Source organism: Euleptes europaea, chromosome 18 (assembly GCF_029931775.1).
Source record: "Euleptes europaea isolate rEulEur1 chromosome 18, rEulEur1.hap1, whole genome shotgun sequence".
Taxonomy (NCBI): Eukaryota; Metazoa; Chordata; class Lepidosauria; order Squamata; family Sphaerodactylidae; genus Euleptes; species Euleptes europaea.
This window is the reverse complement of record NC_079329.1, coordinates 916,100-971,165: the sequence shown is the minus strand read 5'-3', so window position 1 is coordinate 971,165 and position 55,066 is coordinate 916,100. Positions and strand designations below refer to the sequence as shown.

The following is a 55,066-nucleotide window of genomic DNA, read 5'->3' as shown; positions in this document are numbered from 1 at the left end:
GCCGAAGGGGGCCAAGTCTTGGGGAGATGTGGGGGATTCTCACCACAATGTCCAAGACTGTCCCAGAGGCCAGGGAAGAGGGAAACGGTCCGATAGAGCCAGGAGAGGAAACAGGAGGCTTGGGTGGGACAGGGGTTGTTCATTACGTGACCCCCAGGATGGATATGAAGGCCCCAAATACTTGGGGGGGGGAAGGAGGCCCCAAGCCACGGCCAGCAGTGCTTCCAGAGTGGTGGGGAGGCCCCCTTTCCATCGGCACCACACAGTGCAGCTGGTACGGAGGGCGCGAGCCAGCAGCTGGGAGCGCTCTCATTCCGGGGTGACACGGCACACCCGGATGTGGATGGCGGAGTTGTTCCGGGTCCTGGCCAGCGGCTCCTCGCCGTCCCCTTCCGGCTCTGCCACGTCGGCCAGCTCCACGGTGGAGGTGTTGGCCGCCAGTTGCAGGGCCCCGCCGCCCGTGGCCTCCAGCTGCAGGGCGATGTTGATGGCGCGGCTGATGGCCAGGCCCAGGCCGTGGATGCAGATCTCGCTGCAGCTCCCACCGGGGCCCAGCAGCTTCTGGCAGCGGCTCAGCTGGGCCTTGAAGTCTGTCTTCATGTTGACGTAGATGTCGCTGCGGCGGCGTGGGAGGCGGCGGGGCAGGCGGCGGCGCAGGGCAAACTCCGTCTCGGTGGGGTGGCCCAGTTCAGCCATGGCAGCTCTGAAGAGGGAAAGGGGAGAGAAGATGCTACGGTTGCCAGCATCCAGGTAAGGCCTGGAGATCTGCCCCCCTCCCACCAACCAGAGAAAATGGCTGCTTTGGAGGATGGGCACTAGGGCATTATATCACCATCATCTATTTTATTTATATCCTGCCCTCCCCCATGGTGTAGAGTGGTAAACTGCAGTACTGCAGTCCAAGCTCTGCTCACGACCTGAGTTCGATCCCAACGGAAGTTGGTTTCAGGCAGCCGGCTCCAGGTCGACTCCGCCTTCCATCCTTCTGAGGTCGGTCAAATGAGGACCCAGCTTGCTGGGGGTAAAGGGAAGATGACTGGGAAAGGCCCTGGCAAACCACCCCATAAACAAAGTCTGCCTAGAAAACGTCGGGATGTGACGTTACCCCATGGGTCAGGGGATGACCTTTGCCTTTACCTCCCCCAAAGAACCGGGCTCAGGGTGGCCAACAACATGTGAAATACAAGTATAATACAGAATAATCAATGTCAAACGCAATAATTCCATCTCATCCTAATGGCACCTAAAAACCATCTGAAAGTGCCCCCCCCCGGGCCTCCAGGCGCTTTACTGATGTTCACAACCCTCCCCCCTCCCCCCTCCCCCCTCCCCCCCCCCCAATCTCCAGGCATTTCCCAGCCCGGAGGTGGCCGCCCGGGCAGGGGGGCATGGGTGAAGACCCCAGTGGTAGAGGTGCCCCCACCCCCGCCTGGGGCTCCCCCGAGCCCCTTCTCCCCCCTCCCCGGGCCCAGCTGCCCCACGGCGGCCCCCTCCCTGCCCAACCCAACCCCACCTTGGCACGCACGCAGCAGCTCCGCGCACGCGCCCCCCGCCTCTTCCGGCTCCTATTGCCACGTGCGCGCGCGGGGTGGGGGGGAGGGTCCGCAGCGCACGCGCCGATGGAATTCTCGGCTGGGGCCGGGCGCGCGCACGGAACGTTCATGCGCCGGCGCGAGGGGGCGCGCCTGGGGAACGCGCGCGGAGGCACATCCCCCCCCCTTCTGAAGGTGGCCCCGGCTGCACGTGGGGACGAGGCTGGTGTCGCCGAGCCGAGCCCGAGTTGGGCGCGCCCGTGTCCGCTTTTGCCTGTGCGCACTGCGCCCTCCCCACTTAGGGCGACTCTTGCAACGAACGACCCCCCCCAAAAAAAAAAACACAACGCCGCGCCCCCTCCTTAGCAGCCCTGCTCAGACCTTGCAGACCGAGGGCTTCCTGGATCGAGGGGATCCGTCCCTTGCGGGGTCTTCCTCTTTCCCTGGCACGACGCTCTTCTCCAGGGACTCTTGTCGTCTCATGATGTGACCCAAGCACGACAGCCGCGGTTGGGTCATTTGAGCTTCTGGGGTCAGTTCAGGCTTGCTTTGATCTAGAACCCACTGGTTTTTTTTTTATTACTTTTTGCAGCCCAGGGTGTCTGAAACCCTCTCCTCCAACACCACATTTCAAAGGAATCTACCTTCTTCCTAGTGGGTCGCCCTGTTTGTCTGTCTGCAGTAGTAGAAAAGGGCCAGAGTCCAGTAGCGCCTTCAAGACTAAGAAAAATATTTTCTGGCAGGGTAGGAGCTTTCGTGAGCCACAGCTCACTTCTTCAGATACCAAATCAGATACTGAAGAAGTGAGCTGTGGCTCACGAAAGCTCCTACCCTGCCAGAAAATATTTTTCTTAGTCTTGAAGGCGCTACTGGACTCTGGCCCTTTTCTACTTTCTTCCTGTCCGCTTTCTTCAGTGTCCAGCTCTCACACCCATCCGTAGAATCCTAGAGTTGGAAGGGACCACCAGGGTCATCTCGTAATAGGGAATACGATGGCATGAAGTAACTGGATCTTGGCTGCCCGTGACCCAGCCTTACACTTCAGAATCTTTCTAGCTCCGTCATGGCTGCCCTTCCCGGTCTCAGTCGCCTTCTGATTCCTTGGCTGGCAGAACGTCCTCCTTGTCCACCTGAAAGTCGAGCGATTCCTCAGGCGCAGGAGATGGCGCCAAAGAGAAGGTCCCGAACTTTGGCCGATGCTCCGAGGGGTCAGGTTGGACCCGAGTGGAGGCCAAGCGCTGCTAGGAGGGTGCCTGGCGATCCCCAAATGCTGCCCACCAGCCAAGCACTGCATGAACACGAGGCATGTCGTGGAAAAGAGACACCAGAGTCCAGGAGCAGCCCCTTAAAGACGAACACAATTTCTGGCAGGGGATGAGCTTTTGTGAGCCACAGCTCACTTCTACAGATGTAGCTAGGATAACAAGCCATGTCGTTGGCCCGGCTCCCCCCACCCACCCATTTTGTTCCCCACTCCTCCGGCCTTCCCTTCTCCCCTTTGGGATGGAAAGGGGCCAGAGTGAGACGGGGGTGGGGGTGGGGTGGGGGTGCCCAGCAATTTCCATGGAAACCTCTGGTTCTGGTGCAGACCTTTCCGCCCAGGGAGGTAATCCTTCAGCACACTGCAGGGCAAAGGTTGCTGGGCAGCGAAGCCAGAGACGCCAGTCCTGGAGTCCTACCTGTCTGTCCAGCCAGGGCCATGTTCAGAGGGGGAGTGCCTAGGGTTGCCAACTGCCTGGAGAAAAAGAGGTCCTGTCCCTTCCCTAGAGCCTGCCCCTGGAGTCCAATTTTACCTCCACGCCATGGATGGCTTCCTCTGCCACATGCTCAGCTTCTGTTAAACGGGCGGGATATTTTTTCCCTCCAGGCTTGCGAGCAACCCTAGCTTCCTGGAGGGCCCCGGCAGCCAAGGCTTCCCACAGCGTGAATAACATCAGCCCAGGGTTTACCCACAGCTAAGAGTGGCAACTTAGGGTGGCAACTGGCCTGCACCGCAGGGGCCACAGAGCTCAGCTTCCTCCAGGGCTGTTTGACCATCTTGGTAGCGCCGCCAGCGCACTAAAGGCCTTGAAGAAAGAACCACGGAGAAGGCTGGTCCCTGCCCCAAGGAGCTTGGGCTTAGCCCCACCCTTGAAAGAAAGAGAGCTGTCATTTTTCTTCTTTTGCCTACTTTCTTCAGTTTTGCTAGCCCCCCCCCGCCCTCCCCTGCCTCCTTCTGCCCAGCTCCGGGCCCCTCCTGCCCCACCTGCTCTCACCCGGCTGAGACCTGTCTATTTGGCCTCCCCGGGCTGCTTCTGTCCAGCTTCCCCCACCCCCCACCTGGCGGGGAGATATAAGCAGGCGGCCAAAGCAAAACCTCCTCTGGAGCCATGGGGCGGTGCAGCTGCAGCCAGTGCAGACCCAAGGAGGGGGAGCCCCCCAGCCCAGACCCCGGGAGCCTGGCCGAGCGGAGACTTCTGGAGGAGTCCTTTGCCAAGATCTTCAAGGAGCCGGAGCCCCAGGGGTGGCGCTGTGCCAGGCTGGTGCTGAGGGCTGTGAAGCGTAAGTCGGGCTGCCCGTTCCAGGCTGGGAAATCCCTGGAGGTTCGGGAGTGGAGCCCTGGGAGGACGGGCACCAGAGCGAGGGCTAATGCCGCAGAGCCTGCCCTCTGAAGCAGCTGCCATCTGCAGGGGAGCTGATATCTGTTGTCTGGAGATCACTTGGATTCTGGGAGGTCTCCAGGCCCTTCCTGGAGGTTGGCAAGCCTCAGCACAAAGACCTGGTGTGCAGACTTGGGGGGGGGAGCTAGGAAAATGAAGGGAGGAAACCCGCAGGGTTGGCGTGTCCCTGTTTTGGGCTAAACAGGGAAGAGGGGGGAGGGGCTGCAGTCTGGGCAGAGGATGGTGTAGGTTTGCCAACGCCAGCATGGGAAAATCCTGAAAATGTGGGGGCAGTGCATGTGGAACAGGGGAAATATGAGGAGGGGTTTCAGCCAGAATTAATGGTACACCCTAGAATTTGCCCTCTGAACCTGCCATTTTCTCCAGGGAAACAGACCTCTGTAATTTGGAGATCAGTTGCAATTCCATGAGATCTCCTGGCCTCTCCTGGAGGTTGGCAACCTCAGGATGGTGTTAGATATGCGAGAGGGACCCTTGGCTGGGGGCCGGGCGGCAGTGGGGGGTATTAATGGGCCTGTCTCCTTGCAGCCCTGGCCCTCTCTATCTGCTCCCCGATCTTCAAGTTTGGCGAAGACTGGATCTTCCTCTTCCTCCTTGGCATCTCCATGGCAACCATTAGCTTTGGCCTGGACGTCATCACCTCCATATTCCAGCAAGGTGAGCTTCCCCCTGTCCTCGCAGAGCTCTCTGGCGGGCAGAATATCTAGGAAGTTTCTGTGGGACTCAGAAGCTTGCACGATTCCCCCCCCCCCCCAGCCTGTGGCTTCAGCAAAGGGGCAGAACTTGACCTTTGGGGTTGAGGATGGCTTGCGGGTGGGGGCATTTAAAACCGATCCCTGGTTTGGAGTGTAGGAGGCCTCCCCCGGGGTGGCTGAGAGAAGCCTGCAGCCTTCACTGGCTTTGGGGCCGGCCCCCAAGCAAGCCCCACACGAGAGAGGGTTTCTGGGTCTGGCGGAGGAATCCAGTCCATGCAAGAGGCAAGTTCCTTCTCTGCTTTCTGCTAGATCGGAGCCTTCCCAGGATGACGTCGTTCATTCCAACAAAACCATGTGCTTATTTTGAGAGATTGACATCTTGATTTTCCAAATAACAGAAAGTGAGGAGCAGAGCTTAACAATACTGCCAGGAGTTCTGCATTTGGGGTGCATATGCTGGTCCTGGTTCCCTTGGGGGGCAGGGGGCTGTGTGCGGGATTTTCTTTCTTTGCAAAGGGACAGGGAGAGCATGCCTGCAGATCCCTGGAGGGGGAGAGATCCGACACCCCGGCGCCTGCCTGCTCTTCTCTGTGTCTCCTCCAGAACCTCAGCCGCTCTTCTGTTCACGCACAGACCCCCATCTGCCACTCCCTTTGGTGGGGGTCCTCCAAGCTCTCATGATAGGGCTGCCTGGGGTGTGTGTATGTGTGGAGGGGGTTTCCTGGCCCCTTGATGGGCTGTTATTTACCAGGTGACGGTCTTTCTCTCAGTGCCATAAAAAGTTTCAGCTGCCTGTTTTACATTAGGTAAAGGTAAAGGTAGTCCCCTGTGCAAACATTGGATCATTCCTGACCCATGGGGTGACTTGTACCCTGCCATTCTCCCTAATGGGGACCCAAAGTGGCTTCTATCCTGCTCTCCTCAATTTTATCCTCACAACAACCCTGCAAGGTAGGTTAGGCTGATCATGTGTGACTGGCCCAAGGTCACCCAGCAAGCTCCCATGGCATGAGTGGAGATTCGAACCTGGGTTTTCCAGATCCTTGTCTGCCACTATAACCGCTACACCACTTTGGCTCTCTGTTAAAGAGGTGAGACTCTTTTTCTCCAGGCTTGTTGGCAACTTCAGCTTGAACGGAGTCCTCTCCTGTTAAGGCCCGTTCCCATACTAGTGTCTTGGCCTCTGGCTTCCCCCAGGGCCGCAGAATTGGGCCAAGCCTGGTGGATAGATAGGCCCGTTCGCAGGAACCAGCCTTACAACAATACAATATAAAAACAGACACGTCAATATTTTAAATCAACAGTTTGCAGAAAACGTTTGTTGAGCGGTGGCCTGGCCCCCTGGTAGATGCGGGAACCACCCGGAGAGTCTCTGGGCCAGATCCCGCGTGTGTCAAATGCCGTCAAGTCGCAGCCGACTTCTGGCAACCCCAACAAAGGGCTTTCAAGGCAAGTGAGAAGCAGAGGTGGTCTGCCATTGCCTTCCACCGCCGAGTCTTCCTTGGAGGTCTTCCTTCCAAGGACTGACCCTGCTTCGCTTCCGAGATGTGATACGATCGGGCTCTACGGTGCCGCCTTTCCTCCTGGCCAGATCTTAGGAAGTATATAAAGGAGAAGACGCTCGCTCCAGTATCGCCGGCTGCTTAGTAGTGTCCGAGGGCGGCCGTGTTGGTCTGTCGTAGAGCAACTCGGTTGGAGCCCCGTGGCACCTGAGAACTTTGTGGGGTGTGAGCTTTCCAGGATCAACGCTCAGAAACTCTTGTGGGCCTCTGAGGTGCTGCTGGCCTCCAATCTAGCTGGGCGATGTGGTCGGGGGGTGCCTTTGGATGCAGCCCAGGGGTGGTGCTGAGGTGGCCTGCAGAGACACTCTGCCAAGCGGCGCATGACTGCAGCGGCCTGCTGATGGCCTCCTGTTTTCCCACCTCACCCCTGTGCCCGCATAGGCAACCTGTGGCTGTACGATGAGCTGAAGGGCTACCGCCACCTGCAGTATTGCGCCTGGACGGCATACCACGTGGCTCTGATGGTGAGTTCAGCCATCGCCGCCAAATACATCTCGCCCCAAGCTGCAGGTGAGTCCACCTCTTGGCGTCTGGGTGGAGGCTGTGGGGAGAGGGGGACCCCACATCTCCCTGGCCAGCCCTGCCTGAGAGCCAGACGCATCTCTGGAGGTTGAGGGGGGGGCTGGCTTCCTGTGCTGAAGGAAGGTCTCCCGGGAGGCCCCCGCAGGTAGCGTGGCCGACCTGGCTCCCTCCCTCCCCCCCTCCCTCTCCCTCCCCAGGCTCTGGGATCCCTGAGCTGAAGGTGGCCCTCCGAGGGGTGGTGCTGCCCGAATTCTTCACCCTGCGAACCTTCGTGGCCAAGCTGGTGGGGATCATTTGCACCTTAGCAGCCGGAAGCACCATCTTCCTTGGGAAAGTGGTGAGTCGTACCCCGGCGCCAGGCAGGGCATCTTAAGGGTGGCAGGGGGGACATTTTGCGCGCATGTTTGTAAGAGAGATTGGTGTGTAAGCGAAATACGGGCGTGAATGCCTGCGGTGCTTAGTGGAATGCTGAGCCTTTTTAGAAACTGCTGTTATGTGGACTAGAAATTTCGTCGTCCATTTTTTTTAATTTAGTGTGTGTGCCAGGTATAAAAAGCCGCTTGAGGGAGTGGAGGGCTGGTTACCTTCTGGGAACCCTGGTCATGGATGCCAATCTTTTTATTTACCTGATCGTGTGAAGGAGCCATGTTTGGGGAGGGAAAAGCAGGCATTTCCCTTGACCCTTTCTCTCTCCTGGTGTGCTCACCTGTGGGAGACCTGTGGACCTGACTAGACCACCGTTTTCAACTTCTCTGTCTGCCTTCCCAAGAAACCGTAGGAATTGCCATTTGGGGGGGTGGGGGGGAAGGAGACCAGTAGAGGTGTTTTCAGGACCTCCTGAAGCTAGAATTCAATGGGGTGTGTGTGTGTGGGGGGGGGGAACTATTGCAAAACCAGTCTTGCTATAAAACCAGCATTAGTCTCTGGTGCAGATTTGCCTGCGGAGAGCGATAGTGAATGGTTCAAAACTGGAACAGCGCCTCCCTCTGACCGCAGCAGTAAGGAGTCAGATGCCTCTGCGCTGGAGGAGGTGTAAATGCCCACACGTGGGAACTGCTGCGTGTTGCTTTGTGTAAATCACAAGTGTGGCTTGGGCTGTTGTGAGCAGGGCTGCTGGGGGGGGCAGGAAACGGGGGCAAAATTGTGGCGGTGGGGAGTTACCTGCCAAGGCACCAAAAGGGGAATTGTAGTATAGGGACTGTTGTCTGATGCATGCAGTGTTGCTGGCAGATATGTGTATGTGTACACACAAACGGGAAGGGGGGAAGGAATCCAAGAGTTAGGTGTGTGGCGTGACTGTGGAGAAGCACAAAGAAAAACAGGATCCGGTCAAGAGATCCCCTCTGAGCTGGTGTGAGCCTTTCCCGGCTAGTACGGGATTGCCTAAACCGGCTGGCCGGGGTGAACTTCTCCAGAGGGGCGGCTGACGGCTCCCTGCCCCTCTTGAGCCCAAGCCAAGAGGCCCCGCAGCCTCCCCACCTGCATTTCGTGCGTGTCGGGCTGCGTAGTAAATTGTGGTTATGTTACCGTATGTAGTAACTTGTGGTTAAGGTTGCCAATGCCAGGCGGGGAAATTCCTAGGAATTCTGGGAGTGGAGCCCAGTGAAGGTGGGGTTTGGGGAGGGAAGCGACCTCTGTAATGCCATAGAGTTCATCCTCGAAAGCAGCCCTTTCCTCCGGGGATCTCTGTAACTCTGGAGATCAGTTGTAATCCCAGGAGATCTCCAGGCCCCACCTGGAGGTTGGCAGCTTGAGTTCAGACACTGTAGGAAGTACTCTTGACAGCGACCACTCCTTCCAGGAAGTTGCATGCTTCGTTGGGCCTTGTGAGATTTCCGTAACCTTCACCCGTCACTCTTCCCCGCAGGGGCCGTTTGTCCACATGGCCACGATCCTGGCCACGCAGCTAGGCAAAGTCATGGTCTGGTTTGCAGGGTCTGCCGAGGTGAGTGCGGCTGCCCAGAAGAGCCCCTTCCCTGCTGCCCAGATGCTGCGGTGGCCACACCCTTCCATGCGTGCAGCTGCGCATCTTGCTTACACCCTCTGTGCTCCTTTGCAGAACCCGGCACGCAAGTATGAGCTGCTGATTGCGGGGGCTGCTGTGGGTGTGGCGTGCTGTTTCGTGGCACCCGTCGGAGGTAACCGGGCTCTCCTTTAAAAGCCTGGGTGGGGTGGGACATGGCAGATGGGTGGCTGCCTCCCCCCCGCCACTGTTCCACTGTGAAGAGTGGATTCCTGTCCCGCAGGGGTGCTCTTTGGAGTGGAGGTGACGGGCACCCACTTTGCCGTGCGCGACTACTGGCGTGGATTCTTTGCCGCCACGTGTGCAGCACTCACCTTCCGCCTGCTGGCTGTGCTCAACAACACCAGAGGTGAGTGCAGGGCATGTGATAAGGGAGGGTCTCTCTCTCTCTCTCTCTCTCTCTCTCTCTCTCTCTCTCTCTCTCTCTCTCTCTCTCTCTCTCTCTCTCTTCCCCCCCCCCCGAGTAGCATCCTACACCTTGAGCAGTTGTGGGGCACACATCCAGCGCAGTGTTCCTCCTCTGTATCTGCTTCTCCTCCCCTTTCTGATGAAGGAATGGATGAAGGAGGCCTGGTCTTTGCCAGCACGCCAGGAAGAAGCAGCAGGGCTGCTTTTACATAACCCCCTTCTGCCCCTCCCGGGTCTCAGTTTGTTCTGGAAGGCACGTGCTTTCCTACACCCGGAATCATGCCCTGCCGGTCTACTTTGCAACTGAATTTGACAGTGGGAGATGTCAAAATCCACTTGCAAACCATCGCTCAAGTAGATTGAAAGTGTAATGAACGTGCATGATTCAGTGTGTGTGAAAGCTCCAAGTAGCCTCCTTTGGAGTGCCCCCCCCCGCTCCGTTTCCTTTGCCTTTCCCCACCTGCGTTGCTGACCCTGAAGTGGGGCCTGGCCAGCCCCCGGCTCCTCTGCTGACTTGCCCCTTTCTCCCCCCCCTTCCAGAGACGGTGGCTGTTCTCTTCCGCACCAGCTGGCGTGTGGAGTTCCCCTACGACCTTCCGGAGCTGCTGTCCTACGCGATCCTGGGGTGAGTCTTGTGGCCGTGGGTCATCCTGCCAATGCTTGGGGCTGTGGGATGTGTGAGCTGTCTCTCCCAGGGAAGATAATTCACAGTGGGTAGCCGTGTTAGTCTGTCTGCAGTAGTAGAAAAGAGCAAGAGTCCAGTAGCACCTTAAAGACTAACAAAAATATTTTCTGGCAGGGTATGAGCTTTCGTGAGCCACAGTTCTGAAGAAGTGAGCTGTGGCTCACGAAAGCTCATACCCTGCCAGAAAATATTTTTGTTAGTCTTTAAGGTGCTTCTGGACTCTTGCTCTTTTCTACTCTCCCAGGGAACAATGGGGTGGGGGTGTTGCGGTCCGTGCCGTTAAGGTAACCAGCTCCTAGAATTGACCCCTTCCTAAAAAGGAATCTGTATCTATTCAGCCCGCTACCCACTAAGCAGGGATCAACACTTTCCATCTCTCGTGAGATGGACTTTCTATTGAATTGTTCCAGTAAAAATATGAAAAGAATATTTAAATAAAAATACTATTTATTTCACATAAAGTATATGCATGTAGTTACAGAAATAAAAACTATATTAGTTAGTTCAACAGGAACAATAATGTCATTTTATGTATGCAAGCAATATTAGCAATATCAACAATCTCTATGACTCTATATGTGAGTTTCCCAAGTATATATTTCATTCAGGAAATAATACAGTTTACAGAAATCTTGTAAAATAATGGTTAGTGCGTTGAATAAGTATTCTAATTCATTTTATGTAAATATAAGACGTACTTTACCCAGTTATGTCATTGCAGAGTTTCTGTAAGGATTCTATAAGTTCATTTTAGAATAGTTAGATTTCCTTCAGGTATCCTCTAAGTATTATTCTGTTATTTCAATGCCTTTTATAGTTATGAAAACAGGAGAGATCTCTTTGGTTCCATAGTTTCATGTTAGAGCTGGTTATATAGCTCTTAACATCAGTCTATTTGTGACTAAAGCATGAAACCATAGAGTCTCTATATGTTTGAGGTTTATGGGTTTGAAGCCCATGTTCAGATTAGAAAAGGATATGTGAAAGCCATACTCAAAGATGGCTTAGCTGTATAGCATTGCTGTATAGCTAAGAGCTATACTGTAATTAATCAGTGTTTGAAACTATGTGTAAAGCTTAACATTATGTGTAGAGTATAAACTCTATTTTACAATCTCTCTGGCAGTGCCAATCTCTAGAGAGTATTGAGTATAGTTCAGTTCAAGAGCTTAAGGCTTAGTTCTCAATGTCACCATATTCAAACATGGTAAGATCCATACTCTTATAGTCCTTAGAGCATAAGAGCCTTCATCACAAGATGAAGCATTTGTACAGACAGTTATTCCAGACAATCAGTCTTCAGAGAGACCTTGCATTCATGGCCCATTACCAATGCTGATTTCTCCACACCCATCTCTCCCCTGGACATCACAGACTCTTTTGCATATCACACCTAATCCAATCAAGCCTGCTATTCACATTTACATACTGTTCCTCTACTTAAAGACCAATGGATTCACATTCTAGCTGTATCTGAAGAAGTGAGCTGTGGCTCATGAAAGCTCATACCCTACCAGAAAATATTTTGTTAGTCTTTAAGGTGCTACTGGACTCTTGCCCTTTTTGAGTCTTCAGAGAGACAGACTGTGTGGCATAATAACTCTCTTTGTAAGAGTTCTCCAGAAACAGAGACAAGAATAAATGAAGTCCTGATTCACGCAAGGATCAGGTTCCTAATCCACGCAAGGACTAGGCTGCCAAGTTTTTACATCTCTTGGTAGATGGAGGAAGTCCATAGGTCAGCATGTTCATACCATCAGGAACCTCTCTCACTTGTAGGCAGAGAAAGAGCTCTTTTTATACCTGTTAGAATCCTTATCAGAGCCATTATCTTGTAGATGGGCTGGTTCAGTCAACTTTTAGTTCCAGCATCCCTTAGCTAAGGCATTCTATAAATAAACCATAGCTAGGTTAGTCAGTAGTTCAATAGGCTATTTAATTATAAACGGTACTGTACACCTGAGTGCCATCTGTAATAGTTAATGGATATGACCTTGTCTATCTTTGTCCAGCTGTATGTTTTGCTTAATCGGCAACCCTAACCCTGCAGCTGTGACCTTTAATGATATGAAATGATTTTAATAGCAAGTTACTAGCCTTGAGCTTGATACAGTCGCAGGTGTTCCAGTCTATGAAATGACATCATTTCTATAACATATTTCTGTCCTCATGAAGCCTAATGGGACATGCTTTCATATCAAAATCCTATTCACATATGATTGCCCATGACAGGGGGTGTTCCTCATGGCAAAATGCCTGGGGCAGCTCCGTGGCCTCTTTCCAGCTGGCACAGATGTTTGCCACTGTAGAGGTGAGCCAATCATTTTGTAGGAGTCTGGGTTGCAAGAGGATTTTGGGAGAGGAGAGGCTGGGCAGAGCCCTCTCTCTGGCAAATCAACGCCTAAGGCCAAGTACCCTGTCCTCATTTCTCTGTGCATTAGCTCCCCCCTTGCTCTGCCCCCCTGTGTGGCTGGCATACTTATTTCTAAATTCCATAAATATGCCAGATAGTGTGATTTTTATATATGCTAATTGAACTATACATTTTATCCTGTTAGAACAACAGAATAAGTTTAAGCATGATAGGAAAGTACATAACTGCATATATTGCCGTCTTTCTAACATGTCTGGGTTTTTTCCCCACGGCTTTAACTTTTCTGGAAATTTTACATCTCTGCCTCACTCCCTGCAGGATCCTTTGCGGAGTCCTTTGTTGCGTCTTTCTCTTCTGCCACCGAAACATGCTGATGATTTTCCATAACTGGCCGAAGGTCGACCATTTCATGAGGAACAAGTAAGAGCCTCTACTCTACCCCACCCGTTCCCTTTGTGCTGCTGTGGGGTGGGGTGCTGACCCTAACCACACGGCATCGAATGCAGCAGCTAGAAACTAAAGGGGGCAAGAAGGCTTTGCCCCTCCCCCAAAGGCCCCCAGTTGTCAGCTCTTTTACAGGTGAGGATAAGACAGCTGGGGGCAGGGGAAGGGCAGGCCGTCAAGGCTCCAGGGCTAACCCCCCCCCCGTGTTTGTTCCCCTCACAGCAAAATCCTGTATGCTGGAGTCGTATCGCTGGTTCTGGCAAGCCTCACATTCCCCCAAGCGCTGGGGCAGTATATCGGTGCCAGGGTAAGAGAGAGAGTCTCCCCCATGGTGGGCAGGAAGTCCCCCCACCCCCACATACATACCATCAGAATTTGAAAGCTGGCTTCCCTTTCTTTATCCCATGATTAAAATGCGTTAAAAGAGGACAAGGATCTGAGCTCCGTTCTCCCTCAAGAACACTCTTCTGTATGCATTTAATCTCAGATTTTTTTGCCGGGGGGGGGGGCGAGGGCAGGTCATTCTTGTGCATTTGGGTAGCCAGAGGTGTTCTTCTGTTCCTCCTTCTCCTCCTCTCCCTGTGTCAGGCCTGGGACCATTCAATTCCAGAGAGAATCCCTCCAGGGGAAGGGATGTAAAGAACAAATGCCCCTGAGCCTGTGCAGAGGGCACCCAGGAGTAACCCCAGCTGGCATCTCCTTTTCCGAGGCAGAAGAGGAGGCCCTGCCTGGCACCTTTCATTCCCTGGCTGTTGGTCTTGGCCAAAGGAGCCGCTCGACCTGCTCTCTGTCCCTCCCTGCCAGCTTTCCATGAAGGAGCTCCTGGAAACCTTTTTCAACAACATGACCTGGGGGCTGGAAGAGGCGTCCTTGGGCAACACCACCCACCACCCCCACAACCTGACCGATGGCAACTGGCTTCCGTGGATGCACCCCGACCTCTACGTGCTGGAGATGCTGGCCCTCTTCCTCGTCGCTAAGGTGGGTCCCTACACACTGGGGGGGGTGTGTTGGGGGGGGGACTGTGCACCCTCAGCAGCGTTCCTCTGGCACAGGCGGTGCGCTTGGCTGTTTTCACGGTCGCAGCCCCTTCTCACGAACTTTGCCGCCTCGTTTTCGCTCTTCCGCTGTGGTCGCTGATTTGCTGTTCTGCCTGCTAGGGTTACCAGCTCTCAGTTGGGAAATTCCGGGAGATTTGGGGGGTGGAGACTGAGGAGGGTGGGGTTTGGGGACGGGAGGGGCCTCAGCAGGGTATAATGTCATAGAGCCAACCTTCCAGGAGAGCCACTTTCTCCAGGGGGACTGATCTCTGTCATATGGGGATCAGTTGTAATTCTGGGAGATCTCCAGGCCTCACCTGGAGGCTGGCAACCCTAAGCCTCCCCCACTGAGTTGCTGTCTCTGCGTGGTGTGGCTGAGGACTGGCTTCTTGCAAAAAGTGTCTCTTGAACTGTTTGCCTCGAAGGGGGCTGCCCCCCCCCAGGGTCCCTTCTCTTGTGCCATGCAGAAGTGAATGCTCCCGTCCCCTCTCTTTACTTTCTCCCTTCCCTCCAGCTTTCAGTTGTGAACTCCTGGGGCAGAGACTTCCTACTCCCTGGTACCCTGGAAGAGCCAAGCGCAGCAAGCTTGCTGCAGAAATGACCGTGCACAGGCTGTCCCCTCCCTCCCTTCCTCCCTCCCTCCCTTCCTTCCCCATCTTTTCTCTGCAGCTTATTCACCCCCCCCCCCACTCACTGATTCTGCCTGGGACTCAGACCCCCTCCCCTGCGGCTCACCCGGCTCTCCCTCTTTCCCGGTAGTTCCTCATGCTTCTCGCTGCGACCACCATGATTGTGCCTGCCGGATATTTCCTCCCCGTCTTTGTTTATGGTGAGGAATTCTGCTGCTGCTGCCCCGCCTTGCCGGAGAACCCCTGGGGTCTGTTGATGGCACCTTGGAGCTCCAGTGGAAAATGCGCGAGTCTGAACTTTGGCCTGGCAATGCTCAGCAGCCATGTGTACGGCTCTTGCCTGGAAGCTCTGGGCAAGCTCTAGTCTAACCCCTTGCTCCCCACCCCCAGATCCCTGGGTCACTGAACTGCTAGCACCCCATAACGGGAGAAGCCGAGGCTCCTGCTTGTGTCTGTCCCACCCCCCACCGCCTCCTCTCTCATTGTGGCTTTCAACCTGCTGTGCCAACAGGAGCTGCTCTGGGCCGGCTGTATGGTGAGGTGATGGCCAAAATCTTCCCCGATGGCATCATTTCTGACGAAATCCATATCCAAATCACGCCCGCCGGCTACTCCCTGGCAGGTAAAGGCTCCTTGGGATGCCCAGGATGGGCTGTGCCGTCAGGAGCAGTTCCACAAAGCGCCAGCAGGGGCCGCCACACTACAGGCACTGTCTCCCCCTGCAGGGGCAGCGGCGTACTCTGGGGCAGTCACCCAGACCATTTCCACGGCCCTGCTGACCTTCGAGCTGACCGGGCAGATGTCCCACATCCTGCCCGTGCTGGTGGCCGTGCTCATCGCCAACGCCATCAGCCAGCGCTTGCAACCTTCCTTCTTTGACGGCATCATCATCGTGAAGAAACTTCCCTTCCTGCCCAAGCTCTCTGTGGGCAAGAGCGGGTACGTGCCCTCTGGAGTCCTGCGAGAGAGAGGGGGTGGTGGCTCTTGTGCAGACAAGCAAGGGATGCTTGGAAATAGGACGCCTGGGCCCTCTGGGCAAGATGGGGTTTAGGAAGGCTAGTACCCAGGGTTCTGGGTTTCCTGGGAGTGGGGGCTTCTTAGGGGGAAGCCGGAGAGAGGCTTAGATGCCCTGGTGACATCTAGATTAGATTGCCTCAATGTGCTCCCCGTGGGGCTGCCCTTGAGAGACGTCTGTTGGTACAGAATGCTGCAGCCCAGTTGTGGACTGGAGGGGGTTGTACGGGCCATCTCACGCCAGACTTGGCCCCCCTACACTGGCTCCCAAGTTGCTTCCGGGCACAATTCAAGGTGCTGGTGATGACCTTCAAAGCCCTATATGGTTTGGGATCGACATACTTGAAGGACCGCCTGAATCCCTTATGAACTTGCCCGACTGCTACGGTCATACAATTTTGTATGTATTTTAACTCTGCTTTGTATGTTCTATTAGCTCTGCTTTTGAATGGTTTTAATGATGTGTGGGGGTTTGGGGGGGGGTGATTTTAATGGTTTTGAAATGTTATTTTAGCCTGTATATTTTAAACTGTTAGCAGTCTTGGTGGCCCTTGTAAAGGCAGATATGAATACAAATAGGGGAATACAAATTTTGCAAATAAAATAAATATTTACCGGTGAAGAGGAGGGTCTAGGTGGGTTAAGTCGGTTGTAACTGGAGGTGAGATCCTCTCCATGCCTCCCTTTTCCCTCCCAGAGGCCACAATATTTATGCCAAAGACTTTATGGTGACGGATCTCAAATATTTGACCCGGGAAAGCAAATTCAAGGATCTCTGGACTTTGCTCAACGACTCAACCCTCAAGCAGTTCCCCCTGGTGGACTCGGAAGGTAAGGCTCAGCCCAGGCAAGATGGGAGAGGGGCCCTGAACCGGAGGGTCTCCCAGCCTCACCGCAGGGCCTGCTCAGAATCCCTCTCGCCCCCCTCCTCCTCCCAGAATCACGTGTTTTGCTGGGGTCCGTTAAGAGGACATACCTCTCCGAGCTCCTGACAGACCAGCTTAGCTCCAAGAAGAGATTTCAGTACCGGCTCAGCCGATCGTCCGGGGCTACCAACCCTCAGGAGCGGGTGAGTCTCCCCTTGAGTAAACTTCGGCCTTGTCTTAGGAATGGACTAAAGCCCCAAATATGATGAGGATTTTAATTTAACCTTCATTTGGAAGTTAACGTGAACCATTCTGGCTTTCCTTCTGTCCTGGCATGCCCCGTGTGTACTTTCCAGGCTTTGGCTCTAAACCAGGGATGGGGAACCTCAGGCCCAGGGGCCGTATGCGGCCCCCGAGGACATTTTTGGTGGCCCTCGGGAGCTCCGGGGCCCTGCCGTGGAAGTGGGGAGCAGGGCGGCGCTCCCCGAGGGTGTTCCTGGGGCTTTGGCTTACAGGGATACTGCGGCGCCCTTTGGACCGCCTCTCGCCGACTGTCAGCTGTTGGTCGGCGAGAGGGGAGGGGGAGGGACGCTTCCCCCAAGGCTGCCCTCTACAGCCGCGGTGTGCAGGAACGCCGCAGCACATTGTAAGCCCCTCTCGCTGCCTGTCGGCTGTTGAGCAGCGAGGGGGGGGAAGAGGCTGGCGGCTCCCGGCGGCAGAGCATGCATGCTGGAGCCAATCGGGCTTTGGGGGGGGGGCTTTTGTGGACTGTGGGGGGGAGGGCATAGAGACTGGGGCCCGGCATGGGGCCGGCATGCACGGGTGTGTGTGTGTTGGGGGGGAAGGCTTTTCTCTCTTCCTCTTTTTTTGTCACTCTTTCTCCTTTCTCTCCCTCTCTTTCTGTCTCTGTTTGTCTCCCTTCGTCCTTTTCTTTCTTTCTCCCCGTCCTTTTCTTTCTTTCTCCCCGTCCTTTTCTTTCTTTCTACCCCTCTCTCCATTTCTTTCTCCCTTTCTCTCTCTTTCTCCCTCCCTCCCTTTTCCTCTTTCTCTGTTTTCCTTCCTCCCTTGCCAATCGACTGTGGGCTGTGCCCCCCTAGCGCCTCGTTTGCTCGGGCCCACCGCTGGCTGTCCTCCCTCCTGGGAGGGGGGCACCCTGCAGGCCTTCTCTGTGTGGCCTCCCCTGGGGTTGCCAACCTCCAGGTGGTGGCTGGAGACCTGGCAACCCTAGCCTCTTCCCCCCCCCCCCCACTGGGAGATCTACACCTGTTATGGCCCCTGAATGATGTCATAAATGTGCAAATGGCCCTTGGCAGGAAAAAGGTTCCCCACCCCTGCTCTAAACCCTTTAAGCGAAGGGTCTCCAAAACAATTTCCCCACCTGTTTTGAATGTTTTAAAAACTCTGACTGACCGCATTTTCTGATGCTCCATGAAGGGTCTTTCCAACACTGTCATTTGCAGGAGCTGGGTGGAGATGAAGAGAAAGAAGAGAAATTAGGTGAGTGGAACTGGCTTCCTCGGGAGGTGGTGAGCTCTCCTTCTCTGGAGGTTTTTGAGCAGAGGCTAGTTGGCCATCTGTCAGCAATGCTGATTCTATGACCTTAGGCAATTCATGAGAGGGAGGGCACCTTGGCCATCTTCTGGGCATGGAGTAGGGGTCACTTGGGGTGTGGGGGGACGTAGTTGTGAATTTCCTGCATTGTGCAGGGGGTTGGACTAGATGACCCTGGTGGTCCCTTCCAACTCTATGATTCCTGCCCCAAATCCAGTCATGCCAACCCCCTGCTCCGGGCTTGCTTCTTTCGCAGAAATGTCCAAAGAAACAGAGGGCCCGTCTTCCAATGCCACAGAGACCTCCTGGACAGAAGCGGCAGAGGAGGTAGGGGGCACTAGTTCCGGGGTCCGTGGCACACGTGGCCTCTCCTGACCCCTTGCAGTTGAGCCTTTGCCCTCACCGGTGTCCTTTCTGATTCCAGCCATCGAGAAGTGTGGCAGGGGGTGGAGAGCGTCTGCCCGAAAGAGAGGGGCGTGGGTGCTGCTACAGCTTGGTATGTGAGGGCGTGAGATTCCTCCCTGGAACGTACCCGGTGGGGTGGGTGGGTTGTTCTCTGGAGCCAGCCAAGCAAAAGACCTTATGGCAGGACTTCTTTGGGTGAGATCAAGAAGTTATACTTGTAATGGGTTCAGGACTTGGGAGTCTGAATTTCTGAGAGGTCAAAAGCGAAGCGGCCTCATACTGAATCAGACCCTTGGTCCGTCAAGGACGGTATGGCCTGGTTCAGACTGGCTGCGGCTCTCCAGGGTCTCAGGCAGAGAAAGGTCTTTCCCATCACCTACTGCCTGAACTTTTAAAACTGGAGATGCTGGGGTGTCGAACCTGGGACCTTCTGCTTGCCAAGCAGATGCTGTGCCACTGAGCCGCGGCCCCTCCCCTAAGGTTTAGGGTGAGGTCTAGGGTGATAAGCTCAACCATCAGGTCGGTCTCCTGGGTTGCCTCCCAGGGTTGGTCCTTAGCAGCAGACCAGTTTGCAGATATTCTAGGGATTTTCAGTGCCCCCGACATTTGATAGAGGAGGGTGGCCCAGGCTTATCCCCCACCCTCCCTGCCCGCAGGCGGAAGAGTGGCATTGTCAGCAACTGCAGGAAACTCTCTGTCTGGAAGGCTGGCCCATCGACCCGGCTCCTTACCGCCTGCTGGAGAAGGAAACACTTTACCAGGTAGGGAGGGGGTGGGTTTCATGAAGGTTGGCGCCCAGTGCTGGGAGGAGCCCTTCTGGCCCACAAACTCCTTGGTCTCCCAAGGTTATATAATCACCTCCGTTACTGTTTCTGAGAGAGATTAATCCGGGCGGAGCAATGTGGGGATGCTCCTGATTCGCCCAGTCTTGTGTCACAAAATCACACAAGGTTGGAAGAGACCCCAAGGGCCATCCAGTGCAACCCCCCGCCATGCAGAATCCCACAATCAAAGCGCTCCCAACAGATTGCCATCTAGCCTCTGCTTAAAGACCTCCAAAGACGGGGACTCCACCCCCCCACCCCCCGAGGCAGGGCATTCCACCTGCAAACCGCCCTCACCATCAGAAAGTTCTTCCTAAGGTTTAGGTGGAATTGCTTTTCTATTAGTTTAAATCCATTACTCCGTGTCCTAGTCTCTGGAGCAACAGAGAACAAGCTAGCTCCCTCATCAACGTGGCATCCCTTCAAATATTTAAACATGGCTATCATGTCACCCCTTAACCTTCTCTTCTCCAGACTTAACAAACCTAGCTCCTTAAGTCTCTCCTCATAGGGCATGAGTTCCAGACCTCTGACCATTCTGGTCGCCCTCCTCTGGATACTCTCCAACTTGTCAACATCCTTCTTAAATTGTGGAGCCCAAAACTGGACACAGTATTCCAAGGGAGGTCTGACCAATGCAGAATACAGTGGTAGTATTACCAAGGATGTGCAAACCAAGCGTGTCCAGAAGGGCTGCACAAGGGCATGAGCTGTTTCACGCGTGCACACGCCCATTTTGAGCACACCCACACACCCGATTTCTCTCTCTTCTCCCCCAACAGTGTTACGATCTCTTCAACCTCCTGGGTCTCAACATAGCGTACGTGACCAACTTGGGCCGCCTGGTTGGGGTTGTCAGTCTTAAGGAAGTGAGTGACCCAGCGGCAGCACGGGTGTTGTGGTGGGGCTTGGAGAGGGACACGGGGAAGTCTCCAAGGGTATTCTCAGTAGCTGCCCCACTGCTATGGGCCTGGCGGGGGAAGGGGGCGGAAACTCACCAGAGGACGTTGAGGTAGAAATGGTTTCAGAGAGTTTGGGTCATTGGTGGACTTCGCGTTATACGGAATTAGACCCTCAGCCTATCAAGGTAGTATTGTCCACGCTGACTGGCAGCGGCTCTCTAGGGTCTCAGGCGGAGGTCTTTCCCACCACCTGATCCTTTTAACTGGAGATGCCGCTGGGGCCTCCTGCATGCCCAGCAGAGGCTCTGCCACCGAGCCACAGCCCCTCCTCTGTGCAGTGCCGAGTTCAGATCCTCACCCTCCACCCCTCTTGTCACCCACGTCAGCTGAAAATGGCCGTGGAAGGATGTGTCAAGGGCACCTTTGCCAGCCAGGCCCCACAGCAGTCCTGCGGACCTGAGGATGAGGAGGAACTAGAAGCACCAGAAGATGCCACAGGCAGCCGCTCCCTGGCCTAGGGTGGGGAGGCCACGTGGGTGGCAGAGCTCCCCATTCGTACATTGCCACAGTGCCCCACCCTCACTGGATCGTGGATGAAGCTTGGAGAACAGAAGGGTCTTGGGAGCAGCTTGTTTTTCTGAACTTGGGGATGGGAATCAAAAAGCCAATGTGGCATAGTGGTTAGAGTGTTGGGCTAGGATTTGAGAGACCTGGGTTCAAATCCCCACTGTGCCAAGGAAAGCTGGCTGGGCGACCTCTGGCCAGTCACTATCTCTCAGTTCCATCTATCTCACAGGTGTGAGTATAAAATAGAGGAGGGGAGAACAATATTGCGTCCCCATTGGGGGAGTGAGGTGGGGGTATAAGTGAAGAAAATAAACATTGTAAGCCTCTGAGTCCCCAAGAGGGAAAGAAATGGGGTATAAATATCTAAATTAATAAAAATGCATGGCAGAAAACAGATAAATTATTCCAGTCTGACCGTGGGCTGAGCAAACCAAAAGTTAGGAACTGCAGGGTGTGTGTGAGTTTTTAAGGGGTGTGATTTGTGCATGGGGTGACCGGTGGACTTTGGGGAATTGGTGGGATCAACTCCACACTGATCAGATGAACTGGGCTAGGCAGGAGGGTGGTTTAGGCCATCCAGAGCTGAGGCCAAAAATGGAAAACGGCTTGACCATCAGAGTTTCCTCCCAAGAAACGCAGAGAAGTAGAACTGGCCGCAGGCGAAGGCTGCACTTGCCGGCTTCCTTGTGGCAAGAGTTGAAACTGGCTGAGGCAGGCTGGACTCCGTTGGTCAGAGAGAGCTTCTTCCCAGAATGGCTTGTGGGCTCCAGGACAAAACTTCTGACTACTGTGAATGGGAGCTGAAAAGCCAAAGAGGACAGTTTGACGGTTGCTCCTTTGACAAGGACAGGAGAGTCCGAGAAGTGCTGGAGCCAGTCCACTGGAGCCAGTCGCTGCCCCTCTGGGAAATGCCCTGCCTGGGAGGTCCCTGGGTGATCGGACCTGCCTCGAAGGGCAGAGCCAGATCTGATGAATCGTCACTTTCCATGTTTGTTTCCTAAGAGGTTGGTAGGTAGGGTTGCCAGCATCCAGGTGGGGCCTGGAGATCTCCCAGAATTATAACTGATCTGCAAACTACAGAGATCAGTTCTCCTGGATAAAATGGCTGCTTTGTAGGGTGGACTTATTATATCCCACTGAAGGGCCCTCCCCCTCCCAAACCCTGCCTTTCCTTGGCTCCGCCCACCAAATTGCCAGGAATTTCCCAACCCAGAGTTGGCAACCCTATTTGTAGGACTGGCTATGCTTGGCATACTTACTTGACTATCGAGTCTTCGGTACTGTGTGTGTGTGTGTGTGTGTGTGTGTAAAGTGCCGTCAAGTCGCAGCCGACTAATGGCGACCCCTTATTGGGTTTTCAAGGCAAGAGATGAACAGCGGTGGTTTTCCATTGCCTGCCCCTGCGTAGCCACCCTGGACTTCCTTGGTGGTCTCCCATCCAAATAGTAACCAGGGCTGACCCTGCTTAGCTTCTGAGATCTGACAAAATCGGTTTGTACCACGCTGCCTTTCCCCCCCTTCTGTACTTAGTGAAATGACAAAAGGAAGCGCAACTGCTTTATGGATCTGCACCCATTTTGCCCGGCTGTTTTGGCTTCCAGGGATTGTCGTTCAGGGAAGTGGGGGTGATTATATCCCTTTACAAATCTCTTGCTGTCACCACCGCCCATTTTGCAACTACAGTTCCCAGAGTTCCCTTGGGAACAGGAATTATCAATCTATTTGAGGCTGTCGTTCAACACCTGGAATGTTTGATGGCCAGCAGCAAGTAGGGGGTGAACTGGGAGCCAGGCTGCTGCTCCCGCCCCCCTATTTAATAGTTGCTTAGAATACTGCTGGGGCAGGCCTGTGGGGCGGGGAGGGGGAAGGCCCTGTCTGTATATATAAATATATGTATTTTAAAAAACACATTTATTATTTTGCCAACACCAAAACTGTAAACCGTAAATTAAGCAGTGCAGGAAACAAACATCACCACATAGCTGACATATAAAATGTCCAGGATGGGGGGGGGGTGTCATAAGAAGATGAGCATGGAGAAGAGCAGCCATTCCTCCGGGCCCTGGGCAAAGACCCCCCCCCCCCCAACTTTCCCTGGCTGCTGAATTGAGAGCTTAGGCCCCCTCCCATTTCTTGCGCAAGGCTGTGAGAATTTCCAACTTCCCCTTCTGCTGCCATTGGGGACTGTGATGCCAAGTGGGAAGGGAAAGGTGGGGCAGCACTGCCCAAGCTCTTTGGAAGTAGACCAGGGCCCAAGGATTCACAGCCACGGTTGGGGGGGGCATCGCCAGGTCCAAGTGTAGAGAGTGGGGAATGACATCCTCTTCAAGCTCCAGGGTATTGTTGCCAGAAGGCGGAGTGGTGGGTGGTGGGGGGGCAGCAGCATCCACATGGGGGTCCTGGGGTGGGGATGGGAGGCCAATGTGTCTTTTCAGGGGCATTTCCGCTCCACGCACTGCTTCCCCCCTTCCTCGTACTCCTGTTTGGAGATCCACATTTGCTGGAAGGTACCCTGGAAAGAGGAAAAGAAAGAGGAGCAAAACCTGGGTCCCATGACCCCCCCCCCACTCTAACCCTTAGACCCCACTGCCCACCCAGTCGAAGATAGCAAATCCTCCACCCTCCCCTCCATCCCCAGAAACTGCTCTGCCCCTTCCCCTGCCCAGGGTCTCGGTTCCCACCCCTTCCCAACCCGTCAACTCTCTCCCCTTTAAGAGCCCCCCACTCACTAGAGAAGCCAAGATGGACCCCCCAATCCAAGGGCTGAACCTCCTTTCCATGGTGCTGTTGCTGGCGATGAGCTTCAGACGCATGCTCTGGTTGGAGAGGGGGGAAAGGAATGGGGGTGTTAAAGTCCCATCGTGCCCCTGGTCACCCACAGAGGATTCACGGGGACACCCCAGGACGAGCACTTGACGGTGGCTTCCGCACCAGGACGTTTTCGTGCTGCTCAGTTGCTCGTTGACAGGCTGGCCCTGCTACTGCATTTTAAGTTTTAAAAGAACCTCACCACAAATCACGTCTGGGGGGGAAATTCTGGACTGCAACCTGTAACCAGCGATGTCACCTGGATTGTCTGTGAAAGGTGAGTGGGGTGGATGAAGGAGGTTAACTCCAGCCAAAGGCTTGGGGGTGCCAGCAGCACCAGCCCCCGGAAACCCCTGCACCACTGTGAGCGATGGAAACTATCTGAACAGATCACAACCCTGAGCCCTAGAGAACACTGCCGCACTTGGTGATGGGTGACGAGCACAACTGGGTTGAGCTTGGTTCTCTGCCTCCCAACATGAACCTCGCATGGCTCTGGAGAGAGGGGGCCCCACCCTGGACCTCCGGGTGGTTGCCACTCCAGCACAGAGGCATTAGCCAGGGACACACATTAAGCTGCCTCCTACTGAGTCAGACCCTCAGTCCATCATGGCCAGTATCGTGCTTTGACTGGCTGCAGCTCTCCAGGTTCTCAGGCAGACAAAGGTCTTTCACATCACCTACTGCCTGGTCCTTTTTTCCCAACTGGAGATGCCAAGGATTGAGACTGGGACCTTCTGCATGCAAAGCAGAGGCTCTTCCGCTGAGTCACAGCCCCTATCCAGTGGGACAGCTTTGCAAACTCCCTCTATATACAGCCTGTGATCTTCCCAGCATAGCTGCCTGTAACATAATCCAGCACCTGCTTCAGCCACAGGTGCCTTCCCCACCCTCCCTCCCCCTTGGAACCAGAAAGGCCTGCAAATTTGGATAGCCCAGCAAATCTAGAGTGCTGTGTACCCTCTTGATTTTCTACAATCCAGCCTGAAGAAGAGTTTTATGTGATCTGAAAGACTCCATCCAATATTTCAAATGCTAGCTGGCTCAAGCAAAGGTGGGGCGTCCCTTGCCCTTTGCTGTGTGTTGCACACTCCACCCAAGGCTGCGCATGCGCTCACCGGTGGTGTTTTCTGTGACAGTTCTCGGTTGAGGCGATCCGTAAAGCCTTGCAGCAGTGTGGTTCCCCCAGTGACGATGACGCTGCCGTAGAGGCCCTGCAGAGAGGAGGGATCGGACGAGCTGGGGGGGGGGAGTCACGCTCTACCCCCCACACACCTTAAGCCTTGAACACATGAAGCTGCCTTCTACTGAATCAGACCCTTGGTCCATCACAGTCAGTATTTTCTACTCAGACCGGCAGCAGCTCTTGAGGGTCTCAGGCAGGGGTCTTTCACATCACCTACTTGCCTGGTCCCTTTAACTGGAGATGCTGGAGGATTGAACCTGGGACCTTCTGCATGCCAAGCAGAGGCTCTACCACCGAGCCACAGTCCCTCCCAGGGGCATCTCTCCTCTTTACTTTTCAACAAATGTTCATGGGAGCCCTTCTCTCTTGGACCTTCCCTGCCTGCTGGGATGTGTCTCTGCATACAGCGGGGATGTTGGATTTCTCCACTCCAAAGAAAGAACTTAATTTTTAAAAACCATGGTGTGAAAGTGTTATTAACTGTTATTGCCCATCCTTCCTTGTTTTGGTGTTGTATGTTTATGTATGTTTTTATTTAATTATTTTATAATTTTGAATGCTATTTTCATGTTCAAATGTTTTAATGTTTGCTGCCTGGGGGACCCTAATCGGGTGGAAAGGAAGCACAAAAATATTTTAAACAAATAAGTGTGGAAGCTTTCAATAAGCACCGAACTGTTCAACTGGATCAAAGATTAACATAGTTAATTGGAGCCTGGTTATCAGTTAATTCAAGTGGCAGCAAATTCCCCTGGTTGTCACCTGTTGAACTTCTGGCTCCCCTGCCATTGTCTGTGCTAACAACATTCTTTCCGCTTCAGGGACCCAGCAGCCTCTGGGCCCAGGCAGGAATCCTACAAGAGGGCAGAGTTGGGGAAGAAGGAAGGGGGGTGACTCACGGGCCGGATGTCGATGTCGCACATCCCAATGCTGGTAGTGACCACGTGGCCGACCCCTAACATCGTGTTCCCAGACAGGCCCTAGAGAGGGAAACACAAGCAGCCCCCAGTTTGTGTTGCAGAACAATCCGGTTAGTGCACGCCCATTAAACACACATACACAGCACACACAGACACAAATGCACAGATACACCCTCGCACATGAGGAACAAGAACACAAAACCCAGAAATACGCCAAATCCCACGATGCTCCCAGCCTATCTCACCTTCACGTTGGAGGGGTCAAAAAGCCCTTCTGGGATTCTGAGTCGTTCTGCCCCATAGTCTGTATTATATCCATTCGGCATTTCGTAGTGGACAGTGGGCATCTGGGCAGCCACCCTGCTCCGGAAAAGGAAGGGAAGGAAAGGAACACAAGGTACGGTGCCTGGGCCCCAGCCGGTGGCATTACAGGCCTCCCCCCCCACCCCGCTGGAAAATGGGGCTTCTGATACAAAAGGATCGCACTCCAAATACCTTATCAGTTCCTCTTTCCTCCCACTGCCCCTGCTCTTCCCTGGGATCGCACTGCCGCTGGCCAACTCCACACTGACACACCCAGGGCCCAGCTCTGGAGGTGGGTACCTTCAACCACAACTTCCCCTCCGCCAGCCTCTGTTCTCAGTTTCCAAGACCCCGAAAGTCACCAAGTGTGGAAGGGCAGGAAGGTCTTAAATCTTTCTCCGATGCACCTCATTCCTCTCTACAGGGGCTTCTCCTGCCAGGGCTCCAGACCCTGCAGGATTGTGCCCTGTGGATTACTTCTGCCTCTTGCCCGTTTCGCTGCCATATGTGGCACCAGCCTATACACTAACTGGCCCAGTGCCCTATTTGCCAGGAAGATGTTCAGCACAAGATGTTTAGTTTATTGATACGGTCTGTTTGACCAGCCAGTACATCAAATCAGCACAAGATGCATTGGACTTGTCCATGAGACCATCCTGGCGGATCAGGGCCCTGGTGGATGAGATCCGTCCACCTCCAGCTCTGCCATCCAACATCTGCCTCACCACGACCCATGATGGAGTTGCCTCCACCTACAATTTTCCAGGCCTTTCTCCTGGACTTCCCACCTATGTACGGGGGGCCGAGAGAGAACCAATGAGGATTTAGAAGGTTTAAACGGACTGTAGCATTTTTTAACCACTAGCCCCAGCCGGGCCTTCTGATCGATGCTGGGATATAAAAAGCCAACCGAGCGTTGAAACCCAGGGGCCAAGCGGGAGCAGACTGGACCCACAGATTCAACTCTTGCAGTCCAACTTGGGGGGTCCTCTTGTTCCATCCCTTCCCCAATGCAACCCCGCCCCTCCAGACTCACTGTTCATCATAGGGAGAATCTGAGACTTGCAGTACGGAGGCTTGGAAATCTTGTATGACCTCCTATATTGGGGGGGGGGGGTGTAGGAGAAAAAGAGGACTGTCAGAAGAATTTTTTGATGGTTCCTAAGAAGTTGGTATGGTTGCCAACCTCCAGGTGGGGCCTGGAGATCACCCAGAATTATAGCTGATCTCCAGAATACAGACATCCGTTCCCCTGGAGAAAATGGCTGCTTTGGAGGGGGGGCTCTATGGCACTGTACCCTGCTGAGGTCCCTCACCCAAACCCCACCCTTCCAAAGCTCCACCCCCCAAATCTCCAGGAATCTCCCTACCCAGCAGCCTGACCCCGGCCTCTACCTTCCTGTGTGTCTCCAGGCCTGTCTCCCCACCCCTTTTAGGGTTGCCAACCTCCAGGTGGGGCCTGGAGATCTGGAATTAGAACTGCTCTCCAGACTGCAAGCATTAGTTCCCCTAGTTTAAATGGCTGCTTTGGAGTATGTGTGTGTGGGTGTCTCTACGCCATTATTCCCTGCTGAGTTCCCTCTCCTCCCCAAATATCACCCTACCCAGGCTCTATTCCCAAAATCTCCAGCAATGTCCCCATCCATAGTTGGCAACCCTACCCCATTGCCACCCAGATGCCATGCTTCTCTCACATTACACATGTAATTGTGCCAGGATTTGCTGACTTGGGGCAACTTCTCTTTCTTCTTCCAGTTGGGTGGGGCACCTTCACGCACAGCCTCCTGGGGAGGGCAAAGGGAAAGAGAGAGTTGGCTGGGATCGTGGACTTTGGAAAGCCCCCCCCCCCAACACACACACACTGCCCTTCCTCCTGATTCACCATGCCCAGGGCCCTCCCCGCTGCAGAGTCCACTCTGGACCAAGCCCCATTTTACACAGGCTAATAAGAACAGAGGGGGAGAGAATCTTGGGATGGAGGGCTTATGCAGACGCAAGCTTTCAAGTTGCATTGCACTCTTCATCTACCAGAAAGGCCAAAAAAGTGGTAAATTCTCTGTGGAAGAGCAAGCCAGGGTGTCCTTGCTGATGCAGACTATTTGAATGCCGACCCATAGAGGAGGAGGAGGGTCCCAGCCGTTGGCCCTTCCGGGACCGTTTTCCTTAACTCATAAACTGGCCCACTGAAATTAATAGCAGCAGTGACAGAATACAGCTTGAGGGCCTGGTCCCCCCGCAGGCATACCTGAGTGCCACTGCCCCCCACTCCACCTTGGTTCCCAGCCCCACTGGCCCACCTTGCCCTGCACTGGCCCCCTCTGACTGCTGTTGGCTCTCTGGGTCTTGGGCCACGGGGCTTTTCCTAGCCCCCAAGACCCCAGATGCTTTTTCACAGGAGATGCTGGGGGATGAGCTGTGGGTCCTTCTGCATGCCAAGGCCCGGGGAGGCTCCCCAATTCCAGGCAGCAGTGGAATGGGAAGGGGGCAATACCACCTTGGCCGCAATCATGTATGGAGGGATTATCTCAATGTTCATCTCCTGGAAAAGTTCTCGACACTGCATGGAGATGAAGTCACCGGCCAGCGGGGATTTCACGATTCCTGAAAGCCACACAAAAGGAAACAGCTGAGGGTCCACCCCACCCCGTTTCCTCACCCACAAAGGTACCCCCCCAAGTCCAGGGTCCCAGCCCCCAGAATCCTTTGCTGGATTCTGCTAAACACATCCAATGAGACATTGTGTGTGTGTGATGGGGATGAAATGGTCAAACGGCAGGTCCCTGGTTTTAAAGCCTGTGTGTGATCCTGGCTCCCTGGTCCTCAAGTGGCAGCCAAGTTAGTCTCTTGAAGCCAAAACAAAACGGGAGTCTTGTGGCACCTGGAAGACTAACAATTTTTTAGTCCAGCATCAGCTTCCATGGATGTGATCAGGCCTCCGGGGCAATCAGAGGATCCTCACGAGGAAGACATTTTATGCAAGAGGATCTTTTTTTAAAAAGCAGTTCAAGATGCAGAACCCAGGAGCCATTAAATCCAGGAAATATGGGATGCAGTCATGTACAACTTTAATCACATAAACACACACAAACCCCAGTGGAGATCTATTTCTTGTTGGGCTAAGACAGCCAACATCTGCAAAATGGTGTGTGTGTGTGTGTGTGGGGTGGGGCTTGAAAAGCAATAATGCAAAATATGGATCTCATTTTTTTAAGGGAAAGCCAGGGCCTTTAGCCATTCACTCACTGATTTAAATATATATATATATATTTATAGCCTGCTTTCCCCCCAGATCAGGACCCAAAGTAGAAGCTTCCTCTGCACCCCCCCCCCCCAGCCCAACCTTGCTGGAGGATGTATCCATCATGCACTGGGATGGCTGTGGTGTGGGTTGCCCCGCTGTCCAAGACCAGGCCGGTGCTGCGTCCATTGGCAAAACTGAAGGTCCGAAGTTAAGGCTTCCAAAAGGAGAGCAATGGGGGGGGGGGTTGACCCCTCCCTCCTTTTGGTAGCTCCTCCTTCACTCTAAATGTTCACACCCATTCCACTAAATGGGGTAAAGGGGAACAATGGCTGTCAACCGCCGGAACTCCCTGCCACTGGCGGATTGAGTCTGCTTGGGTCAGTGGGAGCGCAGCCCCCGCCCCTCCATGGCAGAAGGATACGCAGTCAGCACAGCCGTCTTGCAGAGGAAGAAGGCTGGGATGCTGTAATGCTCGAACATCAACTCTGTCAGCTTCTCCCGCTTGGCTCGTGTGTTCCACTGTGGGAGGGCAAAGAGAAGAAGAAGAGTTGGTTTTTATATGCCGACTTTCTCTACCACTTAAGGCAGAACCGGCTTACAATCACCTTCCCTTCCCCACAACAGACACCCTATGAGGTAGGTGAGGCTGAGAGAGCTGTAACTAGCCCAAGGTCACCCACCTGGCTTCATGTTTAGGAGTGGGGAAACAAATCCAGTTCACCAGATTAGCCTCCCCCGCTCATGTGGAGGAGGAGTGGGGAATCAAACCCGGTTCTCCAGATCAGACTCCACCGCTCCAAACCACCGCTCTTAACCACTACACAAGAGGGAAGCGTAGGCAGGCATGGGCCCACGGCATGCGAGGGGAGGAACAGGAAAGGGGCTGGCGGGAAACCTACCGGGGCCTCAGACATGAGCACCGGGTGCAGGTTGGGCTCGGACTTGATGTGCTTGTTGTAGGTGTGATCCAGGATGGCTTGGAAGCAGTCCCAGTCCTCAACTGGGGAGAAGGGCAGGAAAGAAGGGGAGCATAGTGAGACCACTAGCCAGACCCCCCCACCCCATACCATTCCCCCCTCCCCTGTGCAGGGAGGACATTCCGGTGATCCAAGGGTTCCTCACGGTGAAATTAAGTAGGGTGACAGTGACTTCTTCTGAAAGTTTAAGAAATAACCACATAATGCACTTCAATACATACAAGAGCCATCCCAATAACACCAATGTACTTGGGGCAGATGCCAGGGCCTGCCTGAGGATGGGTGCAGGATGGCACAGGAAGGGCTAAGGGCTGGGGTCAGTGTTTTGTGACTGCCACAGAAGAGGACCTGCCTCTCTTACAGAGTTAATCCTGTTTGAAAACTGTTTGACCATCATGGCTCGCCAACTCAAAATGCTCTGGGAATCAGTGGATGTACAATCCCAGGTTGCCCTCTGGCAGGACTCCTGGATCCAGGAAGCTTTCTTCATCATACCACTTCTAAGCTGGGAGCGGGCAAATGTGCCTGGTAGCTGTTAAAGACCTACAAGCCCTGCCAGATAAAAAGGTGCCCAGCGGAACGAGTCCATCTCCCCTTTGTGCTCCATACTCATCCCATTCTTAAGAGGCGAGGCGACCTCTGTGTTCTCCCGCGGCACATGCAGGGAATTGGTGTCGATGTAATAGACTTTCCCTGCCTTCTTCTCCTTGTCTCCATCCAGCTCCATTGCCGATTCGTCATGGGACAGAAAACCCACCGTGGTGGGGAAATCTGCCTGCAAAGAGACCAGCAGCTGTGTGGAGGGAGGGGAACAACCACCCAAGGGATGCTAGCTGTGGCACACCCTGGGAGGGGGACAGAAGGGGAGGCTACACGGGAAAATAGGTGCGTGCAGAGACAGGTATTGCTCTGGCTGGGTTCATACCTTAGGGCAGTCCTCTCCAGCATAGCCGGCCCGCACCGAGAAGGAGCCAATGTCGAACACCAGCGCCCCAACCTCATCTGGGAAAGAACCAAAGATACTGTCAGGGTGCAGCGGGTGGGAGGCACTGCATTTCTTCAAAACAGAGCTGACCCGCTAAGGGCCTTTGGGAGGGGCTGTGGCTCAATAGCAGAGCCTCTGCTTGGCATGCAAAAGGTCCCAGGTTCAATCCCCAACATCTCCAGTTAAAAGAATTGGGTAAAAGGTAATGTGAAAGTCCTCTGCCTGAGATGCTGGAGAGCCGCTGCCTGTCAGAGTAGACAATACTGATGTTGATGGACCAAGGCTCTGATTCAGTATTAGGCAGCTTCATATATGTTCAAGGGGCTTGGGAGAGGGGCCACAGCATGCAGGAGGTCCCATGTTCCATCCCTGGTACCACCACATCAAAATGCTATCAGATCTTTCTCTGCTTGAGCTGCTGCCAGCCAGAATAGACATGACGGAGCTCTGATTTGGAATGAGGAAACTCCAGATGTCCCTTTGCCACTGGGGGGGGGGGAGTATGGATTGTTACATAGGGGTCCCCTCCTTGGTGCTGAAATGCAGCTGGCTCTGGGGAGCAGACAGATGTTTATATATGTGTACACAGAACTGCAGGACAAAGATTAGGGAGTCTGTGGCTCAGTGATAGAGCCTCTACTTGGCACGCGGAAGGTCCCAGGCTCCATCTCTGACATCTCCAGTTAAAGGGACTAGGCGAGTAGGTGATGTGGAAGACCTCTGCCTGAGACCCTGCAGCATGGCTGCCAGTCTGAGTAGGCAATACTGACCTTGATGGACCGAGGATCTAGGTCAGTATAAGGCAGCTTCATGGGTTCATGTATTATCTTATACTTTCTTTTGATCAGGATGCTTCCTGAGGGAGGGGCTGTGGCTGTGTGGTAGAGCATCGGCCTGGCATGCAGAAGGTCCCAGGTTTAATCTCTGGCATCTCCAGTTAAAGGGACCAGGCAAGTAGGTGATGTGAAAGACCTCTGCCTGAGACCCTGGAGAGCCGCTGCCGGTCTGAGTAGACAATACTGACTTTGATGAACCAAGGGTCTGATTCAGTATAAGGCAGCTTCACATGTTCAACCCACAACCTCACTATACATGATTCTCTATAAAGATACCAAACAATCATCCAAACAACAAAGCATATCCCTGTGGCACCTAAAGGACTAACAAATTTATTGTAGCTTTCATGGGCTTGATCAGAAAATAAGGGCGAACACATTAAAAAAAAAAAAAACAGCAGTCAAATGCAGCTGCCTGAGGACAGAGAATTTACCCTTGAAACTGCAGAAAATGCATCCAAAGGTTATCCAGAATTCTTAGCTAAACTGAGGCAGAGCCAGTGCCAGACATTTTAAAATCCAAATCCCCCTGCACCTCCGGCACAGGGCACAATCCACCAGGAAATTCCCTTGCATGCAGCACATCGCACCCTCTGTGCTCACAGCTGGAACCCAGCTGCCGCTGGGACGTGGCCGGCCAGCTTGCTTGCCCTGCCTTGGCGGCGGAATCCCCCAAGCGCTCTGGCATTCTAAGCAGCAGAACAGACTGGACTGGCAGGCAGAGCCCAGGGAGGGCCTAGCTGGGAACCCAGGAGTTCTCCCCATGACAGGCAGGCGAAGCACATGCCGACACAAGCTCTACCTCCACCGTAGACCCCTCCGCTCATCACGGCTCCGTGGCAGCTCCAGCTCCCCTTTGCAATGCTCTTGAGGGTACCCTGGTGCTTGCCAGGGTCAGGGCTGGGTGGATTCAGCACCAGGACCAGTGGACAGCAACGGGGGGGGGGGTTGCAGAAGGCAGTGAGATAAAGGTGGAATGGGGGGAGCCGTGCGTCATAGCCAATCAGGGCTCTGCACCCCCATCCCCAGCACAGTCCCTGATTGGCGGCCTTTGGAGACAATGAGAGTAGAGCTGCATTCTTAAAGGAGCCAAGACTGTGGGGGCTGGATGGGATGGGGGGGGAGATAAAATATAGGAGGCTGGCTCTCCCTTTGAAGAGCGATTCAGTTATAAAACGCCTGACCCAAAATGTTTTTTTAAAGGATGTGGGTGCTTTCAGACCCCCAAGTAGTGAGTGTAGGCGGAGGTCAGAGCCATGCTCAGACTGCCAGGAATCAGGCCCCAGCCCCATTTGTTCGGCTAATCTTGAGGTCCAAAAGGTGCAAAATGGCCTTAAAAAAAAAAAAGTCCATACTTTGGGGCATGCGCTCACTGCTCTGTGAACACAGCCAGCCTCCGAATGCCCAAGATATCTGGGCAGAAGGCCGGTCCAGGGTTCAGCCCCTGAACACATTCCTTGAGGAATTAGCCTTGCGGTCCCATTACAATTCCAGTTCCCAAATGGATCTGATGGGGTGTCTGCCTGACCATCTGTCTCCCTACCCTGGGACTGGGCACCGTTACCTCTCAATTCAAATGAAATGAAAATGCCAATACTGAATATTTAAGGAGGCCGCGTTCCCACAATTCCTTTCTGGGAGGAGGGCAAATGGCCTTCTGGGGCTGGTTCCCCCCATTTCGGCTGGTTCTTCTACAGTCTTTTTAAAAACTTGCTCGTTCCTAGATGTTGCTTGTGGCCACCACATGGCATTTCATAAGGGCCTGACCTAGGTTTGAACATTTTGCTATGGAGAGGTAGTCGGCTAAGGCTACGGCATCAGGGCAGGTGATGCTAACTGCCCCAGCTCTGGGCTTCCCAGCGGTGGGCCTGGCTACATTCCAGCGAGCGGAAACCGGGACTCTGCATTTCCGTGGGTCGGGTTGCCAACTCTGGCTTGGGAAACTCCTGGAGATTTGGGGAGGGCAGGGTTTGAGGAGGGCAGGGTATAATGCCATGGTCCACCCTTCAAAGCAGCCATTTTCTCCAAGGAAACTGATCTCTGTCATCTGGAGGTCAGCTGTAATTCCGGGAGCTCTCCAGGCCCCCCTGGAGGTTGACAACCCTAGTGGGGAGAGGTGAGATGCCCCTTTCCCCTCATCCTTCTGGGCCTCAAGCCCTTCCAGTTTGGCTCTCCCTGCCCAAGGACAGCTTTTCACCTTCCTTGAGCAGAGGACAGGATGGCTCTGAGGCTCTCCCATCCTATCCCTGCGTCTGATTTGTACTTTGTCATGTCTTCCCTACGGCATGCCAACTGCCCCCACTCTCGGCAGGAAGCGCACCACCATATATGTTCTGTGCGGCACCTGGCATGACAAACCCATTTGAGAGCAGGAAGCGATGGACAGGCTTCTTCTGGACTGCTAGGCCCCACGGTTACTAGGCAACTGGGCTCCAGGTGATGACACCCCGCAGCTGGAGTCGCTTCCCTTGGAAGCGGTAAGGCCTAATTCGGAGCCACCAGTTTCGCACGGGAGAGAAGACGTTAGATGGCCATCTGTCAGCAATGCTGATTCTATGACCTTAGGCAGATGATGAGAGGGAGGGCATCCTGGCCATCTTCTGGGCATGGAGTAGGGGGTCACTGAGTGTGTGCGTGTGCGTGCGGGGGAGGTAGTTCTGAATTTCCTGCATTGTGCAGGGGGTTGGACTAGATGACCCTGGTGGTCCCTTCCAACTCTAGGATTCCAGCTCCACTCCCAGCCCCCATAATAACACAGATTAGAATGGGGGTGGGATAATCACAAAGGGAAAAAACCAGCACGTGGGGAAGACAAGCAGCCTGCCCATGCTCATTTTCAGATTAACCCCCCCCCTTGTGTGCACAGACACACACCCCAAGGTCATGGGCTGGGGAGGGAGGGCCCACTCTTCCAAACACCCCTCAAGAGCCTTGATTCGAAACCAAGTCCCGCTATGGTCACTTTTAAGAACGTATCAGAAGAGGCCTGCTGGATGCGACCAGGGAGGGCCCATCTAGTCCAGCATCCCGTCTCACACAGCGGCCAACGAACAGGACAGAGAAGCTGAGGTTTTCCCTTGATGCGGCCTCCTGGCACTGGGATTCACAGGTTGACTGCTCCTGAATGTGGAGGTTCCCTTGTCACCACAGCTGGTAGCCACCGATGAATCTCCTCCACGGACCTGTCTAACCCCCTTTTAGAGCCTGTCTCTGCCCGTGGCCACCGCTCCGTCCTCCGTCCACATTTTAATCATTCGCTGTGTGAAGAAGTGTTTCCTGCCCCTCCGCTTCCCGGGGTGCCTGCCCACCCCCCTAGCGCTGGCATTACAGGAGGAGGAGAGAAGCCTCCCTCCCTCCCAGGCATAGTTTTGCAAACCTCTCTGGGGCTTCCCTCCTGGGCTCCTCCTTCCTCTGAGGAGCTGAGGGCGCCCAGGGCTCTGCCTTCCTCTGCTTGACCAGCACAGCCACCCTGCCAGGTAGGCAGGGTGGAAAGAGGCGACTGGGGAGCTTCATCATGGCTGGAGCTGGCTCTCCCCAGTACCAGCTGGGGGCTCCAGCCTCTACCCCCAGGGGGTGCGCAGGCCGAGAGCGGCCTCCCCCCCTCCCAGGTCAGGGCCTTTTCTCCTCCGCCGGGACGGCCCCTTTCCAGGCGGACAAGAAGTCCCCCGAGCTGCACCTGTGGAACGCCCGCCTGCAACGCAGTCCCAGAGCCAGCCAGGCTCCGCGGTCGGGGGGGGGGGAGGCGCGCGCTCGTGCAAGACGCGCGGGCAAAAGGGGCAACGTGCACGTGCGAACAGCCTCCGGGCTGCGCGGGGCAGGGTCCGCCGGGCAGTGACTCCCAGCCCCCCTCCCCAGATGGGAGCCGCAGGGCGAGGGGGACCCCCATAAACGGGGGGGTTGGTCCCCCCCCGCCTCGACCTCTTTCCTTCCCCCCCTCTTCGCTTGAGAAAGCAAATCCCCACCCCTCCCACGAGGGGACGCCCCCAACTCAAGAAGGGGAGCTCGGCCTCCCCCCATTTTACACGTGGACTCTCCCTTCCCCCTCTGCTGGGTGGTTCATTCCAGCCTCCCGCAATATTTTTGCGTTGGGGGGAGGGAGCGTGGGGATTTAGCCGCCCCCCCGCCCGCCCGCGGGGGTTTCCTCTCTCCGAAGCCCCGGGCCGCCGCCCCCCCGGGCCCCCCCGGGCCCCCCCGGGCCTTGCAGGGATTGGGCCTGCCCCGTTCCCCAACGCTCCCCCCTCCGGGCGGAGCGACGTGGTGCCTCCCGCCCCGCCTTCCCCCCCCCCCGGGCGCAGTGGCCTCGTCCGTGTCCGGCTCTGGGCGCGGCCGGCCGGGTCCGAGGCGGGGCCGCTTCACCGAGGCCGGGCGGGGCGGGATCGCTCCGCGCTGGGAGAGTGAAGTCCCGGCCGCCCCCGCCGCTGCCGCGCGCTCGGAGCTGCCAGCAGGGAGCCGGATCCCTCCGCCCCTGGAGCAGCGGCGGAAACGAGTCCCCCCTCCCCTCCTCTCCTCCCCCACCCTCTCGAGGCGGCGGCGGCGCTGCTGCAGCAGGTAGGTGGGTAGGTGGGTAGGTGGGTAGGTGGGTGGGGGGCCCGGGAAGCCCCTGCCCCGCTCGGCTCCCCCCCCTCCTCCTCCTCTGCCCGAGCCAGGCCGCACAGGGCCGGGCCCCTCCCTGGCCCGCGCCCCCGGAGCCTCCTGCGGCCCCACGGCGACGCCCGGGCCGGTGCGGCGACCCCGAGAGCCCCGGAGGGGGGAGCCCCGCGCCCGAGGGCAGCCCCCTCCCCCGGCCCACTGCCCCAGCCCCCGCAGCCCCCCTAGCAACCGGGTGCCCCTCTCCACGCCCCTAGCAACCCCCCCCCCCGCCGCCGCGCATAAAATGTCCTCCGCGCTGCAGGCCGCCCCCCCTCCCCCCCTCCCCCCCTCCCGGCCGCCTGGGTTCCGGGCCTGGGAGGAGCCGCTGCCTCCCTCCCCCCCCCGCGGGGCCTGCCCTCCCTCGGGCGGCCCCGTTCCGCAGGCGGGGGCTGCGCCGCCCTGCGACCCCCCTCCCCCCCGGGCGCAGGCTGGCCTCCCGGCTCGCGGTCTGGGGCGGGGGGGGGGGGGCTGCGGGGATCCGTCGGGGGTCCCGATGCCCCCCGCTTGGAGGGTGGGCGCCGCGCGCGGCAATGCCTTGCTTCCTCGGACCGGGGCCCTGGACGGTGGTCCGCGTCCGGTGCAATTGGGGGGGGGGTTGTCTCCCCTTGCAATATCAGCCTGGAAGCGCCCCCCCCCCGCCCCTGCGGCGCCCGGCCATGTCGACCCGCAGGCGACGGAGGGTCCCTTGGAGCGGAGCGCTGCGGGCAGGCGGAGCCGCTGCGCCCTGCGGGGCTGGCCCTGGCCGCAGACCCTGCTGGGCACTCTGGGGAGGGGGCTCGGGCAGCCCCCCCCCGCCCCCCCGCCCCCAGTAACCTCCATGGGAGGCCTGGAAGAATCCCAGGGCTGGATTGGGGGCACCCCGGGTAGCTGTGGGTTTCCTGCCTTGTGCAGGGGGTTGGACTAGATGGCCCCGGGGGCCCCTTCCGACTCTGTGGTTCTATGAGGGCATCTTGGCCATCTTCTTCGGGGCAGAGTAGGGGTCACTGGGGAGGTAGTTGTGGATTTCATTGTGCAGGGGGTTGGACTAGATGACCCTGGTGGTCCCTCCCGACTCTGTGGAGTTTCTAGGGTGTCTAGAATCTCCTCCCGCCCCTAGAATTTGGGGAGAGCCCTGGCCGCCGCCCCCCCCCCCGGTCCCAGCCCCTTTCACCCATCTGTTCCCCAGAGACCCCTCCCTCCTCCTGGGCAGGCTGTGCTCCATTCACAGTCCATTAACCCTCTCCCATATCCTGGCCACTGGGCGCTCCTGGGAAGCCTGTGGGCAAGGCGTGGATGCTAACGCTTTCCCCCTGTAGCTGTAGGTTAGAGCTGCACTGCTGCTGGCTGTGGAGGTTCTATTTAGCCAGTCCTATGAGGAAAGGTTGAAGGAGCGGGGTATGTTTAGCCTGAAGAGGAGAAGACTGAGAGGGGACATGAGAACCATCTTCAAGCACTTGAAGGGCTGTCATATGGAGGAGGGGGACGAGTTGTTTTCTGTTGCCCCAGAAGGTCAAACCAGAACCAACGGGTTGAAATTAAATCAAAAGTGTTTCCGTCTAGACATTAGGAAGCATTTTCTGACAGTCAGAGCGGTTCCTCCATGGAACAGGCTTCCTCGGGAGGTGGTGAGCTCTCCTTCCATGGAGGTTTCTGCCTCATCCTGAAGGGGGAGGCATCTCTTCATGGTTTCCCGTCCAGATGAAAGAGAAGCTGGCTTTGTTCCTCCTGTCAACAGTGGGGGGTGGGAAGTTGAGGACTCCCCGGCTGGTTGTCATCCTGTGGAGAAACAGCCTTGTCTGACATCTGACTCTGTAAGGGGTTTGGTGTGGAAAGGGGGACCCCATTGGTGCACAGTCTGAACTGGGCTGGGAGGGGGATGTGGGCTAGGGGTCTGTCCTTTGTGTCTTGAAGAAGAAGTTTGCCGTTTACCATGCTGCCCCCCTTTTTCTGTGGGGCAACATTCTGGTGGTTCCGTGTCTCCCCCCACTGCCAGGCGCGTCAGCTTCCTCCGAGGTTGGGGTGAGGCCAAGCAAGGCGGATGGGGCAAATCGATTGAGTTGGTTGTTGGCCATGAGGTTTCCGTTGCAGATCGGAAGAGCTATATATAACTCGGTTCGATATTGGCGTGTGCAGAGATCCTTGGGGGGAACTGAAGGGTGATACCTATTTGTGGTGCAGTGGGATTGCAATTATTGGTTTTGCCAAGAGAATCTGAGGATACACCTTTGTCATGGAGAGGAGTGAGTCCCTAGTCCTCATGATTGAGAGAGAGAGAGAGAGACCTGGGATTCGGTGGGCTACTTCGCCTGGGATTTTGGAGCTGCTTACATGCCCAGAGGTAGCACCTGACAATCCCTGGCTGTGTCCCTCTGGCTGCGGTTTCCCCATGTAGAACATCTGTCAACGAAAGGCTTGCTGAAGGGCAGAGGTTCATAGAATCATAGAGTTGGAAGGGACCACCAGGGTCATCTAGTCCAACCCCCTGCACAATGCAGGAAATCCCAAACTACCTCCCCCGCTACATCCCCAGTGACCCCTACTCCATGCCCAGAAGATGGCCAAGGTGCCCTCCCTCTCATCATCTGCCTAGGGTCACAGGATCAGCCTTGCTGACAGATGGCCATCTAGGCTCTGCTTAAAAACCTCCAGGGAAGGAGAGCTTACCACCTCCCAAGGAAGCCTGTTCCACTGAGGAACCGCTCTGACTGTCAGAAAATGCTTCCTAATGGAAATTCTTCTGATTTAATTTCAACCCGTTAGTTCTGGTCCGACCTTCTGGGCAACAGAAAACAACTCGGCACCCTCCTCTCTATGATACCTCCATGATACTGACAACTGGGGTGAACGGGAACGGCCCTGGAACTTATTGGGCGAGAGCCCTTGAGGGCCGGCGGAATTGCTGCCGCCTGAGCCGAGCCGAGCGGGCCCCGTGGTGCTGGGCTCCGCTTGCGCCAGGGCTGCTTGGGCCTCCCAGCCTGCTCCGGGCTCCCCCAGGGTGGCTCTCTTTCCCCGGGCTTCCAGCGCAGGCCTGTGGGATGAGGCAGGGAGGGAGGGGTGTGTGTGTGTGGTGAGTTGTGTCACTGCCGGCAGCTGCTACACAGCCCAGGCCTGAGAACCGTTTGGCGGGCGGGCAGGGGGGCCGCTCTGCCTCTCGCTGCCCTGCTGGCTTCCGTCTTGTCCAGGCTCGGCCCCTTCGTGTTCTGCCGCAGGGGGGGTGTCTGATAAAGCAGGGCTTAGAAAGAGGAAGCAGGCCGGGACGCAGCAGGGCTGCCCAGCAGGGAAGGGGCTGCGGAGGCTGCCGGCTCGCCTGGAGCCTTGGTCCTCTGAGCAAACCCAGGAGTCCTGGCTCCTCCAACAACCCCTGCCCCGCCACTCCTGCCCCAGTACCCCTGGGGTCAAAGGCAGTCACCTCTGTCCTGCTTCCCCCCCCCCCCCCGCCACCATAATTGCCTTGTTTATGCGCAAGGAGATTTGCCTTTGCTTACTGCACTTTCTCTAATGAAGCAAATGGGATTAGAGATTATGGCTTGGGGGGGGGGGGGCTTGGGCGGCTCTCTGTGCCCTGAGCTGCTTTTGCTGAGTTGCAGCTGGAAAATAAGCTCCTCTTAAAACATCCGAGCCAGCTCCCCCCCATGCTCCCCTCGGCTGGCTCCTTCCTTGGTGAGGGACTCGCTTCTGGTGTGCAGGTGACTTCTCCTCCCCTTGGTCCCAAATCCATTTTGGGTTTGGATTTTTCCCATCCTGTTGTCAAGGCAACCACCGCTGGTGTGTAGAGATGGCAGCGGTGGTGAGAGAGAGAGAGGCCTGGTTGCCTTGGCAACACTTAAAAAAAAACCCGGACTCCTTTCTGACTTTTCTTCCAGACAGAGGAGGCCAGGTGCCCGCGGTGGCTTCTCCTTCGATCCTCACCTCTGCCATAAACTCACCCGGTTGCAGTATCCTGGCCTACTTGACAGGGCTGTTGTGAGGGTTGCTGCAAGATTATGGGGGCAAAAGCTTTGAATGTTTTAAAGTGATTTAAAAAATTATGAAATAGTATTTCCTCCCCCCCCCCCGAGTTCACACACACGTTCATGTCCAGATGGGTAGGAGCTTGTAGGTTTCATAGGCTAAGGGTGTCCTAACACCTGCTGGTTTGTCTATTTTCCACTCTTAATGTGTGTGTGGGGGAAGGGGGTGTTCTTGCAATCAAGTTGGTTAAACAGGCTTCCTCGGGAGGTGGTAAGCTCTCCTTCCATGGAGGCTCTTAAGCAGAGGCTAGATGGCCATCTGTCAGCAGTGATGGTTCTATGACCTTGAGCAGATGGTGAGAGGGAGGGCATCTTGGCCATCTTCTGGGAATGGAGTAGGGGTTGCTGTGTGTGCAGGGGGGAGGTAGTTGTGAAATTCCTGCATTGTGCCGGGGGTTGGACTAGATGACCCTGGTGTACCCTTCTATGATTCTATTTCTTTTTTGAAAATTTTATTGGTTTTTATAATATAAATTTTCCATATTAACAAACAACAATATACATAATATTAAAAACTAAATCATAGATAATGTTGTTATAATTGTTTAAGTGCTAAATAAAAATAAAAAATAAAGGAAAATTTATTGACTTCCCCATCACCTCCGTCCGCCTCTTAATAAAGTATTCTATCCCATCGTGATATGGTCTGATCTTAATTATTCTTATATCTCAATTAGATTTCAATCACATTATACTATCAATATAATTGATTACGTTTCTTTATGTTAACAATGTCATCTAGATCAGATTAAAAGGTACTTTTCCATTTTCCCCAGTCCTAGTTCATATTCACAATATTTCATCCAAGCCTCCCATTCCTCCATAAATTGAGCATTGTCTTTTTGATTTGAAATAGCTGTAAGTTTTGCCATTTCCACCAGTTCAAACATTTTCATAGTCCAGTCTTTTTTCCCAGGAGTGTCTGCCCCTTTCCATTTTGCTGCATAAAGCAGTCTTGCAGCTGTAGTCGCGTAAATCAAAAAAATCCTGTGTTTTAACAAATCATCAGGTATCATACTTAATAGCATCATTTCTGGTGTTTTGGGTATATTTTTTTGTACTATTAGTCTTAATTCATTATAAATCATATCCCAAAAGTCCTTAGCTTTGTCACAAGTCCACCACATATGATAAAAAGAACCAACTTCTTCATTACATTTCCAACATTTAGGGGATGTCATTTTGTAGATCTTTGCAATCTTCTTAGGCGTTAAATGCCATCTATACATCATTTTATAGATATTTTCTCGAATTGACTGTGCATTTATTCCTTTCAGGTCTTTCGCCCATAGTCTTTCCCATTTGTTTAGGGCAATATCATGTCCCACAGTTTGAGCCCAATTAATCATTGTTGGTTTGATTATTTCCTGCTCACAATAAATTGTTAAAAGAAGATTATACATTTTAGAAATCAGTTGAGTATTATTATCTAATAGCATCCTGTGAAAAGGCGATTTTTCTTTAGAGAATCCGTTCTTCATATCTTGTGTAAATACTGATTTAATTTGATGATATTGAAGCCATTGTAAATTGTCTTTAAGTAACTGAAAGTCTTTTAGTGAGCTTTTCTTTCCTTCCCATTTAATTAACTCTTGGTAGGTGATAAATTTGTCCAATCTAAGTGGGCGTAGTGTCAACATTTCTTGAGGTGATATCCACATCGGTGTTACTGGTTCAAAAATATGTTTATATCTCATCCATATATGAAATAAGGAGGACCTGATTATATGATTACGAAATGATGCTTGTATCTTAATTTTACCATACCATAAATAGCCATGCCATCCACTTATATTGTTAAAACCTTCAAGATCTAACAAACGCGAATTGGATAAGTTCATCCAGTCCTTTAGCCATACTAAAGCGGCCGCTTCAGCATAAAGTTGAAAGTTAGGTAGTGCTAAACCTCCTCTAACTTCACAGTCCACCAGATGTTTATAAGCAATCCTCGGTTTTTTCCCTTGCCAGATGAAATTTAATACGTCTTTCCTCCAGGTATCAAAGTATTTAATATGTGATATTATAGGCAGATTTTGGAATAAGAAAAGCATCCTTGGTAAAATGTTCATTTGGACTGTTGATATACGTCCCAAAAGTGACAATTTTTTATTTGACCAAATGATCATATCAGTTTTTATTTTGTCCCATAGTTTAAGATAGTTATTGGTTATCAAGTCTTTATTCTTTGCAGAGATCCAGATTCCCAAATATTTGATCTTATTAGCCTTCTCCCAACCTGTGTATGATATAAATTCCTGTTGTTCTATTTCTGATAAATTCTTAAATATTGTCTTTGTTTTTTCTTGGTTAACTTTAAATCCTGATACATTTCCAAAATCGTCCAAAGTTTCCAACAATATCTTCATTGATTGTGTTGGGCTCTCCAAGATTAACAGAAGATCATCCGTGAATGCTCTCAATTTGAATTCATGTTTTTTAATTTTTAATCCGCGAATGTCCTCCATACTCCTTAGCTTACAACATAATGATTCCAACACCAACAAAAATAATAATGGAGACAGAGGACATCCTTGTCTGGTTCCTTTCTTGATTGCGCAATTGTCAGACATCGATTCATTCACCAGAATTTTTGCCTGTTGGGATGTATATATGGCCGATATACCTCTCAAGAAACGGTCTCCAAAATTTAATTTTTCCATATCTTTTTCATAAAGTCCCAGGAGACCATATCAAAGGCTTTCTCAGCATCCAAAAATACAAAGGCCGCCGTTTGTTGAATATTCTGGTCATAATATTCCAATGAATCTAATAAAACTCTTATATTATCTTTAATTTGCCTTCCTGGAACAAAACCTGCTTGGTCTTCATGTATAAGGTCCTTAATAAAATGCTTTATCCTATTCGATAAGACCGAAGCATAAATCTTATAATCCACATTTAACAGCGAGATAGGTCTATAATTTGAAGTTTTTTCTGGATCCCTTCCTTCCTTAGGTATCAACGATATAAATGCATGTGACCAAGTCTCTGGGGATGCTCCCTTATCCAAAATTGTGTTACAAAGTAATACAAAAAAGTTCACTAAATTGTCACTAAATGTTTTATAAAATAATGCAGTAATTCCATCTGGTCCTGGTGTCTTGTCCGTTTTTTGTTTCATTATTGCTTCTTGTATTTCGTCCTTTGTAATTGGTGCATCTATCCATTCTTGTTGGGGCTTTGAAAGAACATTCATCTGTATTGAATTTAAAAACTTGTCTATTTTCTTTTTTGAGATATTTTCTTTCTGATATAACTTAGTATAGAATGAAACAAATTCTTTTTGTATATCCGTAGTTGTATAAACTGGTCCTTTAGTGGATTGAATTTTTGTTATAATCTTCTTTTGAAATGAATCTTTCAGTTGGGTCGCCAAAAATTTCCCAGGTTTATTAGCATGTTCAAAGTATTTTTGTTTAGCAGATTTTAAATTTTTGTTCATTTCCTCCATTAATATCAAATTTAGTTGGTGTTTAGATACAGAAATCTTCATTTGAATGTCATTTTTCTCTTCTTCATGTAAAGCCATAGCCAGTTTTTGCTCCAAATTTTGTAAATCCCAGAGTATATTATTAGTAAATTGTAGTTGAGTTTTCTTCCAGGCCGTGTGTTTCTGTATCATAAATCCTCTTAGAACAGCTTTAAATGCATCCCAAACTGTATTCAGCGAAGTTTCCCCATTAAGGTTAATTTCAAAAAAGTCTTTAATTAAGTCCTGTAGTTCTTTTTGAATCTTGTTATCCTTTAAAAGTTTATCATTTAATCGCCATCTAAATGCTTGTTTATTGTTCCATTCAAATGTAACTGGATTATGATAAGAAAAAGTTCTTGGTACAATTTGGATTTTACGTAGTTGCGTGAAAATAGATTTACTAGCCCATATCATGTCTATTCTGGAGTGTGAGTCGTGTCTCGCTGAATAAAAAGTATATTCTTTAGCCGTTGTATTCATTGTTCTCCAGATGTCTTGTATTTCCAATTCTGAAGCCATGGTGAAGAAGGTTTTAGGTAAGCATCCTTCGTTTTCGTCTTTTGCTTTTGATTTTTTATCCAAGATTGGGAGAGTAACACCATTGAAGTCGCCCATCAAAAGAATCTGATCATTTGCATACTGAGAAATCAATTCATGGAGTTGTCCATAAAATTTAGCTTTTCCTTCGTTAGGTGCATATATTCTTACTACAATCGTCTTTTGCCCCAATATTTTGGTCTTGATAATCACAATTCTCCCTTCATTGTCTTTGTACAGTAGTTCAGGACTAAGGCTAGAATGAGCATATATCACAACTCCCTTTGTTTTTGTTTTAGCCGATGCAACAAATGCTTGTCCAAGCATTTGCCTATCCAGGTATTTTTTGTGTTTTGTTGCTATATGGGTCTCTTGCAAACAAATTAGGGAGTATTTGTAGTTCTGTAAATATTTAAAAATTCTAGCCCGTTTGGTTTTTTCATTCAAACCATTCACATTCCAAGAAATTACTTTTGCCATGATGTAGTAATTATTGAAGCAAAATATTCAGTCTATAACACAGTGCCTCCTTCTGCTCCCTGTGGTTCTTCTTCTTCCTCTTCCTTTTGTTCCAGGGTTAGTCCTTTAAGTTCTGTCTTGTATTTCCTCAGAAATTTTCCCACATCTGATGGAGATAAGATTGTCATTTTCATTTCTTTGTAGGTAAAAGCCAAGCCTTGTGGCATAATCCAACGATATTTGATACCATTAGCTTTCAAAACAGACACAAATTCTTTGTAATTATTCCTCTGTGAGAGTAAATGTCTTGGTATGTCCTTTAATAATATTAGAGGAGTGTCTCCTGCTGAAACCGGACTGTCATAGTGGATCTTCATGATCTTATCCTTGATCCTAGTGTCATAGAAAACAATCATGAGATCTCTTGGTTTAGATCTTTTCATTCTAGCAGGTAATGGTATTCTGTAAACTCTGTTGATGGCTTGGGTCAGTTCTTGTTCTTCTATTTGAAATACATAGGCCAGATTTGGGACTACAGTTTCTTTGTTGTCTCCAATCATATCTGGAAAATTGCGCAGACGAAGGTTGGTTTCTCTAACTCTCATCTCCATCATTGCTATCTGATCTTTAACAGCTGTCTGATTAGTTTGTATTATTTCAATCTGCTTCTCTTGGCTTGCTAATTTTTTCTTTGTATCCTTGTGTTCTTCCATCACTTTCTTAACTGATGAATCCATTGCTTGCATATCCGTCTTCATAGTATTCATTTGGGTCTTTACAACTTTAAGGTCTTCTGTAACCACATCTAGCTTTTGGTTAATAGCTTGAGATGCTTGGCCAAGATTTGTCATCATAGCAGTCAGCTGTGTCATTTGTGTAGACATCTGTTCAAACTGTTTAGTTGTTGCCTCTGTTTGCTTGGCTAACATGTCTTGCAATTTCTTTTCCATGGTTAAGGTTTGTGTCGCTTCTTTGAGTTTTGTATAGGCAGGGCTATGTAATGAGCCAGAACGGGGTCGGGATGCAGACATTTACATTGAAGTAAGGCTGGTAAAATACATGTCCTCAATCAGGACCCTCTGATTAGTTGTTGATAGAGAATGTTTCAATGATCAGCTTAATAATTTTTTCGCTTTGAAAAGACCCCTATTTCACTTTAAAATAGCTTTTTAAAGTTTTGAAATACCAGCAAGTTTTGCCGGCCGCTCTAGGTCGGATCAATCAGGAAGTATTCCGGAAGTTGATTTCACCGTGGACCTTCTACCGCCTCTTCTCGATGGTTGTTCCCTTCAGGAACTATTTCTATGTTGCTCGAGTGCGACGTGTATCCGGTCCTACGAGTTGCTTCCTGTTGTTGTAAGCCAGATGATAGAGAGGGTGGTATAGAGGGTCTTCCGGATTAAGGAGTTCCTTGCTGCAAACGTGGCTGGAGGACCCCTTTTTTTTCTTTTCTTCTTCCACCGGAAGAAAGAAGTTCACCCTCCCCTTCCCTCAAAAGTACTTCTCATTGGTGGAGATTTTAGTCCATCTTATAGGCGTCTTTCTAGCTCTTTGTTTTAGTTTAAGCTGATCAACTTGATAAGGCTCCTGCCTCTAATCCTGATGGATTTTATAGGTCAAACTTATCCAGTTCGATTAAGGGAGGGACAAGGATGCTGGGAATGTCTTCATCTACCCCCCGGTTATTCAATAACATCAGTAAAAGACGAAGGGTTCTTGCGTACTCACTTGAGCGTCTAGAGGTGAGGTTCTTATCTTAAAGTAGTCCTTATGGTGGTTATAAGGTGGTGGAGGGTAGAGCCTTATGCCGAAGTTGCGTTTTGGCGATTTCTTCCCTTGGTGCCCTCGCAGGACCGGCGTCCAAAACTCCGAGGGACTTAAAGAAGCTCCCTCAGAGTATTTGGGAGGTCAAACTGCTTTTGCAGGCTGCAGGGAGTTCCTGCTATCCGACCCACTTGCAAGGATCGGGTTGGGGTGCATATAGCATCCCAGAATTAACACAAACTTGGATTTCCCCCAGGACAGCCTGGGGAAACGTGGCACTCACCCCAGCGGCACCACCGGAAGTACCCTTCTATGATTCTAAAGGGGCTCCCCACACGTTCACGGGCGAAGCCTCGCTGCTTCGTTTCAGTAAGCTGAGGGCAGAGAAAGGACTGGTGGTCAAGAGGTGGGTGGGGGCAATATGCTGGGTGAGTGTAGATTTTTGGTGCTTGGCTCCCCCCTCCAGATTCCTCCAAGGTACCCTTCATTTTCCACCAAGGAAGTCAGAAACAATTATGATCTTTTATCATTTGTCTCCTTCCCCCAGTGTGGATATTTTGCTTAACTCTATAGAACACGTGGGGAAGCGGGGGGTATGTGGAAATGGCTACGCCAAGCACTGAAAGCCCTGCCCCCTCCCCTACTGAGATTAAGCCAGGCAATTCCACTTGGAGCTTCAAAAGTTAGGGACTAGAAGCTTGCTGTGTTTTAAAATGCAGGTGTGGAGATAGGCCTTCCCTTGTTGAAGGTGTATGCGTTGCCCCCCCCCCCCCGTGTCTTCCAGGGCAGATCACTTTGAGAATCTTCATTTCGGCCTCCAAGGACGTCAAACCTCTGGGTTTTGACTGGGAGAGTCAACAACTCTTGGCCTCATCCCCCCCTCCAATTCTATCAAATGGGATTGTGCATTGCACGCTTGTGAATTGACATGGCAACAGAAATTTGGAAGAAAGCAGTTGGGCGACAGTTATGGTGGGGGTCACGGGTCTCTCTGCCAGGTTCTCTAGAGCAAAGCTTCTTAAACTGTGGGTCATGACCCCATATGGGGTTGCGTAAATAAATGTGGGGGTCACGAAATTTTTAAAAAATATTTAAATACATTTCTTTATGATTTGTTATCAGTAAATGTTTGATTTATATGCCTATTTTATATACCTATATACCCGGGGTCGGGTAAAAATTTGTCAGGCAAAAAGCACTCGCAAGTGGAAAAAGTTTTAAGAAGCCCAGACCAAGAGAGTAAATGGCTTTTTATTTTAACCATCAAGTCAGAGCTGATTTATGGCAGCCCTGTAGGGTTTTCAAGGCAAGAGAAGTTCAGAGGTGGTTTGCCATCACCTGCCTCTGCGTAGTGACCCTGGACTTCCTTGGTGGTCTCCCATCCAAGTACTGACCAGGGCCGGCCTTGCTTAGCTCTCCAGATCTGATGAGATGGGTGGCAATTACAGGGGTGGGCGTGGGGTCTCCCAGGCTCTCTAGAGCAGGGGTGGGAAATGTCAGGCCTGGGAGCCGTTTAAGGCCCGCAAAATCATTTGGTCTGGCCCTTCGTGGGTCCCAGCAGATCTTTAGCTCAGAAGGATCTAAGACTGGCGATCCACCCCCTCCCGCAGACAGGAATAGCCTCAATTCAAGGCAGATGTGAGTTTGTTTTGCTGAGAAAAGGAACCTTTTTTCCCCCTTGGAGAAGAGTTGTTAGCTATGGAGCAGCTAGGACCGCCCAAGAAACTGTTAACCCTTTCCCACCCGGGCCGTAGAGAAACGTATTCCCTCTATACTACAAGAGGGCTGGGGGCGGAAGTGGCGACAATGGAGGGGTTAAAGGAGGCAGGGCCAGAATGTGCGGGGGCGGGGGGGGGGAGTTTTTAGCCAGTGTGTCTTCATTTCATTCCTGGAGGCGGAGGTAGCAGGAGCCGGCTGTAGAATCCAGCCCTTACCATGCAAAGCAGGAGCAACTCCGGCGTGCTGCTGGACGGCTACGACCGGCTGGTGCAACAGAGGATCCTGTGCCACCAGGTGGGCGAGTGCGCCCCCGGTTGGATGCCTGCCTGCTTGCCTTAACAGGGGGGGTCATCTGGGGCAGCTGCCTGCTTGGGGCTTGGTCAGCTAATTTTTAAGTTGATAATTTTGTATGGTCTGCGAATGATGATATAACTATCCAAATGGCCCTTGGCGGAAAAAAGGTTCCCCACCCCTGCCTTAGAGGGTGAATGGGCAGAGGGCGGGAATTCTGTTTTGAAGGGTTGTGAGCCCAGTGCCAGATCTTTGGCTATTGTCCTTTCTGGACAAAAAGACTGGGGTCATTCTTTCTCTCTTCTCCCCCCCCCCCCCAGCGGTATTGTTGCTAGTTGAGTGGGGCTGCAGGCCAAGCCCCTCCTCGTTGACGTCCGCCATGAGCGAGCTGGAGCAGTTGAGACAGGAGGTGGAGCAGCTCCGGAACCAGATCAGGGTGAGCAGAACAATGTGGGGGACGCGTGACGGGGGCGTCACAACAGAGAACTGCAGCTTTATTGCACTATATCGTTTTGGTTTTTTTGAGTGAGCGTGTTTTTAGGCCTCCTGGCTGCAGAAGATAAAGAGTTTCTACTTTAAACACTTTGGAGGGGGCAGCACTATTAGATATTCTTGTCCTGCCATACATTCCCTCCTCCCTGGTCTCTTTATGAGTCCAGGACACTGGCTTCTCCAAGACTGGGGGGTTGGGGTGTGCCAAATTAGGTGTTAAGGACTTATTTATTTAAAACATTTATTAGCCACCTTTCTTCCTTACAGAGCTCAACTTGGCTCACAATATAAATATATATAATAAAATACATTAAAAATATAAAAACCAAAATTTAAAATCACAGTTCAGGACTGCTGTTAGGAAGTAGATTTCTTTGAAATGTGGTGTTGGAGGAGAGTTTTACTGATACCGTGGACCGCCAACCCCCCCCCACACACACACACAAATCAGTGGATTCGAAATCAAATCAAGCCTGAACTGTCCCTAGAATCTCAAATGACTAAACTGAGGCTATTGTACTTTGGTCACGTTATGAGAAAACAAGAGTGACTGGAAAAGACAATGATGCTAGGAAAAGTGGAAGGCAGCAGGAAAAGAGGAAGACCCAACATGAAATAGATTGACTCAATCAAGGAAGCCACAGCCCTCGGTTTGTAAGACCTGAGCAAGGCTGGTAAGGATAGGACCTTTTGGAGGACATTGATTCATGGGGTCGCATGAGTTGGAAGCAACTTAACACACACACAGAGTAAACTTAACCAAATGTGGTCCTAAATTAAACCGTCTTCAGCTGCCTCCTGAAGATTGAAAGTGAGGGGGCCAGGCGCACCTCCCTGGGGAGGTTGTTCCATAATCGTGGGGCTTCCACCAAAAAGGCCCACTCTCATGGGCCCACCAAATGAGCCACTGATTGGTGGGACAGTCAGGAGGGCCTCTCCCTGTGATCTTAGTTCCCAGACAGGAACATAGGCAGCTTGAAGCCCTGGTTGCTACCTGGTTGGAGGGTGAGGGATGGTAATCCTCCTCCTCTCCTCCTTCTGCAGGATGCCAGGAAAGCATGTGGCGATTCCACGTTGACCCAGGTGAGTCAAAGGGCGAGGGAAGAGGCTTTGGGATGCATCTCTGCTGGCCACGGAGGCCTCTTTCCTGTGGTTGATGGTAACCCTTTTCCCATCCTCCTTCTCCAAGATCACAGCCGGCCTCGACCCAGTTGGCCGGATCCAGATGCGGACGAGGCGAACGTTACGGGGCCACCTGGCTAAAATCTACGCCATGCACTGGGGGACAGACTCCAGGTGCGGAGTGGGGGTAGGGGGGCTGTCCGTCGTGGGAGGTGGAAGAAGGACAGCTGAGTTCAGAGGGGTGGGCTGGAAAGCCAAACTGGAAAGTTTGGAGGTCACACGAACATCCGAAAGGGCCTTACACAGAGTCAGGCTAGGGATTCCTCTTCCTGGCGGTGGCTCTCTGGGGTGCCAGGCAAAGGACATCTTTTTCCCAACACCTTAAGTGGAGGTGATCCTGGAACCCTCTCTACACAACACAGGAGCAGCAGCCTCCTTCCCTACAGGGCTGTCCCGTGTCTCCATGGGCGGGTGGTGGCTCTCTGGCATCTCATGCTCAGAAAGTTGTTTTGTGACAACCCAGAGGTGGTGCCCCTGGGCTTGAACTGGGAACGTCCTGCATGCAAAGCAGGTGCCCCCCTCCCCGTGGAGCCACAGCCCCTTCCCCACGGAGCAGAATCTGACGTGTCATGTGGTGTCTCCCTGCAGGCTGCTCGTGAGCGCCTCCCAAGATGGGAAGTTGATTATTTGGGACAGCCACACCACAAATAAGGTAAGGCGAGAGATGAGCCGGGTTGGTTGACCTGGGGAAAGAGGGGCGTGGAGTTTATTTTCCATTTTCTTCATTTACCCCCTACCCTGCTCCCCAACGGGGGACCTAGTCTTCTCTCCTCCAGTTTATCCTCACAACAATCCTGTGAGGGAACTGAAGTGGAGAGCCGGTGACTGGCCCAAGGTCACCCTGTGAGCGTCCGTGGTACGGGGGGATTGAACCTGGGTCTCCCAGATTCTCGTCCGCCACTCTAACCCTCCACACCTCCCTGGCTCTTTGTAGACCCGTTTTGCCTCTCCTTAGGTGCACGCCATCCCGCTGAGGTCGTCTTGGGTGATGACTTGTGCCTACGCTCCATCCGGGAATTATGTGGCTTGTGGCGGCCTTGACAACATCTGCTCCATCTACAGCCTCAAAACCCGGGAGGGGAACGTCCGCGTCAGTCGGGAACTACCGGGACACACTGGTGAGGGACTGACTGTCCCCCCCCCCTTGCTGAAAAAAGCCCTTTCAGGGGGGAACATGGGAGGCCCATCAGTTCTCCACTGAGCAGCAATTCCTTTTCCTCTCAAGGGTACCTCTCCTGCTGCCGGTTCCTTAATGATAACCAGATCATCACAAGCTCTGGGGACACCACATGGTGAGTTGCAACTGTGCCGGGCGGGGAGGAAGTGGGGGGTGGAGAAGATGCAGTCTGATGCTGTGTAAGGGGCTGCCTTGAACACATGAAGCTGCCTTATACTGAATCAGACACTCCCCCCCCTTTGGTCCCTCAAAGTCAGTATTGTCTTCTCAAACCAGCAGCAGCTCTCCAGGGTCTCAGGCAGGGGTCTTTCACATCACCTGCTTGCCTAGTCCCTTTCACTGGAGATGCTGCTGGGGATTGAACCTGGGACCTCCTGCATGCCAAGCAGATGCTCTTACCACTGAGCCACAGTCCCTCCCTTGCGGCGTGGTTTTTTGATTACGACTTTCTTTCTCTCCCCGCAGTGCTCTGTGGGACATTGAGACGGGTCAACAGACCAATGCGTTCACGGGCCACAGCGGCGATGTCATGTCCTTGTCCCTGGCCCCCGACATGCGCACTTTTGTCTCGGGTGCCTGCGATGCCTCCATCAAGCTGTGGGACATCCGCGACAGCATGTGCCGGCAGACATTCACGGGGCACGAATCGGATATCAACGCTGTCTGTGTGAGTTATGCGCATGCCCTCTGGGGTGGCAACCCCAGCTGGCCACCGCGTGAACCAGGCACAGCGGCTCAGTGCTTTCCAGAGCTGGAGGGAAGGGAGAATCTCGTGAGCCGAGCTGGGCTGGGATACTGTTGGGGGCTTACCGTGGCCAGGGGGCATGGGGCTACTCGTGCTTCTGGGACAGGCTGGGAAGGCATGGTACTCTGGCCAGACACCTTGCTGCTGCCTCCCTTTCCGGGATCAGTGATGCTTTCTCCTCCTCCCCCTGCCCAGTTTTTCCCCAATGGAAACGCGTTCACCACGGGCTCGGACGATGCCACCTGCCGCCTCTTTGACCTGCGTGCTGACCAGGAACTCATGATGTACTCTCACGACAACATCATCTGCGGCATCACCTCGGTGGCATTCTCCAGGAGCGGGCGCCTCCTCCTGGCTGGTTACGATGACTTCAATTGCAACATCTGGGACTCGATGAAGGGCGACCGCGCAGGTGAGCCGCTCGGACCCTCTGGCTCGGCCCCCTTTGCAGCATCCCTCGACCCTGCTGCTTCTGCCCCAAATACTCTGCCGTGGGTCTCCCCCATTTCCCGTGCCCTTCTGCTGCTGATCAAGGCTTCAGGCAGATAGAACTTTTCCTGCACCTTTGCTCTGTCCACTCAGGAGTGTGCAGAAGCCCGGTCTGCACAGACACATGAATCTGCCTTCTGCTGAATCAGACCATCGGTCCATCAAGACCAGTCTTGTCTACTCAGATTGGCAGCAGGTCTCAGGCGGAGAGGTCTTCCACATTGCCTACTGCCCGATCTTTTAATGGGGGATGCGGGGGATTGAACCTGGGACCCTCTGCAGGCCCAGCAGAGGCTCTATTGCTGAGGCATGCCAGTATTGGTTGTGGCTACTCAGAGGGCTTTGTCCCATTGGTATGCTGAGCCAGGATGGCTCTGGGGGGCTGTTTTTTCACCTGGGACCATAGATGCTGGGCTGCCCCTTCACCTCGTGCCCCCTTTCCTCTTAGGGGTCCTGGCGGGCCATGACAACCGGGTCAGCTGCCTGGGCGTGACAGACGACGGCATGGCTGTAGCTACCGGCTCGTGGGACAGCTTCTTGAAAGTGTGGAACTGACCCTCCTTGGCCGGCCCGCCTTTTGGGGTGTGGTGGGATGCCCTCAAAAGGTTGCTTCGTGTTCCCATAAGGCAGCCTCTGTGCCCCCTGCTGGGGGGGAGGGGCTGTGGCCTCCACTCTTCTGTCACTCACCCCAACCTTCCCCCCTTCTGCTAAAAAAAAAATGCCCTGACCAAACCAGCTGCTCTTTGAAAGCAGAATTGGGGGGGGGGGGGAAGAGAGGCTGGCTGCCTTCAGTGATACCCTGGGGGGTCGGGGTGGGGGAGTGGGGAAGCACAGCCTGGCCTCAGTTTCTGTCAGCACTCAAAAGAGGGGAAGAGGAGTGCAGGGGGCTCAGCTGGGGTGGGGGGCATTGGAAGTCTTTCCCCTCTCGGCACACACCAGCCGCCTCTTCCCTTAACAAGATGCTTGGAAGCATGAACGTGAGGCTCTTCTCCCCCCCCCCCCCATCACTGGGCAGGGGGAGGGGACCTGGTTGTGGAAGGGGGAGAAAAGGCGGGTGTGAGCAGCCCCTTGGTGTGCCAGCCTCCGCGTCCCTCCCCCACGGTGGTGCTTCGGGACTTCGTGGCGGCAACTGAGGCAGTTGCAGACTCTTGCTGGCCAGGCTCCTGACCCTTCCCCGTCCGTCTGGGGGAGGGGTTGTCGCCAGCGGCCCAGCCCTGGCAAGTCTGTGTGTAACCTTGTAAACTACAGAAACCAAGATCCTGGTGTGTTGTGTTTTCCTTTGGGTGGGTGGGTGGGTGGGTGGGAGGGAGACACACTTGTCACTTGCCAAGGGGAAAGACCCCCCTGCAGCCTTCTAGACACCAACTGCAGGGCGAGGGGGGCCCAGCCCCATCTGTCCTGGTCAAGGCAGCGAGCCAGATGTTCGGCTACTGAGCCGTGGCTGCACCCTGCCAGCAGCCCCCCCCCCCCCGCCTGAACTTCCACCATTCATATTGAGATTGGCAAGGTGGCACAAAGCCCTCCTTGAAATGGGGGTGGGGAGGAGAAGATGGGGTGTAAACAAGGCGGCCAGTCTGGGGGGGAAGGAAGCAGCGGCAGGGCTGTTTCCCAAGGAAGACGAGCAAGACGATATGCATAAAATTCATAAAATACAGGACATAAAAAGTATAGAAAACCAAAATTTAAAATTGCAGTTTAAGACTGCATTAATCAAATGCAAGTCCTAAGTGCCCCCGAATAATCGGACGTGTGGGGGCCAGGCACTCCTCCCTGGGGAGGCTGGCCCATAGCCGTGGGGCTGCCACTGAAAAGGTCCTGTCATGTTATCTATCAGGTGGGATTATTTGATGTGACTGGCAGGAGGGCCTCTGCCAGGAACATATGGAGGAAGACTGTTTTTCAGATTAACCCCCAGTCCCAAGCCACGTAGGGCTTTAAAGCTCAAAACCAACACTTTGAATTGGGCTCCTGAGCAGATGGGTAGCCAGTGCAATTGCTGTGGTATTGGGCATAGATCCTCCCGACAGCCGGCCCCAACCAGCTGTAGATTCTGACGCCTCTTCAAGGATAGCCCCAAGTAGAGTACATGGCAGCAGTCCAAACTAGTTAACTATGGTGTGGATCACTGTGGTTAGATCTGACTGACCCAGGAATGGGCACAG

At 53.2% G+C, this 55,066-nt stretch overlaps 4 protein-coding genes across 4 annotated transcripts; 2 read left to right on the top strand and 2 right to left on the bottom strand.

Annotated features, from left to right (window-relative positions):
* Positions 1-302: 302 nt before the first annotated feature.
* Positions 303-700, bottom strand: POP7 (POP7 homolog, ribonuclease P/MRP subunit). Its single transcript, XM_056863802.1, has one exon. It carries the CDS (start codon positions 694-696, stop codon positions 310-312), a length of 387 nt encoding a protein of 128 aa, XP_056719780.1. The 5' UTR covers positions 697-700; the 3' UTR covers positions 303-309.
* Positions 701-3,901: 3,201 nt separating this feature from the next.
* Positions 3,902-20,654, top strand: LOC130489443 (chloride channel protein ClC-Kb-like). The gene is made up of 22 exons (XM_056863165.1): positions 3,902-4,073; positions 4,721-4,849; positions 6,831-6,959; positions 7,169-7,308; positions 8,839-8,916; positions 9,031-9,109; positions 9,218-9,343; positions 9,943-10,027; positions 12,780-12,881; positions 13,128-13,212; positions 13,710-13,886; positions 14,705-14,774; positions 15,086-15,196; positions 15,300-15,513; positions 16,286-16,419; positions 16,527-16,657; positions 17,915-17,951; positions 18,262-18,332; positions 18,430-18,501; positions 19,067-19,171; positions 20,017-20,103; positions 20,523-20,654. The coding sequence occupies exons 1-22, from the start codon at positions 3,902-3,904 to the stop codon at positions 20,652-20,654; spliced, it is 2,466 nt and encodes an 821-aa protein (XP_056719143.1).
* Positions 20,655-23,079: 2,425 nt separating this feature from the next.
* ACTL6B (actin like 6B) lies at positions 23,080-32,831 on the bottom strand. Its single transcript, XM_056863166.1, has 14 exons — positions 32,762-32,831; positions 31,064-31,140; positions 30,748-30,913; positions 30,061-30,161; positions 29,583-29,680; positions 29,261-29,355; positions 28,415-28,521; positions 27,615-27,704; positions 26,957-27,018; positions 25,863-25,977; positions 25,597-25,677; positions 24,630-24,725; positions 23,433-23,519; positions 23,080-23,215 (listed from the first exon to the last, which is right to left on the bottom strand). The coding sequence occupies exons 1-14, from the start codon at positions 32,784-32,786 to the stop codon at positions 23,135-23,137; spliced, it is 1,281 nt and encodes a 426-aa protein (XP_056719144.1). The 5' UTR covers positions 32,787-32,831; the 3' UTR covers positions 23,080-23,134.
* A 16,330-nt stretch (positions 32,832-49,161) lies between these two features.
* Positions 49,162-53,498, top strand: GNB2 (G protein subunit beta 2). Its single transcript, XM_056863168.1, has 9 exons — positions 49,162-49,255; positions 50,356-50,394; positions 50,501-50,607; positions 51,082-51,145; positions 51,449-51,611; positions 51,719-51,785; positions 52,136-52,337; positions 52,611-52,827; positions 53,353-53,498. Exons 1-9 carry the CDS (start codon positions 49,199-49,201, stop codon positions 53,457-53,459), a joined length of 1,023 nt encoding a protein of 340 aa, XP_056719146.1. The 5' UTR covers positions 49,162-49,198; the 3' UTR covers positions 53,460-53,498.
* Positions 53,499-55,066: the final 1,568 nt, after the last annotated feature.

Bases quoted from the DNA above. Each gene is read 5' to 3' on its own strand.
- ACTL6B (XM_056863166.1), bottom strand. From the start codon at position 32,786: ATGAGCGGAGGGGTCTACGGTGGAG. The intron at 29,681-30,060 runs GTAGGTTTCCCG...GCCCTCCCACAG, and splicing joins TGCTCATGTCTGAGGCCCCG to TGGAACACACGAGCCAAGCG. The intron at 25,678-25,862 runs GTGAGATAGGCT...TTCCCTCTCTAG, and splicing joins TTGACCCCTCCAACGTGAAG to GGCCTGTCTGGGAACACGAT.
- GNB2 (XM_056863168.1), top strand. From the start codon at position 49,199: ATGAGCGAGCTGGAGCAGTTGAGACAGGAGGTGGAGCAGCTCCGGAAC. The intron at 50,608-51,081 runs GTGCGGAGTGGG...GTCTCCCTGCAG, and splicing joins CACTGGGGGACAGACTCCAG to GCTGCTCGTGAGCGCCTCCC. The intron at 51,146-51,448 runs GTAAGGCGAGAG...GCCTCTCCTTAG, and splicing joins ACAGCCACACCACAAATAAG to GTGCACGCCATCCCGCTGAG.
- LOC130489443 (XM_056863165.1), top strand. From the start codon at position 3,902: ATGGGGCGGTGCAGCTGCAGCCAGTGCAGACCCAAGGAGGGGGAGCCC. The intron at 7,309-8,838 runs GTGAGTCGTACC...TCTTCCCCGCAG, and splicing joins CCATCTTCCTTGGGAAAGTG to GGGCCGTTTGTCCACATGGC. The intron at 9,344-9,942 runs GTGAGTGCAGGG...CCCCCCTTCCAG, and splicing joins TGTGCTCAACAACACCAGAG to AGACGGTGGCTGTTCTCTTC.
- POP7 (XM_056863802.1), bottom strand. From the start codon at position 696: ATGGCTGAACTGGGCCACCCCACCGAGACGGAGTTTGCCCTGCGCCGC.